This window comes from Triticum aestivum, chromosome 1B (assembly GCF_018294505.1).
Source record: "Triticum aestivum cultivar Chinese Spring chromosome 1B, IWGSC CS RefSeq v2.1, whole genome shotgun sequence".
Lineage (NCBI taxonomy): Eukaryota > Viridiplantae > Streptophyta > Magnoliopsida > Poales > Poaceae > Triticum > Triticum aestivum.
This window is the reverse complement of record NC_057795.1, coordinates 600724966-600797054: the sequence shown is the minus strand read 5'-3', so window position 1 is coordinate 600797054 and position 72089 is coordinate 600724966. Positions and strand designations below refer to the sequence as shown.

The window sequence follows — 72089 nt, the reverse complement described above, 5'->3', positions numbered from 1 at the left end:
CATACAACTTAGCATGGTTTGTATCACAAAAAGTCTGGGAAACATTTGTAGCTTCCACTGGTACATAATACTGATTACATGCACACTAAGATCTTAATTCAACAATGTATCACTTGTCGAAGTTGCTCATAACAACCGCGACCGCACCTGCCTACATCCGGCTTGCGTACGTATAGGAGCATACCAATTCTTCTCACACCTTCTCACACCTTTAGCAACACTTGAAATTGCAACTACACATATCACAACGTACTGAAAGGAAGCAACTATGTGGCTACACAAACCATACATCGTGCATGAACTTTCCATGGGGCGCAAAAGCTGCATCGCTGGGCAAGTCTCCTTTGGCAGTGGTTGGTTGTTTGATGAGGCCACTGCCAAAGGAGACCCGCCTAGTAATGCATGGGCCGGTACCGCAGTTGCTACAAGCTCACCATTGTATGCTTGTTTGAGGTTTCTCCTTATTGATCAAGGAATTTGTAGGTGTAGGGTGCACACGGCCGTGTTTTCCGGACCGGGTGATGGAACCAGGATTATGCACAGCACAAGGTAGCTGGATATATCCGAAGATATGCTAGCTAGTTTTTCTGGTACGTAAAAGAAAGGGAAGATCTCCTACAAAGTATATGTGCTGACCGGCTTGAACAAAACGTCTATCTCTACTATTCGACGGCCCTGTGTGCACAGCTAATCATTAGTACATCATGTTTGGATTGGGTGACCGGCTGAACGACTTGGCTCGCTAGCTCTTGATCCCGGGCTGGCGGGCTGGATGATCTGCGGGCAAGAGTTGTGAACTTGTGATCTACCATAGATCTTGGATATGCTCTACGCCCACTAGCATATGCTGAAGAAAGCAGCTCAAAGTAAGGCTGATGCATGTGACGGGCTGTCTGAATCGCCCATGGGTGTTGTGTTTTGTTAGAAAAGTATTGTACATGTATATATGGTATAGTTGTAAGCCGTATATACTTCTGGTAGGATCTGGTGTTGCGTGAGTTGATTGTAATCAGGTGGTTAGGTAGTTAGGATTTATCCTCATCTTGTATAGCCTTTCTTGAGGATCAATCCAGCTCTACCGAACCGCCAAACCCTGTAACGTATTGATGCCTATATAACACGCAGCGCGTCCCTGCCAGAGGCATACACTTCAACCAATTCTTTCATGTTTTACCCTCGCCGATATTAGCTGTATGGCTGTATGCCAACAACTTTACTTGTGAAAGTAAAAAGTCAATTAATGGCTATTGTACCCCTGATAATGCAACGATTAAAGCCATGCCTACTACTTTCCATCATATATATACACACGTGCGTGCATGTATGTATGTGTGTGTCTTTATATATGGTTATTCTTTCCCTCTTGAGCATTCCCTCTTTACATGATAGAGATGTGAAGGGTGACCTGACCCAAGGAAACAAATAAGCAGACTATCATTTTATCTGCAAGTCCAACTTCCATATCTTTATATAAGAAAAATCTCTGCTCCAAATGCTATTTTGGCCTGACCGTGGTTTAGGGATGAGCGGCATTGGGAAAAATGATTCGACTAACTGAGATTCTCTGGCTGCACAACTCAGTTATATCACCTATGTGCTTAAGTCCATGGTGCTCTCTTGTACGCTTGCACATAGTGGAAAAGGAAGCGAAATAGTGTCAAAGTTGAAGAACGTTGCATGTTAGCAACAGAATTGGAAATCCAGAATTAAATATGTGTTCGGGAATCAAGGGGGTAGTTTAAGTTCAGATGGCGAAGAAGGCCGCAAAGCGAGCTGTTGGTGAAGCAAGGGGTCGGGCATATGAGGACCTCTACCAATGATTAGGCACGAAGGAAGGCGAAAGATATTGGCCAAGTCAAATGCATCAAGGACGGAGCAGGCCAACTCTTGGTGAAGGACGAGGAGATTAAGCATAGATGGCGGGAGTACTTCGACAAGCTGTTCAATGGGGAGAATGAGAGTTCTACCATTGAAATGGATGACTCCTTTACTGAGACCAGCATGCATTTTGTGTGGAGAATCCAGGAGTCTGAGGTTTAGGAGGCTTTAAAAAGGATGAAAGGAGGCAAGGCGATGGGCCCTGATTGTATCCCCATTGAGGTGTGGAAAGGTCACGGGGACATAGCGATAGTGTGGCTAACCAAGCTTTTCAACCTCATTTTTCAGGCAAACAAGATGCCAGAAGAATGGAGACGGAGTATATTAGTACCAATCTTCAAGAACAAGGGGGATGTTCAGAGTTGTACTAATTACCGTGGAATTAAGCTGATGAGCCATACAATGAAGCTATGGGAGAGAGTCATTGAGCACCGCTTAAGAAGAATGACAAGCGTGACCAAAAATCAGTTTGGTTTCATGCATGGGAGGTCGACCATGGAAGCCATTTTCTTGGTACGACAACTTATGGAGAGATATAGGGAACAAAAGAAGGACTTGCATTCACTAGTAGAAAAGGGGGCAATGGTCCAGACCGGGTCAGCCCATTAGTCCCGGTTCAGTCCAGAACCGGGACCAATGGTGGCATTGGACCCGTTTCGTGAGCCCCGGGGGCCGGCCGGGCCACGTGGGCCATTGGTCCCGGTTCGTCTGGACCTTTTGGTCCCGGTTGGTGGGACGAACCGGGATCAATGGGCCTCGCTCCTGGCCCACCACCATTGGTCCCGGTTGGTGGCTTGAACCAGGACCAAAGGCAGAAATTTAGTCCCGGTTCGTGCCACCAACCGGGACTAAAGGGTTGGTCCTCGTTGCGGTCAAAGTTTAGTCCCACCTCGCCAACCGAAGGGCGCTCACACCGGTTTATAAGCCCCTCCCTTTCTGCCTTGTTGAGCTTCTCTCAAAGTGAAAATAGATGCCCTTATACAGGAAATTTGACCTAAATTCATATTGAATTTCTCTGACGTTAGTAGAAATTTATTATGAATTTAGGTTGAATTCTCTCTATAAGCGCATCTATGCTCATTTTTTTAGTAAAGTTAATCACAACTATTTTTTCTTCTATTTATTTCTGAGTAGTTTTTTATATAGTTTTTTTTCTTTTCTGCTATATTTATTTTTTTCTATTTATTTCCGAGTTGTAATAAGTCATTAAAAATAAAAAAGAGGCGCAAATCTCGTTAATTAGCTTCAAGCCTTTCGGAATAGTGTAAACTGCACTGCACATAGCTTCGTGCAGTCTACCCTATTTCTCAAGACTTGAAGCTAAGCAACGTGCAGGTTAGCATTGAGCCTCTTCTGCATCGTCTCTGCACTCAGGCCTTATAAACTGCTGCGAGTGCCTCTCGCTTGGCGAGGTGAGACTAAAAAACAGCTGCAAAAAGAATCAACTAAAAAACTCTTTTACCGGTTCATGGCATGAACCGGTACTAAAAGGTGCTCATGGGGCACCAACCTTAAAACCTGGACCAAATAAAATGCCTTTGTAACAGCCTTAGAACTGGTACTGAAGGAATCAACTAATTTTTTTTATAAACCTCTAGTATTATTAAAACTAAAATTATATAGAATTTTGTTACAAACTTTAATAGCAAAAAGAATTATCATGAAAGAAAATAAATAAGTAATTAGAATTCTGTTCAAAACATTAAAAGCAAAAAGAATTATCATAAAAGAAAATAAATAAGTAATTAGAATTTTGTTACAAACTTTAATAGCAAAAAGAGTTATCATAAAAGAAAATAAATAAGTAATTAGAATTCTGTTCAAAACATAAAAAGAAAAAAGAATTATCATAAAAGAAAATAAATAAGTAATTAGAATTTTGTTACAAACTTTAATAGCAAAAAGAATTATCATAAAAGAAAATAAATAAGTAATTAGAATTTTGTTACAAACTTTAATAGCAAAAAAAATTATCATAAAAGAAAATAAATAAGTAACTAAAAACAAAAAAGAAAGCAAAAAAACTGGGAAAAAATTAAAAAAAAGTGCCACCTACAGGGCCACCACGGCCTGCATACGACTAGAAACCCATTACTAGGGCCAGGATGCAGGCCCGCAATAGGCCCAATAGGCCCACAAGCACAGAGAGTGATTTTAGACCCGTAAGCCTGCAGTAGAGAGGAGCTTGAAGTGGTTGGTTCGGCAGGGCTTATAAACCACTCCGAGCCGCACTCGGCTAGCGAGATGGGACTAAACATAGCACTGCACCGTGCCAGTTCCAGCACACGACCTTTGGTCCCGGTTGGCGCCACCAACCGGAACTAAAGGGGTGCATTGGTACCGGTTGGTGGCACCAACCGAGACCAGTGCCCCTCTTTTGTCCCGGTTTGTGGCACCAACCGGGACCAAACGACTCTGTTTCCCGCCCCTTGGGCTGCTGAAAAGAGGCCTTTGGTCCCGGTTGGTAGCCCCAACCGGGACTAAAGGGGGTATTAGTCCCGGTTTGTGCCACGAACCGGGACCAATGCCTTTCCTATATAAGTAGCACTTAGGAAAATTTCAGAACCGCCCATCCCCACTTCAATCTCTTCTCCTGCTCTCCCCCGACGGCGGCGAATCCATCCACGACGCCGGCAGGCTGCCCGAGCCCGCCCGCGCCCCGCATCACGCCGCCCTGGCCCGCGCCGCCCCGACGCCGTCCCGTGCCGCCCCATCCCACGCCGTCCCGACGCCGTCGCCGCCCCGTCCCACGCCGTCCTGACGCCGTCGCCGCCCCGCCCCGCCCCGCGCCGCACCTTGCCATCGCCGTCGCCGTCGCCGTGAGCAACTAATTTAATCTGAAGTTAGTAGTAGTTAATTTAGATGTGTAGTTAATTTTGTTAGATTTTTTTTAGATTTTTTTATAGTTCATATATTTTTTTGGTAGATGTGTAGTAATTTAGATGTGTAGTTCATATATTTTTCTGTTAGATTTTTTTCATATTGTGTTAGATTTTTTTTCTGTTAATAGTCTTTTTGGTGATATTATTGTTGAATATGCATGTTTGTATGTTCATATATATGCAAAGATCGAATATGTCAAATTTTTATGATTTTTTTCTGTTCATAGAAAGTGTTTAATATAATTAGTTAGAAAAATAATAGAACTATAGTTAAACTAGTTTATTTTTAGTAAGTACTACTTTATTTTATTTATAGTAAGTGCTTCATATATAGTTGAACTAGCTAGTTGATTTAATAAACTACTTTATTTTACTATATATAGAAGTAGTTTGTTTTTAGTAAGTACTACTTTATTTATTTATAGTAAGTGCTTCATATATAGTTGAACTAGCTAGTTGATTTAATAAACTACTTTATTTTACTATATATAGAAGTAGTTTGTTTTTAGTAAGTACTACTTTATTTATTTATAGTAAGTGCTTAGTAGTTGAACTAGTTGATTTAATTAATAAAACTACTTTATTTAACTATATATAGAAGTAGTTCCCGCATCGACGTCGGTGATGCCTATCCCGTATCCTCGTCGTCGTCGACTCGGCGGTGGAGGCCTGCTTGATCAGGGCCATGTTCGGGACTGGGCTCCGCCGGACTGGTATTGGGAGGTGCTACCTTCCGGGGAATGTAGGTTGGTGAGGAGGCACCCGTTGTTACCCGATCCTTGTTTGGTGGCGGTCGCGTGGGCCAGTAACGGTGCCGAGACTTCCGGACACCGCGGAGGTGGTACGTCACCGTGTCAGCGAGGAGGACGAGCACGTCCGTCGCTACATGGTTGCATTGGAGGGCAGGTTCGACAATACCTGGCAGATTCTTCAGGGATCTCACTGGAGCTATGATCCTGTGATGGTTCCTTATCTTTGGGTGTCCACCGCCCGCGACGAAACCCGTCGGGCGCTACGGTTCTAGTTGTATTAGTGATGCTATATTAGTGATAATATTCGACTATGTATGGACACCGAGAGATGATGTACTTTTGCTTATAATTAAATGCATGCTAATTTGAATACTACTTTATTTTATGATTTGGTTTTGCTTATTTTATGATTTGGTTTTGCTTATTGAATCCTCATATTAGAAAAGTTCTCCATTCCCGTGTGCTAGACAAATTGGTGTAATAATGCACTCGGAAATGAAAGAAGGAGCTACGTACCATCACCGATAGTCAACCCGTGATTAATAATAATGATCTAGTTTAATATTTGAATTATGAACATAGGACAGAAATGTCGTACTCGGACGACGAAACGGGAGAGTGCGACTGGTGCCACGACAACCGAGGTATGTGCGACAGGTTCATTGAGCTGGACGAAGATCGGCTCTTCAGCATTAAGCTCGAGGAGACCTTCGATGTTCATACAGTACGCAACGACGACATAAGTTTTTTTTCATAATTAAGCACGACTTCAACTATTTTAACGTGTATTTTTCATCTTTTCCAATTCGACACTCTTATCCCATGCTATGCAAGACGCTATGTCTTGGAGAGGATGGGTTTTAAAGACCATGAAAGTATGGAAACCAAAACAATTCTCCTAAGGACCCATCATGGTGTGGATTTTCAAGTAAAGCTGTACAATGCTGAGAGTGTAACCCATTTTGGTTGCAAAAATTGGGAAGCATTTTGCAAGACGTATGGTTTTGATGAGGGTATGCTTGTCACCATGGATCTTGTTGATCCTACAATCGAGCAAGATAGACCTTCGATTTGGGTCCTTGTGGATACGCCTCCAATTTTTCCCCCATGTGAGCTTAACATAGTTATTAAGTAATTTATATTGTTTATTTCAAAATAGTTGACATCTTATTTCCATTGACAGCTTATTTTCATTCTTCAAAGAATGTGCGGAAGATGGTAGACAAAACCCACTACACCGATGGCTCCGAATTAACTTATAGGGAGAAAAATCATCTGATCGCATTTTGTATTAATCTTGAGAATTACAATGTCTACAATCGAACTCCTCAACATTATGGTCAATACGGCCACTAGTGCACCTGTTGAACTACGGTAACTACCATGGAGATACCCTGGTAAGATTTTTTACTATTACGATATCCGTGCATCTTTTTGCACACTTCAAAAACTAGTACATCATTGCTAACTACGAAGTTATTACTATGTTTTTCAACAGATAATCCCGAATGATTGTGTGCCTCATCTGATGTATACGCACGGTAGCCTTCATGTTTTGAACATACAACCAGGTCTTCCTACGAATCTGAACTGTCCATACCGGGTTTCTAAAAGAAGTGGAGACATGACAATCAAATTATGGAAAAAATGTATGGACAGTCGTAAGGAGCTTCTTGGAAGCAAAAGGCAGCGAAGCGCAAGAATTGGAGACATGATGATCTCCATTCTTCATAATGGAGAGTCAGGGTCTATATTATTTTATGCTATTTTACCTTAAAGGTGTTTAGGTCCTACCTGATACTAATGATCATGTGCTAAGAACAATTATGTAGGGTTGGGTTCTATGACTATGAGGATGATGATCGTATGACTTATTATTAATAACGAGTAGAAGTTGTATGATGATGCAGGATTAGTAGGACTTGTTACTATATATGATGATGTATGATGCAAGCATGCATGAGTTATTATATCAGCGGGTGAAATGAACATAGAAGCAGCGTTGGTAAACCAAGGACGAAGATATAAGAGAGGACACTTCTCTCTATTAGCTAGCTAATAACAACCTAAAAATAACCCCCAAAACCCCTAAAACAGCCACTTTTTCTTAAAAAAAAGAAAAACATCGCCTTTTGGTCCCGGTTGGTGCCACCAACCGGGACCAAAGGCCCCCCTGCCTGGTCTCGGCGCACCGGCCACGTGGAGGACCATCTGTCCCGGTTCGTGTTAGAACCGGGACTAAAGGGGGGAGGCATTAGTAACGACCTTTTAGTCCCGGTTCAAGAACCGGGACTAAAGGCCCTTATGAACCGGGACAAATGCCCTGTTTTCTACTAGTGATTGGTGTTCATTGACTTGGAGAAGGCCTATGATAAGATACCGCGGAATGTCATGTGGTGGGCCTTGGAGAAACACAAAGTCCCAGCAAAGTACATTACCCTCAACAAGGACATGTACGATAATGTTGTGACAAGTGTTCGAACAAGTGATGGTGATGGGGTCAGCTTTGAGCCCTTATCTTTTTTGCATTGGTGATGGATGAGGTCACAAGGGGTATACAAGGAGATATCCCATGGTGTATGCTCTTTGCGGATGATGTGGTGCTAGTTGACGATAGTCGGACAGGGGTAAATAGAAAGTTAGAGTTATGGAGACAAACCTTGGAATCGAAAGGGTTTAGGCTTAGTAGAACTAAAGCCGAGTACATGATGTGCGGTTTCAGTACTACTAGGTGTGAGGAGGAGGTTAGCCTTGATGGCCAGGTGGTACCTCAGAAGGACACCTTTCGGTATTTGGGGTCAATGCTGCAGGAGGATGGGGGTATTGATGAAGATGTGAACCATCGAATGAAAGCCGGATGGATGAAGTGGCGCCAAGCTTCTGGCATTCTCTGTGACAAGAGAGTGCCACAAAAGCTAAAAGGCAAGTTCTACAGGACGGCTGTTCGACCCGCAATGTTATATGGCGCTGAGTGTTGGCTAACTAAAAGACGACATGTTCGACAGTTAGGTGTGGCGGAGATGCGTATGTTGAGATGGATGTGTGGCCACATGAGGAAGGATCGAGTCCGGAATAATGATATATGAGATAGAGTTGGGGTAGCACCAATTGAAGAGAAGCTTGTCCAACATCGTCTGAGATGGTTTGGGCATATTCAGCGCAGGCCTCCAGAAGCTCCAGTGCATAGCGGAAGGCTAAAGCGTGCGGAGGATGTCAAGAGAGGGCGGGGTAGACCGAATTTGACATGGGAGGAGTCCGTTAAGAGAGACCTGAAGGATTGGAGTATCACCAAAGAGCTAGCTATGAACAGGGGTGCATGGAAGCTTGCTATCCATGTGCCCGAGCCATGAGTTGGTTGCGAGATCTTATGGGTTTCACCTCTAGCCTACCCCAACTTGTTTGGGACTAAAGGCTTTGTTATTGTTGTTGTTGTTGTTGTTGTTGTTGTTGTTGTAGAAGAAGGAGAACCTTTGGGGGCCGAAGAGTCAACAAGGTATAGAAGCATGGTAGGAGCTTTGCAATACTTAACCTTAGCAAGACCTGATATTTGTTTTCCCGCAAACAAAGTGTGTCCGTATTTGCATTCTCCTACCTCTCAACACATGACATCAGCTAAAAGGATTTTAAGATATCTTAGAGGTACCATGAGTACAGGCCTAAAATTCACCAAGTCAACTTGCGATTTTGTTAGTGCTTTCTCGGACGCTGACTGGGTAGGATGTCCTGATGACAGAAGATCAACAGGGGGTTTCTGTGTGTTTTTTGGTCCCAACCTAATCTCTTGGAGTGTACGTAAACAGGCTACTGTTTCTAGATCAAGTACTGAGGCTGAGTATAGATCTTTGGCTAATGCTACTGCTGAGATTATTTGGGTCCAAACTCTTCTGCATGAACTTGGAGTTGCTCATTCACCGGTTGCTTGTCTTTGGTGTGACAACATTGGTGCCACATATTTGTCAGGAAATCCAGTATTCCATGCAAGGACTAAACATATAGAAGTTGATTATTATTTTGTTCGAGAAAGAGTAGCTAGCAAGCTACTGGATATTCGTTTTAGGCTGTTTTGGTTGGGCTTTTTGTACCAACTTCTGCTTTGAAGAAGCTAAAAGCTAACCAAAGGGGTAAAATTTCACAGCAGCTTTTGAGAATCTGTAACTTCTTCGTAGTGCAAATTTCACAGCCGGGGGTACCCCAACTTCTCGGATTGTAAACCAACCGCTTTTAGCTGTCCCCTTGAAACCGAGTAGTATTTACCCACCAATGCCACTGGTAAGTTGTACCGCTTCGTTGCCTTTCTCCCCTCGCAGGAAAGAAACGAGCGAGAGGAAAGGAAGTTCGTCGCCGCTCCCACGCACGGCTAGGGTTCGCCGCCGCCGCCGCCCACCATGGCCCGCCGCCTCCCGCCGCAAAACTCCGCCGCCCGCCGCCCGGCGACCCTCCACCCTCCTCCTTTCTTCTTCCCCCCTCCTTCCTTCCTCTTCCTCACCTGGTCACGGCAGCATTGCTCCGGCCGGCCGGCCGGCGGCGCCGGTGGACCGGCCATCCGGCGTCCTCATCCCGTCGTTCTCCCTCACCTCCTCCTTCCATTCCTCCTCCCTCCTCCCTTCCTCCCTCCCTCCTCCCTCATCCATCATCCCCATCTATTCTTCTCTGTTCATGATTTCTTTCTTCTTCTGTTTTTTTATTTAAGGATTAATAGCATAGATTGAATATCGTCAAATGATATAGTGCTATGCTCCTTCAAATTGTATGATATTGTGGTTTAATTGCCTAATGATGCACATATCATTGTTCTATGGTGATAGTATTGTTGTTTGTTTGAGAATGAATACACACGACTCTTGACCTTTTGTCATAGCAAAATTTGTTTTCAAGATTGTCATTTGAGCATGGACTCAGGTCCAGAAGGCTGTTTTGTAATAATGTTATGGGATCACTATCAGAGCTAAGTCTGTAGTTAATTAGCATATAAACATATTCACTCAGGTCCTAGGGGCATTACGGAAAATTTGAGCCAAATCTACAATTTCATAGTCGTTTTAACCAAACAACTTCCAGCTTTTCCACAGCAGCATTTTCACAGCAGCTTTTCCACAACAACTTTTCCGCAGCAGCTTTTTTAGAATCTGCAGCTCAACCAAACACAGCCTTATTCCCACAGGTGATCAAATTGCAGATGGTTTTACCAAGGCCTTATCATGGCGAAAATTGGAAGACTTTAAGAGCAATCTCAACTTGATGAAGTTGTGATTGAGGGGGCATGTTAGAAAGTATTGTACATGTATATACGGTATAGTTATAAGCCGTATATACTTCTGGTAGGATCTGGTGTTGCGTGAGTTGATTGTAATCGGGTGGTTAGGTAGTTAGGATTTATCCTCATCTTGTATAGCCTTTCTTGAGGATCAATCCAGCTCTACCGAACCGCCAAACCCTGTAACCTATCGATGCCTATATAACACGCAGCGCGTCCCTGCCAGAGGCATACACTTCAACCAATTCTTTCATGTTCTACCCTCGCTGATATTAGCTGTATGGCTGTATGCCAACAACTTTACTTGTGAAAGTAAAAAATCAATTAATGGCTATTGTACCCCTGATAATGCAATGAGTAAAGCCACACCTACTACTTTCCATCATATATATACACACGTGCGTGCATGTGTGTGTCTTTATATATGGCTATTCTTTCCCTCTTGAGCATTCCCTCTTTACATGATAGAGATGTGAAGGGTGACCTGACCCAAGGAAACAAATAAGCAGACTATCATAAGTGCAACTTCCATATCTTTATATGAGAAAAATCTCTGCTCCAAACGCTATTTTGGCCTGACCGTGATTTAGGGAAGAGCGGCATTGGGAAAAATGATTCGACTAACTGACATTTTCTGGCTGCACAACTCAGTTCTATCACCTATGTGCTTCAGTCCATGGTGCTCTCTTGTACGCTTGCACATAGTGGAAAAGGAAGCGAAATAGTGTCAAAGTTGAAGAACGTTGCATGTTAGCAACAGAATTGGAAATCCAGAATTAAATGTGTGTTCGGGAATCAAGGGGGTAGTTTAAGTGCAGATGGCTCAGTCAAAACTGTAGTTTCAGATCATATGGATCAGATGGCTCAGTCAAAAAAGGTGTAATTATGAGCGTCTACTGCAAAATATGTAATACACATATTGGAGAATTTCGGTGGAACTGTTTTTTTCAACAGCAACAGATTTTATTCCATTTACAACATTTTACAGAGTAGTGTGAAAGGGCTCACACTTGACATGAAGAGAACATCTCTTGCAGTACAAGGTCCTTCTCCTCTCTTTACAAGAAACGAAGTAAACAACAACACTAAGGCCGTGCTTGGTATGGATGTAATTGAATACGGGTGTAATTTTTTTACAGGTGTAACTTACTGACCAAGAGCTATTTCCGGCCGGAAAGCAAAACGACGGGCGGAGGTCTGTAAGTTTTACAGGGGTATTTGAAATGGAAACAATACACCAAAAAGAGCCTAATGAGAAGAGAGCTGAGCTTACGGGGGCTAGTCTGTGAAACCCACCCACCAGCCGGTGACCCAGAGCTGGACATGTTACTGGTTTGTCGCAAACGCCTCTCCGGACTCGTGATTTAAGAAAGACAGACCCTGCAGATTTGTTATTCCCCTCAGATATCAACACACCGGCATAAAGATGGAACGGAATCACTGAAAGGCGAAAGGCGATGCGATCTGCGAGCGAGAAAGGAAATCATGATTGGATATCCAAGAGCATGTTCCAGTCTCTATCTCGTGCGCGGAGGATCGTCCCTGCTCTTCAGTTCGGTTGCTGCAACTTTTGCTCCGACGTTCAGACGTGTCCGCACACCAGTGTACACGCATGGCACATCGACATGCACATTCTCAGGTTAGTGATCTTACGAAGTGCTAACTAAAAAGAGATCATGTACCATATTATCTCATCTGTCTGACTCAGTAAGGCCGTATTGGCCTTTACTCTGTAATAATGCAAGATGTAGTCTAGATTTGGGCAAAAGTAAACGGAATCTAGCAGCAAACTGATACCTGTGAGCCACAGTAGCTACTTTCTAGGATAGAGATTCTGAAAATTTATTCCTCCCGAACTAATAAAGTCGGAATACAGCACGAGCAAGAAAGGCGGGTGATACGTAGGATATCCAAGATCATGTTCCCCGGTCCTTGTTGGTTCCTAAGTTTCGCGGAGACTCGTCTGCGGTCTTTTCGATCTAGAGTTTGTGATTTGCTCCCCCGCGTCGATGGGTGGCGCGAACTCTTATCAGTTGTCACCGAAGTTGACTAACTTTCAGAGTGTGCAAAATTTTGAACTTGTATACACCCGATATCAGTGGAGGCACTTCGAAGTTGAAAAAAAAATCATGATTTATTTCTATGATTTTGCTTCGTGATGTACACGTGAGTTTTAAAACTTTAAACCAAATTTTAGACCATAGGAAATGAAAACCATTAGAACACTCTAAATTGTGTTATTTATTCAGTTAAAGCTTGTTTTTTCGTGTAGACCACAACAAGTTATATATTTCAAAACAAAAAAAAATTGGCGCAAATGTTTTGAAGCCCTAGCTCTAGTGAGCCATTTTTTTATAAAAAAATGACATTCATATTCATAAGTGCACAGACAGGAAAAACTCCCTCCACAAGTGTATACAGATGTGTTCTACATATATATGTGTAAACTTTTATTACACTAATTTTGGGTGGTTCTGTACTATCATTGTATTTGGTTTGGTTTCTGCAAGAAACACTTGGATCTATTAAAAAGGTTGGTACAAAGCACCAAGACATAATAATAATTACATTATGGTCCTTAGACAACTACCGCCCAGGACGAGCCGTCAAGGTGCCGCCGTCGGCGCTCCCTTACCAGAGCCAGCCTAACATTGTCGATGGCAGTAATGATGTCTTTGTGCACGTGCTCTTAAGAACCAACACTCCGGAGCTGCAGTCGTCGCCATTAAACCATTGAAATGGTCTGAAGCATATGACTCCAAATCTTGCCATCTTATACCACAACGAGAGACCCTAACCTCACCGCCCCAATGAGACATCAGGATCTATGCCAGACCTACGTCGACCTTGTCCCGCCATTGTATTTGTTAATCATACTCTTAGCATGGTTAATTTTGCGGCATAAGAAAAAACATCTTGAAACATTTATAATTTCCACTAGTGCAGAACACTGAGAACATGCACATTGGGACATGAATGCAACAGTGTCTCAATTGTCCAAGCTGCTGATATCATTATATCAATAGCATGTGCGCCGACCGATGGCCGATGTGTGTACGTGTAGGGCATATACAACTTCTTCCCGCACCTTGATCAGGTCCTTGGCTGTTTAGACATACAAATATCCTTTGGCAGTGGCTGTTGTTTGATCAGGCCATTGCCAAATGAGTACATTTGTCGTTAGACTGTGCACTAAGTTCACGCCATCTATTCTACAGGTCAAAGGTTGCTCCTCCTCTAGCGACGAATTGCCACATTCGTCAACACAAGGTAGATAGATGTATCTGAAGATATGTTGATGTTTTTGGTACTTCATTATTCCAGATCGTCTCTAAATGTCTGAAATCCCTCAAACCGGACTAAACATTTTTTTACCCCCTCCCCCTCCCCCGCCGCCCAAAAGTGGTTTCAGAGAGTCCGACAGCCCGCGTGGCCCACTGATTGGACCGCGCCCCGCCACGGTTCAACTGGTACCCTACTTTGTCTTTTTTTTCTCTTGGTCCATTTGACCCACTATTAGCCATGTCACACGGTCCAGATTTGCCTCTGTCCCTATTCTTGTCTGCGGACACATTTGGACATGTCCACAGGCATTTGGTGGTTTCCATTTTGGTGAACCGTGTTGGAGTTTCCCTTAATGCTTCCATCTTGATGAAAAAGCCCCCCCCCCCCCCCCCCCCCTTTTTATTATGAAGCAACGACCATGACAGAACTACATGGTAGCAAGGTTCCGTCCATTGGACCACAACACACACACATCGAAGTATGAAATATGAAATACAATAGTCTTGCTAGGGGATCAGCACAACAGGCCCCCAAAACATAAAAAGACATCTAATCTGGTTCGGCGGAGGTGGTGGAAGATGTGGAGGAAGTGTTGGCGCGAGGCATGACACGAGGGAGCGGGGTGCAGCGATCATCATGTCAACGTAGGTGCGGTCATGTCGCTTGCTAAGCGACCTCCAGACCTGTAGAAAGCCACACAGTTTGTAAATGGCATTAGTCACACGTGGTGGGATATTATGTTCAATCACCAGCTTATTACGGACATTCCATAATGTCCACAATAGTGCCCCTACCACCACCCATAAGGAGGGTCACTCAGAACTAGGAAACGTGAGCACCTCCGCGAACAAATCCGGAAGGTTGTCATGGACCGCCACCCACCATTTCACGGAGGCAACTCCACAAAAATCTTGCTGAGGGGCACACAAAGAAGATATGGTTCGAGTCCTCGGGGATCGAACAGAGAGGGCATAGCCCGTCGGATGGGCCGTTGCGCTTGAGCACCTCTGTGCCGGAGGGTAAGCGGCCCCGTACTAATTGCCACATGAAGATCCTAATCTTCCCCCCTATTTCCACTAGATGTTGCCATCTCACTCAATAAGTTTAATTATGTTTTATTTAGACTATAGGTGTGGGAAACTATTTTGTAGCTATGATATATACTCTCTCTGTTCCTAAATATAAGTCTTTATAGAGATTTCATTATGGACTACATACGGAGCAAAATGAGTGAATCTACATTCTAAAATGAATCTATGTAGATCCGTATGTGGTCCATAGTGAATTCTTTACAAAGACTTATATTTAGAAATGGAAGGAGCAGTAGGAATGGATGGTGGGTGTGTTTTACCCTCGTGGTTATGAGCATGGTGCATGCCAACCAATGTACTTGAAAAGCTAAATACAATTGCTATTTTACCCTTCCAATATTTGGTGCAATGAGTAAGCCCGCACCTACTACTCCTACCATCATATATACCTCGTCCTGTTTATATGCTAGAGATGTGAGTGGTGACATCACCCACATAAACTGATAAACAAATATGTAGAATATCTCTCCAGCTGTTCACCCAAGCTTCATATGTTGAAGTGAGAAAAAACCATATCACAATTGCTATTTTGACAGGACCATGCCTTAGGTATGAGCGGCATTGTGAAAAATGATTCAACGGGCATGTTCATGATGTAGTGCACATGTTCAGGTTGTTGCAGTGAACTTTCTTATATTTCCATTTACAGCCCAGTTGACAGGTTTGATGCGCGGAGGCTTGTATATATGTGCCATTTGAATTGATTCGGTGGCTGTCATTTTTGCTACTAGGATGGTTCATACATGCATGTGAAGCAGCATCGGGCGCCAGCTGCGAAACCATTAGCTGTTACTTTTGCGTTTGCAGTTTACTTCAGTTCGATCGATACAACCTGTAGGCAACACACTAATACACTAGTACTAATGCATACACTGCACAAACTTGACAGAGTAAATGCAAATATCTTCTATATTTATTCCACTGAGACCACCGGCCAGAATAAATGTCAAATCACGAGAAGGCCAACGGCGCTGTGCTCTTTGCGTTGGCTGTAACTTTTGCTAGCTACCACGGTCTATATGTGTCCACGCACCACAGTGTCATTGCAGTCGCGCGCTTTATGTATGTTCATTATTCAAACACTTGGACCATACTAGTATAACGCCCGTGCGTTGCCACGGGCTCTTCAAAATTTATAATCAGTATCTTTCATTTATCATCCCCTCATATTGGGTGATTATGGGGTGCTCTAATTAGAAACACAACAATCAAATATTAGGAAATTTTACTGAACGAACAACAACGAATAATATGATATCTATCAAACGAATAAAATGAGGTCATATTTTTGGTCCGTCATGCACTTCAGTTAAAAAGTGCCTATCCCTTTTAGAATCAACCCACTGTTTGCTCGCACGCAAAAAAAATACATCTCTAAAGTGGGGAACCGATCGGTGCCAAAAAGAACTCAAACTCCTATCCAATCTCGACTTCGTGCTCTTCCACTTCCATTGATAAAGATGGGACGTCAAGGGTTTCATCATGATGATCTCGAGCAGCCGCCGACATCCCTCCCCACATCTACCCCTACCCCCTGCTGCCGCTTGCACTGTCCTTGCTCCTCGAGGGAGCTAGGGACACAATGTTCTCTAGGATGGGCATGACCAGATCCACGAGGAGGCCACATTCTTCCATGGGAACCCAACCAAGCACACCACCCTCCGCAACCATCCAATCCCAGCCTAACAAAGTCAAGACCCGCCATCGATCCACAAATCAGGCTCGCCGCATCCAGGTTCACTGCAAGTCTGCGACGAGTCTGTAGTCGACATCTTGACTTTGGCTATCCCCACGGAAGAATCATCGGATCCTGCTTACTTTTACCATCACTTCGTCTCTTCCCAAGGCAGCGACACCACCCAGCCAATCACCACCACCGCTTGCGGCTTGCCTACATAAAATCATGAGAAATCCCCACGGCGGTGCTGTAAGATCACCTTGGCGACCTCGACAGTGACCGACTGGTCTAAGATCTAAGCTAGCCGCTCTTTGTAGAAACCAATAGAAGTAGGCATGTGACTCAGATTTGTTCTTTGGTGTGCATGCGTTTCTTGCTGCCCACCAGCTCTTGTCTACAACTCGCCTATCTCTGTACCAGCTCTTGGTCTACAACTCGCCTATCTCCATGCTCGAGACGACCAAGCTCGATGCGCAAGCCGCATACGTCTGCTAGAGCTATATCCAGGCCCTATGATTTTTGGATCACTGGCACTATGGGTGCCAGGACCGGAGTCGCCCTCATCCACCAAGTGGATCAAGGAGGCCCACCACCTAGACTCTACATCGCAACATTTTGTGTTTTCCTATAAAAAGTAAAGAACCTTCTCTAATAAACGTAAATATAACCTTTTGGTTTTATAGTCTCAACTTTCCTACACTCCAATACCAGAAGGATTTCTTGGTTTTATTTAATGACCTTCTTGAATGTCATTCACTTAGAAAGGTAGTAATACAATCTGTGATATTAAGGCAAATTATTAGTCATATTAAAGTGCAAAAGGCCCTATAGGAGTCAAAGCATGACTTTTATGGTTATACTGTAATTTGCAAGATCTGAGATTTATGCAAGTGTACAATTAGAGAAGAGCCAATTAAATAGATTTTCACATTCAGAATAGTACGATTAGCAGTAGCACTTCAATTTTTTCATGTTTGATCAGCTTGCTAGGTGGTTATCACTAAGCATGTTGGAACGATGAGCATAACCTAACTTAGTTCAGTACGTGTTGCTGCAAATTAGTTCAGTACGTACGAAGCTGTTGCTAATTTCAATGCCTGGCTGTTGCAAGTTTCTAATGAAAAAGTACTTCAGGTCAAAGGTCAGGGAATATACACTTTTGTTATCATGGTTGTTTCCTTATAGTGAACAACTTTGATCACCACTTCAGCAGCTACTATCTATAAGAAGACATTAGCTAAGTAGATACAGGCAAAGAAAGCATGTAGGCAAAACCAGAATTAAAAACATCCTTCTCAATGGAGCTCGTGCAGTTCGGAAGACCCTAATCATCGATGAGGGACCCCTCCGATGGTAGCATGGCGTGACAATTGCCGTCAATGACGACACCCAAAGTACCTTGCACAATCCATCGATCCAGTTCGGAACAATCAAGCACATACCTTGCAAAGTGATGTGGATCTGAAGCAGAGGTGGGAAGGTAAAGGCTCAGGTGAGGTGGAATGAGACGTTGATATAGACGTGCACGCATGAGAATAAGGCGGTGCCCAGGATGGATCTCCATCGGAGGAGGCCGGATCCGCTGGGGAGGAGGTCGCTGTAGTACCTGCCATCTGTGCGATGGATCACGGGGCTGGCAGGCAGGGGGAGGGGATAGGAGGGAGCGGGTGGGCTAGAGCGCAGATGGCGGGTGCCCCCGACGACGGCTGGGAAGGATGGTGGAGGAGGTGGATGAGGATGGCGGCGGCGGCGTCTGCGGTTGCGCCTCGTCCGCAGCCGTGCTGGTGGTGGTCGATGCGAGAGCCGGATGGCGTCGGCCAGAATCAGGCAGGGGCGACAAAGATTTAGAGGAGAGAGAGAATGGAGGCGATGAGCGATGGGAGGAAGGGCCACCGGCGATTGGGGTGGCCTCAGATCCGCCCTCCGTGGCCGCCTATTTCATGGGACGAACACCCGTGCTCACCGTCGGGCTCGCCTTCGGCCGCTGCCTCGCCGACATTCACGACGTAGAGCCCCTTCCTCCGATCCCATTTGCCAGGGAGGCAGCGCCATCCTTCATCGCAGAGAACGAGTCCACACTGAGATCCCAACCAGATCGTGATTGCGCCTCCCCAAACCGCAGCGGCACATCCCACTCCATCAACGACCAACCTATATGAGGCGGAGGGTCAGTGTAGGACGCGAGCGCCGTCACCATGGACGTGGGGGACGCCGTAGGTGGGAAGGAGGCGGCGACGGCGTCTGTGTCAGGAAGATCGCACGACGGCGGCGGCGTTTACTCGAGGGGATCGAGAGGAGCTGCGTTTGGTGCCGGGTGGGTTCTTTGGTGCGTGCGTGGGGCTGGAGATTGTGATAGGTGATCAGGTGAGGGCGTGCCATACCTGGATCGATAGCCTTACCATACCTGGTGGTAATTTAAATTTATTACCATATTCGATATTTCCCGAGTTATGGCCTTACCATACCTGGATTGATAGCCTTTGGGGTAATTTAAATTTATTACCATATAATTACCATATTCAAAATTTCCTGAGTTATGACCTTACCATACCTGGATTGATTTATTACTATACGTGGATTAATTATGATTTATTACTATATGATTTATTACTATACGTGGATAGCCTTACCATACCTGGTGGTAATTTAAATTTATTACCATATTCGATATTTCCCGAGTTATGGCCTTACCATACCTGGATTGATAGCCTTTGGGGTAATTTAAATTTATTACCATATAATTACCATATTCAAAATTTCCTGAGTTATGACCTTACCATACCTGGATTGATTTATTACTATACGTGGATTAATTATAATTGATTACCATAAATACGTTGGGTATTGCCGGTCAGACGAGAAAAGAGAAAAACCGGTGGGAGGGGCTGGTGGGAGGTGGGACGAAGAAAAACCGGTTGAAAATAAACCGGTTGAAAATAAACCGGTTGAAAGTGGGGGGACTATTCAACCAATTCGTCCATTAGGAGTAGAGATATGCTTGGTGATGTTCTACCGTAGGTGGTGGTCGTCATTTGGCGTCATGGTAACGTTGATGGCGGAGGGCCTGCCAAGGTTGGCACCTCAATCTGCTTGGAGATGGACCAGTGGAACATGGTGGGGACGACACCTGTGAGTGCGTCAGACCGGTTTATGCCCCAGACCCGATATGTGACTAGGCTGGGGATTCCGGCTTTTGATGTTAGGTTTAGGTCAGTAGTCTGGGTAGTGGCCCAGCTAGCACCCCTTCATCATTTGGATAGGAGTAGCGGCATATGTTACCTAGTTGATGAATTCAGGCTTATTGTTGTAACACTTTGTAAGGTCCTCGAGAATAATCAATAAAGTGGCCGTATGCATCTACCAGATGCAGAGGCCGGGGGTCATCCTCCTTTTCTAAAAAAAAAATACACTTGGACTTGGTACGCGTTAGCCCGTTCTCAACTTCTGATATGCACGAGATAGTTGAATTTCCTATACAATATTATGTTCGTGTATATCACGAGGCCACGCCATGGAGCTCCACTTCCGCACCGGCGAGGAGCGCTGTCCGTTGATGGGGGCCGCGGCTACGTCGGCCAACTCCGAGACATCAGATGACCTCTCCTCGCTGATAGCGGCCGACTCTTGGCTCTTGATGCCTCTCTCCCGCTGATCTTATTCCCTTTGGTGAAGCCACACGCGTGCATGACGGTCTCGTCGGCTGCGATGGCACGGGGTACCACGGGGAGAGCTTACCGCTGCCGGCATCGGATCCGGACGGCCTGTGGCGCCGGGCGGCGAAGGAGAGGATAAGGGAGCGGATCCTGCGCGAGGAGGCGGAGGCGCTGGCGCTCGAGTTCGAGGTCTGGCGTGAGCTCATGGAAGAGCGCGCCAGTTTGCTCGCGCGGTTGGCCGGCGGGTCGGAAACTAGGGCAGCGCCGACGGTGCCATCGCTGAAGACGGCGCCGATCGATCACCAGGTCTGCTGCTCTGCTCTGCTGTCCTCTTGAGGATTTCACCACGTGGATCTTTTTCGTCACTTAACTATTGGAATATTGGGTGTTGTTCAGTGTGTGCAGGTTGGATCCAAAGTAGACGTGTCTGCGGCCGTGCCAGCCAACAAGCGGAAAACCCCTCATGTCGCTGCTGCATCCGTTGTTTCGGCGGCCACAGGCAGCAAGAAGCAGAAGCCTGATCTGACATGCACTGTGTGCAACATCACGGCAGCCAGTGAGGTATATATATATATAGGATGGTAAAAGCATCATACTATCTCCAAATCAAACCCACCTGAATTGGGTTTCCATTTTACACTAGCCTTACATTTTCGTAAGTATGTATGAATTCATGTTTGTTTTCCTATGAATGAAAGATACACATGCTTGTGCCTATCCTAGAAAAAAGAATACATGAACACGTATTTGGTCTGGGCTTGAGTCCATAGTCCAGACCACTGCAATTCTTTTTTTGTTGACACCTTGATACCCTACTAGCAATGTTGTTGAATTCACTAGTATTCTTGGACTACCTACATTTTACAGCCCAGCAAGCTAGAGTGGCTTGGTTAGGTGTAACTTGTAACACCAGTAAATCACAAACATAAATAGGTCTCGACTGCTTCTAATTTCATCATGAATACATATAACAATTCTATATCTGCAGAGAGACATAAGATTATTTCTTATATGTGTCAAAGAATTGACCGGTTTTGTGTTTGATGCAGTTCAGCTTGAAGGTAAATGGGTCGCCAGCCTTACCGACCAAGGGGGGTCACCCTGGTGTTGTTGTCGCTTCGATGGCTCTCGCTGAGAAAAGTTGCAACAACTTGGGTTTGAACTGCATGGTCTGTGGCATCACAACAAGCAGTCAGAAGAACATGCAAGATCACCTCAAAGGGAAAATTCATATGAGGAAGACTGCCATGCTCGCGCAGCCATATCCTAAGGAGAATGGGGTAAGGAATATGGTTTGGTCTTTGACAACACTACCCAAATTCTACAAAAACAACATATGTGTTTTACGGTAGCATGGTTAACTATAATATTCAAAATTTCATAGGAGGCTGCTTGAATCGGTTGTCTTTCCAACTCATTTATTGACCGCAATACTGCCTCCTTACAAATATGTAACACCCCCTCAAATTTTGAGCCTAAATTTGATTACAAATTTGACTAATAAAATGTGAGTTGTATGCCACAAAAAATATATCATTGATTTTGTATCTAAAAGAAGTTACAAATTATATAGTTTTTGTGGCATATAGCTGACATTTTATTAGTCAAATTTATTGTTTAAGTTAGGCTCAAAGTTGGGTGTTATATGCTTGAAAGTAGGTATTATTCTCATCCTATTAGTGTATAGTGCTCTTTCTTTTGTATACAAAAGGGCCCAAACTGCAAATCCAGTAATAATACAAGGCCAAAGTGTATCATGATTTTTGGAACATATATAAAGAGGTCTCAAAGACTATTTAAGCATGATTGCGGAGAAACCAATTTTATGTGTTCTTACAAATGTCTTGGTGTTAATTTCTAGTCTAGTAAAGTGTTTGCATTTTTCCATTATCTTTGAACATTAAGAGGCGTGAGAAGCACGGCAGCTTGCAAGAAAGGATTTTCTAAACCTAGGGACATATGAACCCTATAGCCTTATACGGCTAAAAATCATTATTGTAGAAGTTTGATAAAATACCAAATAAATCATGCTCATAGAGGATGGGTACAAGTATATGCATCTAAAGTTTAAAACTTAAATATGACCTGTAACTTAAACCGTTCCTTGTTCATCTAGGTCTCATACAGTCATTTTAGTTTTAAAGTTTGCACGCGCATACTTGTATCCATCCCTAATTGCGTGATTTATGTCATAATTTTCTGAAACTTATGCGCAAATTTTTAGGGTGTATAAGGTTCAGATGTACTCCCTTCATTCCATGATTCTTGTCTTGCTTTAAGTTCAAAAACATAGATTCATCGTCAATGCCACTTCTAAACTTTGGTATTTCAGGAAATTCCACTATCAATGTTGCAGCAAGGGATGTGCCACCAGTGTCTTTCCAAGTTTTGTGCTAGTGCTGCACATGCTCAAAACCAAATGCATCAGCAGCCGTGCTACCGGCCAAGCGGAAGAACTCCAACGTTGTCCCTGCCTCATCAACCCTTTCAGCTGGGCCAAGCAGCAAGAATCAGAAGCAAGACTTGACCTGCACGGCGACCAGTGAGAAGGGCATGCAGGATCACCTCAAAGGGAAGGCTCGCATGAATATGACGGCCTCACTTGCTGTCGGTGCATGTCGCAACGGGTCAGGGTCAGAAACTGTGCCCATGGAGGCCAATGGCGTGCGCCGACTGGACGGCGGCATCCTACTGTGTGAGCTCTGTGACGTGAAGGCGCCGTCGGAGTGCGTCATGCGGACTCACCTGTCCGGCAGGAAGCACACCAACAAACAGAAGGCCGCCGCTGACGCCGGTGCAGGACAGGAGGTGAAGAAGGCCGCCGCCGCCGCCACGATCGGCAGCCCATCCAAGGTAGCCGCCTCCATCGCGGTCAACAGCAGCGATGACTCCATGAAGAAACCAGCAACGGGAGAGATGGAGGTGGTAGTGTCATCAGCAACGCCTCAAGTGGACGTCGCCGCCCCGGTCTGCGCCCGTGTCTCCTCCATGGCGCCCATGGAAGTAGACGAAGGTGCTGCCAAAGCTGAAGAACAAGAGAAAGCTGATGCCCTCGAAGAGGGAGCCGTGGCGATCGACGGAGGCCCCGCCGTGACCGGCGAGGAGTATTACATCAAGGCGGAGGGCAAGCTGTTCGTCACGCTGCGCCAGGCGGACGGCAGCCTCTCGTGTGGTCTGTGCGCCGTGCACGGCTGTGACAAGCGCGGCATGATCAATCACATCTACACCAGGGACCACTGGCGCAGAGCCTGTCTCGCCGAGGAGAAGCGGGCATCGGAGGCACTGCCAGAGGCGGTGAACAAAGAAGGCGACGGCATCTCGGTCACCGACGGAGAGGCTCATGTCGACAACTGATGGCAGCCGTGCGTGACTATATATGCATGGGACGGCGGTGTGTGCTGAACTTTGTAGTAGTGTACTGTATGTGTGTGGGCTATTGAGACTCCATCACAATTGTTGAGCCCTTGTGTGGGTTTGTGAGAGAACTTGAAACTATCTGAGCATTTCCTGCAAGTACAACTTGTTTTAGACTTCAAGTACAATTTCCTTCAATGTATTTCCTGCCAGTATCTTTTGCTAGTATTTAACTTGTCAAATCAGTCATGAAACTCAAGAATCATAGCTTTTGGCTGCTGAAAGATCCCCAGGAGACACAACAACCATGTCCCTACCGGGTATAGGCCGTATACCGGTATACACCTATGCCGACGGCGGCCATCGGCATAGGCCCGTCGGCGTCGACACGGACGTCATAGTCTTGTCATACCGTCGGCATAGATAGGATGTCGGCATAGAGATGTATGCCGACGATATTTGTACGGCCGTCGACATAGAAACACTGCCGACACAGAAAACCACCAAACGGCAACTGACGGCACCATCACCGAGCGTGACTAGAGGAGGCAACGTGGCAAGGATAAGCCGATGGCCCTGGCTGTCGGTTTATCCTTGCCACGTGGGGTCGTAGGCTTATCCTTGTCACGTGGCCTCCTCTGGTTGCTTCTGGCAAAGGGGTATGCCGACGGCCTGGCCGTCGGCATACCCTGGCCACGTGGCGGTCTCTCTTTGTTTCTAACAGCGGGATATGCCGACGGCCAGGCCGTCGGCATACCCCTGCCATGTGGCGGCCTCTGGCTTCTCCAAGGCGTGGCATAGTTCTGTTTTATTTTTTAGTAGGCTTTGTTTTGCATTTTCCATTCAAATTGATAGCATTTGAATTCACATCAAACCATATTTAGACATAAATATGAAAGATCATCAACATCATCATCTAAAGATCATCATCATCATCTGAAGATCATCAACATCATCATCATCTAAAGATCAATATCATCATCATCATCTAAAGATCAACATCATCATTGTCGAAATTTCATGAATATAGGTATGAGACACGGACATAATCATCGTCATCTAAAGAACGCTAAGAAGTACGGACCATGGAAAGTATTGTAAGACATGGATCACATCATCGACCAAGACTAGGATCATTGCCCTGAGCACCGCCAAGACCAGCACCACCTTGCCAGATCGGAGTGTCTGGGCTCTCTGAAGCAGGAGTCGAGCCTCCAACACCAGTTGGAAAAGCCGATGATGCTAACCATGGGGGCCCATATTTGAAAAGAGATTGTAAGGGTAAAATGATAGTATTGAATCAATGAGAACTAGTTGGTGAATAATTAAGCAATGTACTAACCGGACTCCCACCACCTAGTGCCACCCATTCAGCGAACATGGGCACGTATGGGGGTTCTCTAGAAGGTGGTGGGGGGGGGTCCCATTGATGGTGGATCCATGTGGTTTTGCATAGACGAGAACATAGACTGGATATTAATTAACCAAGCAAACACGAAGGTCAGAAGAAATCAAAATGCAAATTTTAGCTTGGTTCTAAGTGGGCTAAACTAACCATCATCATCCGACGGTTGTAATCCTCTTTTTCCTTTACTCGTTGCAAGTACTCCCGCAGCTCGACATGCTTAAGCTCGACAAAGGCCTGATATGCCTTAAAAAATTAGGTTGTTTGTAAGTGGGCAATGCTGAAAATAAAGTGAGAAAGTGAGAAAGAAACAAGATAAGGTAGGAAATACTTACAACATGTTGGCTGGCTAAGCTAGGCTGCGAACGGCCCGTACTGCCGCTCGGGCTCGGGTTGGTAGCTCGAAGCCGTGTGTGGGAGATAGAAGGAGTGATCAAGCCATCGAAGCACAGGTAGCGGCCATGGTACTTCAGCTGGATGGCCACCACTGTCGTCTCATCGAGCTGAGACTGGACGGCGTCAGGAGCATCCGGACCAGGATGCAACCTCTCAAACGACTCCTTGTAAGACTCTAGGTTCTCCTCGGCATTGCTGTAGTACTCGCTCTTGCCTTCCTTGCACTTACTTCGTGCACGGGCCAGCTTCCACGATTCCATGTCTGAGAGCGGCTTCTTCAACTTGTCCTCCTGCAATGTGAAACAGAAGTTAGCCATACATAAGAATATGATGGTAAAAAGAAGAAAAAGAATGCATCATGCATATAGATATACCTTCATGGCCTTGTAGCCCAAGTGGTTCCCGTTTCCTTGGCCGTGTGTTTCGTGTTTTCCATGGTTAGCCCGGTTCTTGCTGCTCTTGGCAAAAAGCTCTGCATCCTGACTGAGCCATCTATCCACCAAACTCGCCCCTCCCTCATCTTTCCGTAGCACCAAGTAGGAATAACGTAAATAATGGAAGCATGACATGTCATCACAAAACAATGAAATTGACTGTTTATACTCAGAATGAAAAGTATGTAATACTTACCTTCATGTACTGCTCCTTGTTCAAGGTAAGTCGTTGCTTTTGTCCTTCTTTCTTGCTCATCTTTTTATGAAGGTAGTTATGGTAATAGTGCGATATGGCAACCCAGCGCACCTCGTACTGCATCTGACGAGCTTTCTTCCTTGCAGCCACCAGCAGGACCATGTCAGCTTTGGCCTTGTGCTCCTCAAGAACCCTACAGAATTGCTACAACCATGCATAACACCAGAATCAAACAAGGCATGAGGTGAGTGATCCGATGATAAAATATGAACAAAACTCAAGAAAAATGATCCTGAAGAGAACTTACCCAAAAATTTGCGATCACGGCCTTAGCGGTCGTCCCGTACTCCGCGAGGCTGGCAGCCTTGTAGTGGTCCCAGGTCGTGGCCAAAACCCGCAGCTCCGATTCCCTGTCTAGCCGCTGGCAGAATAGGCTCGGCCAAAAAACCTTCAACAGGTCAGTGATAATGCTGTTCGGTTTACGACCCTTTCCATGAACGTTCCAATTACTGCAGACGAATCAAAAAATTCTAATATACTGGAAAAAAAACATGCTGCATGTTCATAATCTATGGAAAATTCTACCCAAATCGATATATAATTTGTTTATGTTAAGTTTACATAAGTCAGATTCAAATTAATCAAATTTTAGCTTTACATATATTGAAAAAAAATGTAGAAAACAGATAATATATATGCATACGGCAAGGCCGTCGGCATAAGTGGCACGTGGTGCCCACAGCCGACAGAAAACATGTAATATATATGCATACGGCAAGGCCGTCGGCATAAGTGGCACGTGGTGCTGACAGCCGACAGAAAACATGTAATATCTATGCCGATAGCCTGCCATCGGGGCCGTCGATATAGATTTGACGGCGTCGGCCTGCCGTCTGTATCCTGGTCGGCGGGCCCACATATGTGCCGATGGCCGATATATACCGACGGCCGCCGCCGGCATACAAGGAGGTATTCCGGCGACCTATCTATGCCTATGGCTACCGTCGGCGTAGACAGAGTTAGACCGGCGGCTTATCTGTGCCTACGGCTTCGACCAGGCCGTTGCCATATGTCCGGGTATGCTGACGGCCCCCACAAAAGGCCGTCGGCATCGGCCGTGATTCCGGTAGTGATCAGGAGAAGGGAGAAGTTCAAAGCAGCAGGGTTACAGAGATAGGCAGGTAAAAGGATGTAAATAAATGAACAGAACTGCAGAGCCATGCATGAAATACTGCCAGCAACAGGTAATTCATGTAACCTCTGTTTCAACAGGCTAACAGATAGAATAGCATACTAGTTGATGATATACCCATCACATGAGTTCATTGCAAGGTTTCAAGCTGGGGGAAGAGGGGGGGGGGGGGGGTAACATTTAGCAGTTACCTTGAGATGAAACGGTAGCCAGTGGACTGAACTGTCGATGGGGAAATTTCTTATAGAATACTTGCTAGTCCTTCCTTCTTGGCAGCCGGCCTGTTCCCAGGGAATGCAGTGCGAGATACATCAACGAGAGCCTTGAAGTTGTATGGCTCATGCATCTACAGCTCCGAAAGCACCTTCCTGTTGAGTTGGACATTCTCCTTCATCAGTCCATGCATGATGCTGCCATAGTTCACCTGGGCAGTCAGTTCAGACAATATATCAAACACACGTTCATGTATGTGCGTACAGTAGCAAAACTAGAAACCCGATAACTTATATTTGCCACTTGGTTATCGTATTCTGCTTGTTTATTTCAGAAAAAAAATTAACATGAGAACGCAACAAACTCATTTCCTTGTCAAAACTCGTATGTAAATAGATACTACATACCTCATGGAGTCGTGTACCAGCATTGATGCGCTAGATCCAGAGAGATTGCATGTCCCTTTCTTAATGCGCCGATCCCTATACGAATATTGCAATGCCTTTTCTACACGCTCCCTGGCAATTCTAATGCAGTTTTTAGCCCTTCCTCTGAATCCCTTAGCTAGCTTAAAAATCTTCCCCTTCTTCATCTTTGAGCTCTTGACTCACACAATATTTCATCCCTATATTCACAACATCAAAGTAAGAAAATGGAGCAAATTATGAATTACTGCAGTGAGATAGAAGTTCAGAGTACACGCAAATACTTAAGACATTATTTATTCCCCCAATAGGAGATGCATATGAATAAAACGTACTTAAAGACAGTTATTTTCGGCCTAGACTTCTCTAAAAAAATGCACAAGATCTAGCTAGGTCCGATGAGGGACAGCCCGCGCCCACCCGAGGCGCTCGGCCTGTCGCCGGCGCATCCCGCTTGCTTGCCGCCGCCGCCGCACTCCGCAGATGTGCTGCCGCTGCAGCCGCGGTTCTCCTCGGCGCCGCCGCTTCATGCGCCGCCACTGGAGGCGGATCTCGGCGGATCCTCTCGTCAGGATGAGATCCAGGAGGGGTCGACGACGGAGGGGATGATCCCAGAACGGTGGGCTGTGCATTTCTTTGACATACGACGCCATGGGAGGTGGATCCAAGGACGCATGCATCATAATCAGGCATCTCGCTGGACGTCGATCATGGATATGGACAATGATGTTCACGCCGGCGACTACCTCACGAGAGACGTCCGGATCGCGGTAGGTGTTCGCTTTCGCATTGATGTCTACGAAGTGATTGTGGATCAACGTGTGCAGGTGGATCCCGTTCCAGTGGAAACGATCGAGCTCGTTGACTTGGATTCGACGATTGTCGACGGCAGGCCAGACACACACGTCGGAGGGGCGACTGGGGGGCGATAGGAGGGGGAGCCGCACGCGCCCCGCCTATCCTCTCCGGCGATCGTCGGCATGTTGGAGGACAGTTTTGGGCGCTCGTGGGTGTGGAGGAGGACGACGTGGACGGGGAGGCGGACGATGCTCCGCCATCCCCGCCATCGCCGAGTCCTTCTAATCACGTCAATGATTGGTTCAATGCCGGATACACGGAGGAAGAGGTGGCGTCTTCTATCGGCGATGTTTTACCCATCAATGATCCGGCCAGGATGGGGCTTGACGCGGGCGAGAAGAGGGAGATGGTTCGCCGGATAGTTCACCGGAGAACTTCATCGGCGGCGGTCAAGCCATGGAAAGGTCCTCTACCGAACGTATGTCGTCCAAATCTTACCGTTTTTGATCTAGTTAAGCCGGAATCGTGGATCGTTGTTAAATGGAAGAGGAATGCTCGCCGGACGGTGGCCAGATCGGAGCCGCCGGTGCCTGAGCTGGTAACGCCCAGAAATCCGGGTCTTGAGATTGCTGCGGAAGGGCATCGTCGTTTGAAAATCTTGGTAGGCCGAGAGGGGCTGGACCTAGATGCTGGTAGGCCGGCTCGGGTTGGGCCGGGGTTAGCTGGGTATGAGGCCCAGACTAACCCGAGTCCGACCGGCTTTTTCCTGGAGGAAGGTCGATCGGGGGTGGGCGCGGTCAGTGGGCCGGGAGTGCATGGGTATGAGGCCCAGAACCAACCTGCACCGATCGCTATCGAGGGTGAGGCGGTCTCGTTTCTTCGATCTTCGTCCTGTCTCGAGTCGCCTGTTAGGGTTCGTCGTCGTCGCCAGAGTCAGAACTTGCGATCGGCTGGGACTGGTCGGGCTAGGCGTATTCCGCCGCTACATACGATGGCGGGTCGCGGAGGACCCTTGCCACCGGGGAAGAAGACAGTGGTGCCTTAGGGGGCCGGCCGCCTTGGGACTGTGCCGCTGCAAGGCAGCGGCAGAGGCTGGATTGCTTCCTTCGGCCTCTGGCAGTGGCCGCGGCGCTGCGTTGCCGGCGCCCGGGTCTGGCCGTGGGGGAGTGATCACCCAGCCCGCCGATAGGGGCTTGGCTCCGGTCGGGACTGCTGTGGGCCGGGGCGACGTGTTGCCTGGTCCCAGACCGACGACGCTAGCTCCGGTGGGTCAGCGGCCTCTGGCGCCGGGTGCTTCAGGGACCAGCAATGCGGGCCGGGGAGGCGCTGCACCGCGGCCCCCTGCTCCGGGGATGCAGTCCGGCCAGCCGAGGTGAGCTCTGCCTCCTCACCTCGTCGCCAGGCCTCCGCAAATCAGAGCCGGGATGGTGCAGCAACATGCACTTCCACCGACTCAAGCCACAGCTGCGCCTTTGGGTCTGTGGGATGATGATGGGGTCAATGCGTATGGAGCTGGTAAGCACCGTGGATCCTCGTCGACTGGCGGCGGTCGAGGCTATGCTTGGCAGAGCGATGGCTCGGTGGAGTGCCCGTTCATGGGGCCCCCAGGAGGTTTTGTTGAGGGGGCGTCTGGCCCTGGTCTCCGGCCGTGGGGTGGTTTCCGCGGTCTTCGTGGTGGGCGTGGGGGTCGAGGTGGCCGGTACCGCCCACGACCGCCTACTCCGCCTGTGATTGATCCGATGGTGGTTGATGGGGCTGTTGAGCAGCAGGTTTTGACTGGCCAAGCTTTGGAGGTGGTCTCGGCACTTGCCAATGCTGAGATACCCGGGATTGACTCCGGGTTGACTGTGTCAGTGGAGGATTCTTCTAGGGCTGTGTCTGAAAGAGCATCCAAATATGCGCACAAGAAAGAGAAAATGCTCTGTTATCGATGTGGTGGTAAGGGGCATTTTATTGCTGAGTGTGTGGCTAAGCTGTGTGGCACTTATGGCAAACCGGCACACGATTCGGGGGACTGTCCGTTTCTGAGAGATCGGGCACCATCACTCATGATGTATGGAGTGTACTGTGCTGAACTTACGTTCTTTGAATCTCCAACGGAGATGGAGGTTCCTGACGAGACTTTGAGTTTGACGACTGGGTTAGTTAAGATTGCTAGAGGAGAAGTCTCGGAGGCACAGATTATTCAGAGGCTCAAGAAGTTAGCCCCAGGGGATTTCAGGTGGGAGCTTGCTAGTGTCGAGGACAAACTATTTCGGGTTGAGTTCCCGTCAGTTGAGGACCTTCAGAGACTACTGAGTTTCGGGATGTGCAAGGTGCCAGGTACTGATGGTGTGCTTGAGTTTCACGAGTGGAAGAGGATTGAGCCTACGGGCAAGCCTCTGACTCAGGTTTGGCTGCGATTCTCTGGGGCTCCATCCAAGCCGATGCAGGATGCCCGGGTCGTGGCCAGTTTGGGTATCATGGTGGGCAGACAAGAGCACGTGGATATCGACTTTACCAGAGCCCACGGGATTGCCCGTTTACTGGTCAGTGTGCTGAACATCGAATACGTCCGTGAGGTGGTTAAGTGGGCATATCGAGGCCACATATATAACCTTGTCATTGAGTTCGAGGATGAGAGTCTGTTTGCCGAGGCGGCCAACGGGTCTGATTCTGATATGCACGAGGATGATGATAGTTCGGCACTTAAGGAGGCACCAACAGCTGACAGTGGACGTGAGTTGTCCACTCCGCAGGGTGCTGACTCTCACACGTCTGCGGATGGGATGGCTCCTCCTTTTACGGTGCCTACGACAACTCTCAGATTCGGTTCTTTCGAGCCGGCATCTGCATCCCCGAGACTGTGGAGTGATCGGGTGGAGTCTGATGAGGTGTTCGAGCACTCGCTTCCGGTTCTGCAGCTTGAGGAGCCAGTGATTCCTCTTTTTGGGGAGTCGCCGATCTCGGTCAGGGCTGAGGCGGAGGAGGTTGTTCTTGCGGGACAGGGTCTGAAGATGGTGACTTCGGATTCCTCCCCTTCGGTCGTGATCTCACAGGTGCAGCCGATGGTGCCGGCTGCTGATGGGGGCGTTGGGCAGGTGGCCTCGATGCCCTCATCAGGGTCTGCGGTGGGTGAGCTACCGATGGTGCAGATTGATTCTTCGGGAGGGAGGCCGAGGCTGCTAGATCCGGCACCTTCCTCACCATTTACCGGGCTGGCGACGCTGGCGCCGGAGTCGCTTCTCGGAGAGGACTCGGGGCACGTGGCCTCAGGGTCCTCTTCTCTTGTGGAGCCCAGAGGGGCTTGCTCGCTGACGACGCCGGTGCCGCTAGTTGGCCGTTGGGCCGGGGTGGATGGGGAGCTCGGGCAGGAGGCCCTGGTTCCACCTTCCCCCGGCTTGGTGTTCTCGAGTGCAGCTACTTGGGAGGAGGTGATTGCGTTCGGTGGTATTTCGGATCCGGTCTCTGAGGGGCGACGGTTGAGTAGCCGTCTCCAAGACCATCCGAAAGTGGACGACATTCAGCAGCGGTGCGCTATGAGGGCGGCCAAGCTTCGTGACATGGAGGTCACGACTGGTATGTCGGTCAATACCTCTAACTCTATTTTGCATTTTTCGAATGATGAGATTATCAATAATGCAAATCAGCTAGGAATTTCACTAGGTAGTAATGATAGTGAAATCTCAACCTCGGTTAATGATATGCTGGATCTAGAGGCCGAACGGGCGCTTGCGATGATTCGTAACCTAGCTGCGGTCAAACCCATGAATGATTCTGATATCGACGCTTTAGGGGTCAGGGCACTCGATAATCTTTGTGCGGGTCTGGCTCAACCGTCTCCTGAGCCTGAGGAGGAGGATGAGCGAGTGGACAATGTGGAAATGCGCACCTCTGTGACTAGTTGTGAGGACCAGCTGGAGAGTTTCAATGCTCCTAAACGCAAATGGAAGCGGACGATCTACCCGGTTTCCGCAGTGCGTAGGAGCGCTCGGATACAAACAGCTAAAAAATTCCATGACGAGATATGAAAGGAATCTTTTGGAATAGCAGAGGTCTGAAGGACTTGGTTAGAAGAAGGTTTCTTGCTGAGGTTTCTATTGAGCATAAGTTGGACTTTATCGCTGTGTCAGAAACGGGTTGAGCCAACTTCTCGCCACAATTTCTAAATACTCTTTCGGGGGTATTGATTTCGATTGGCATTGTCTACCTCTGCGAGGAAGATCGGGTGGGATTTTACTCGGAGTTAGATGTGATTCGTTAGAAGTCCGAAGCGTGGTCATGGGAGATTTCGCTGTTAAGTTTAGGGTGCGGTCGAAGACAGATGGGTTTAACTGGGCTTTGGTGGCGGTATATGGTGCCGCACAGCCCGAGCTCAAACCGGATTTCTTGGCTGATCTGGTTAGGATTTGTGGTTCTGAACAACTTCCTATCCTGGTGGGGGTGATTTTAATATCATCAAAAGGAGTGATGAAAAGAATAATGAAAATTTTGACGGCCGATGGTCCTTCATGTTTAACACAATCATTGAAAGCCTAGATCTGCGTGAGATAGAGCTTTCGGGCCGAAAGTTTACCTGGGCCAACGCCTTGCCAAATCCCACGTTTGAAAAGCTGGATCGAGTCCTGGCTAGCGTCGAATGGGAGCAGAAATTCTCATATGTTACAGTCCAGGCGCTTACTCGTGGTATTTCTGATCACACGCCATTATTCCTTGACTCTGGGGAGGCCACCCACTTGGGAAATAAGAATGTTTTTTCTTTCCAGCTTGCTTGGTTTGAGAGAGAAGGTTTCTTGGATCTCGTAGCCAGAGAATGGGCTAAGGATGCAGGAGGTCGGTCTGCGCTCGAGCGCTGGCAGAATAAAATTAGGCACTTGAGAAGTTTCCTACGTGGGTGGGCTAAGCATCTCAGTGGGATTTATAAGGTTGAAAAGGAACAGCTCCTTACGCTTATTCAGTCCCTTGATGTAAAGGCCGAAACCATGATACTGCCAGCCTCGGAGCTTCATGCCAAGCTTGATGCGGAAATGCGGCTGAAAGAGCTCCTTCGCGAGGAAGAACTAAAATGGGCGCTTCGGGCTAAGGTCAGTAGAGTCGTCCAGGGGGGCGCGAACACACAATTTTTTCACCTGATCACCAATGGTGAGCATAGAAAGAAGAGGATCTTTTAGCTTGAACAAGATGAGGGAACGATTCTTGGTCAGGAAAACTTAAAGCTTTATATTACTGATTATTACAAGCAGCTGTCTAGGCCTCCAGAGGACAACTGTGCGTCGCTGGATGAGTCTAGGATTGAGGATGTGCCTCAACTAACGGCTGTTGAGAATGATATTTTAGTCACTCCTTTTTCTTCGAAAGAGGTGTATGACGCCATTTCCCAGATGAAGAATAATAAGGCTCCTGGCCCGGATGGTTTCCCGACAGAGTTCTACAAGAAGTGTTGGCACATTATTAAAGGAGATCTATTGCCGTTGTTCAATGATTTATTCTCTGGCCAGCTTCACCTTTTTCAGCTGAATTTTGGAACGATAACACTTCTTCCCAAGAAGACAGAGGCAGTGCGGATTGAGCAATTCCGGCCTATCTGTCTTCTCAATGTCAGTTTCAAAAAATTTACCAAGGTCGGGACGAATAGGCTCACACAGATTGTGCATACTGTGGTGCAACCTATTCAGCCTGCTTCATGCCGGATTGGAACATCCTTGAAGGGGTGGTGGTCCTGCATGAAACGCTCCATGAGATTCACACGAAAAATTGGATGGAGTGGTTTTTAAGGTGGATTTCGAGAAAGCGTACGATAAAGTCAAATGGCCTTTCCTTCAACAGGCATTACGCATGAAGGGTTTTGATGAAGCTTGGCGACGCCAAGTAGAATCCTTCACGCAAAAAGGGAGTGTTGGAATTAAAGTGAATGACAATATAGGTCATTATTTCCAGACACACAAGGGCCTCAGACAAGGTGATCCAATGTCTCCTATTCTATTCAACATTGTCGTTGATATGTTGGCAATCTTGATAGGTCGGGCAAAGGAGGCCGGGCAAGTAGGTGGTTTGGTGCCTCATCTAGTTGATGATGGTGTGTCCATCCTGCAGTACTGATATGTCTCCAACGTATCTATAATTTTTGATTACTCCATGCTACTTTGTTTACTGTTTTGGACTATATTGGGCTCTATTTTCCACTTTTATATTATTTTTGGGACTAACCTATTAACCGGAGGCCCAGCCCAGAATTGCTATTTTTTTGCCTATTTCAGTATTTCAAAGAAACAGAATATCAAACGGAGTCCAAACGGAATAAAACCTTCGGGAACGTGATTTCCTCACCGAACGTGATCCAGGGGACTTGGACCCTACTCCAAGAAGTGCCAGAGGCGGTCACGAGGGTGGAGGGCACGCCCCCTGCCTCGTGGGCCCCCTGTTGCTCCACCGACGTACTCCTTCCTCCTATATATACCTACGTACCCCCGTCAGATCAGATATGGAGCCAAAAACCTAATTCCACTGCCGCAACCTTCTATATTCGCGAGATCCCATCTTGGGGCCTGTTCCGGAGCTCCGCCGGAGAGGGCGTCTACCACGGAAGGCTTGTACATCAACACCATAGCCTCTCCGATGAAGTGTGAGTAGTTTACTTCAGACCTTCGGGTCCATAGTTATTAGCTAGATGGCTTCTTCTCTCTTTTTGGATCTCAATACAATGTTCTCCCCCTCTCTTGTGGAGATCTATTCGATGTAATCTTCTTTTTGCGGTGTGTTTGTTGAGATCGATGAATTGTGGGTTTATGATCTAGCTTATCTATGAACAATATTTGATTCTTCTCTGAATTCTTTTATGTATGATTGAGTTATCTTTAGAAGTCTCTTCGAATTATCTGTTTAGTTTGGCCAAGTAGATTGGTAGTTCTTGCAATGGGAGAAGTGTTTAGCTTTGTGTTCAATCTTGTGGTGTCCTTACCCAGTGACAGAAAGGGTTGCAAGGCACGTATTGTATTGTTGCCATCGAGGATAACAAGATGGGTTTTTTATCATATTGCATGAATTTATCCCTCTACATCATGTCATCTTGCTTAAGGCATTACTCTGTTTTACTTAATACTCTAGATGCATGTTGGATAGCGGTCGATGAGTGGAGTAATAGTAGTAGATGCAGAATCGTTTCGATCTACTTGTCTTGGACGTGATGCCTATATACATGATCATACCTAGATAATCTCATAATTATTCGTTTTTCTATAAATTGCTCAACAGTAATTTGTTCATCCACCGTAGAATACTTATGCTCTTGAGACAAGCCACTAGTGAAACCTATGGCCCCCGGGTCTATTCTCATCATATCAATCTCCACTACTTTATTTACTTGCCTTGTTTTTACTTTGCATTTTACTTTTTTACTTTGCATCTCTATATAAAAAATACCAAAAATATTATTTATCATCTCTATCAGATCTCACCCTCGTAAGTGACCGTGAAGGGATTGACAACCCCTAATCGCGTTTGTTGCGAGTAACTATCGTTTTGTGTAGGAAGAGGGACTTGTGCGTGATCTCCTACTGGATTGATACCTTGGTTCTCAAAAACTGAGGGAAATACTTACGCTACTTTACTGCATCATCCTCTCCTCTTCGGGGAAATCCAACGCAGTGCTCAAGAGGTAGCAAGTAGGCCGATGATACAATCATCTTTATGGAGCACGACTTGGCTAAGGCGAGAAATATCAAGCTGGTACTGTGCCTTTTCGAGCAATTGACCGGTCTGAAGATTAACTTCCATAAAAGCGAGTTGTTCTGTTTTGGTAGAGCCAAAGAGGAACAAGATGCTTACAAGCAACTGTTTGGTTGCGAATTGGGAGCTCTACCGTTCACTTATCTAGGTATCCCCATTCACCATCGTAAGTTGATTAACAGCGAATGGAAGTGTATCGAGGATCGGTTTGAGAAGAAACTGAGTTGCTGGAAGGGCAAACTCATGTCGTATGGAGGCCGATTGATTCTCATTAATTCGGTGCTCACGAGTATGCCTATGTTTCTTTTATCCTTTTTTGAAGTACCAGTTGGAGTTAGGAAAAGGCTGGACTTCTATCGGTCACGTTTCTTCTGGCAGAGTGATGAGCTTAAGAGAAAGTACCGTTTAGCCAAATGGGATGTCATCTGCCGACTGAAAGACCAAGGGGGTCTTGGGGTTGAGAACCTTGAAGTCAAGAACAGATGCCTTCTTAGTAAGTGTCTATATAAGTTATCTGCCAAGACTGAGGCCACTTGGGCGCAGATTCTTCGTAACAAGTATCTATACTCTAAGACCCTGTCGTAGGTGACAGTTAGACCGACTGATTCGCCTTTCTGGAAGGAGCTAATGAGGGTCAAAGCTACTTTCTTTAATAGAACAAAGTTTATTGTCGGTGATGGCAATAACACTCGATTCTGGGAGGATACTTGGCTAGCTGATACACCGCTGGCGCTTCAGTATCCGTCGCTATATCGTATTGTCCAGCGACATGATGATCTGGTTGCAACGAGTTTGCAATCCGCTCCCCTTAATATTCAATTTAGGAGGGTGCTTGTTGCGGACCAGTGGGAGGCTTGGATTCATCTGGTGAGTAGACTGATAGAGGTTCAGCTTACTCATCAGCCTGATCAGTTGTGTTGGAAGCTTACTAGATCTGGAGAATTCACAGTCAAGTCGATGTACATTGATGTCATCAACTCTAGTGTTATTCCTAGTTCAAAACACGTTTGGAAAGTTAAGGTTCCTCTGAAAATCAAAGTGTTTATGTGGTTTGTACATAAACAAGTCGTTCTAACGAAAGATAATTTGATTAAGCGCAACTGGACAGGTTCTACTAGGTGTAGTTTGTGTGATCGGGATGAAACTATCAAGCATCTTTTCTTTGATTGCTTGTTGGCGAGGGTGTTGTGGCGCTCGGTGCAAATTGCCTTTAACATTACTCCTCCGAATTCGGTCAGGTCGTTATTTGGAATGTGGCTTGTTGGTATAGAGGCCGAAACAGCTAGACAAATTCGAGTAGGAGCATGTTCGTTGTTATGGGCAATTTGAAACTGCAGAAATGATTTGGCTTTTAACAGAACAACAACTATTCATTGTTTACAGGTTTTATTCCGGGCTACTGCGCTAATCCGTATGTGGTCCTTACTCACTCCGACGGAAGCCATGGAGCGTTTGGTTACTGGACCTGTCCGGTGAAAGGTAGTAGCGCGGGATATCTTCAACCGGTTTGGATGGCGGTCATGTAATAGGATAGGCGATTAGTTTACCTATCTATCTATCTTATGCCAGCCGGTTGTGGCTTTTGGGCGTTTTTTGTTTTTCTAGCTCTTTGTGAGCTAGCCTACATTTTTGCAGCAGTTTGCAAGACCTTGTTAAACTACTTTATCTATTTATAAATTTAGTCGTATGTATCGCTCTGATGCAGAGGCCGGGGAGTCCCCCTTCTTGAAAAAAAAGAAACCAGTTTAAGCTTCTATATTTATTCCACTGAGACCATCGGCCGGAATAAAGGTCAAATCATGAGAAGGCCAAACGCGCTGCGATGTTGCGAGCTAGTGAGATAAGGGAAGGATAGGATATCTGAAAGCACGATCTGTGCTTCCATTTCGCGTGCGGAGGCTCGTATACCACGGCGCCTAATTACTAGGACCAAGGTGATTAGTGATTGGACTGAAAAATAGCATCGGTGGTTATACCACGGCGCCTAATTACAGGAGAACTTAATACATATACACATGCATGGAGTGCTACCACCCGCGTGCGCATATGCTTGGAGAGAAAAATGTGGGCTTGATTGCGGTAACACGCCCTAATTAATTGGGCACTAAACAAAACACGCTTAAAATCCCTCCGGTGATGAAAATGCTTGACAACGGAAGCGCGTCATGTAAATTGTGACGGAGGGAGTAGTTGAATTTGCTACACTATTGTGTTATTGACCCTGCACATAATTAGCATTCATGAGAGTTCAAGATTTTTTGCACGTCATTAATTTGGAACCTTGAGATGCTAAATTAAATAAAACCCCAAATAAACTTATCATTTGGTGTGTCTTGCTAATACCGATGGTTTTATATGGTTCATGGCTTAACTTGGATCCAGAACCATATTTCAGGCGTCCTTGATTTAGAAAAAAATTGTAAGAATTCTAAAGAATAGGATTTGTATTCCTTTGGTTGTAGGAATAGAATCATACTCCTGTATAAGATTTCTATTTCAAAGGATAGTAATATAGTTTCGTACCGACGGCGGCGGCGCTACAACGTCATTCCATCCTTGGAGGCTCCGTTGTGTGAGCAAGGTTCCTACTCGCCTGTGATTGGGTGCGGTTGTTGATTATAGCATCTTCTCCTCTTGTTGAGGGTTCCGTGACCGCGACGGTTATGCTCCCATCGTGAGCTAGTTTGACGAGGAGTTATGTTCGAAGGCCTGAACTTGGGATCCCATCATCGGTTCATAGTCAGCTCTAGGGTGAGTGTCTTCATCGTCCAACGACGTGGCACCCTTCGATCCAGGGAGAGAGGGCAGAGTGTTCATTCGGAAATGGAGCTAGTTGGCACAGTGGTGTTTGACTTCCAAGTGTTGGTGATGGCATAGCCTCGTCAGAAGTCTAGTCTCCATCTCAACTTGGCTCCATTCTCGACTCCTGTTACCTGATTGAGAATGAGGGCTCATAGGACTCCAAGCTGTGCTCTAATCTTTCTTTTGTTGTTGGCTTGTCGTTTTGGGGCTTTCTTTCCATCCTTGACACCATTGTACCTTGTCATTTCCTTTGTCGTTTGTGTGATGTAGTGTCGTGTTGTAACTTGTAACAGTAGGTTGTTGCTTTATACATAAAGCAGGGCGAAAGCCATTTTCAGTCAATTTTGTAACACTTTTTCTCTGTGTCTTACACTCACAAATTTTAAGGTCTACATTATCATTGTATGTATTAATCATACAACTTAGCATTGTTTTGTGTCAAAATAAATGTGCCACAAAAAATCTGTGAAATATTTGTAGTTTCTGCTAGGACAGAATACCAATTACATGCACACTGAGACGTGAGTTCGACAATGCGTCAGTTGTCCAAGTTGATGATACCAACCGAGAGCGCACCTGCCGATAGCCGGCTTACTTATGCTGGGCATACCAATTCTTATAATACCTTGACCGGGTCTTTGACTGTTCAAGCATGCAGACAGAAAGCATCACTTGGAATCCTTCATTTTCTACTCCCTCTGCATCAAAATAACATAGGCTCCCTCCCCTCCCTCCTCCGACCCCGCGCCCACGCCGCCTCCCCGGGGGGCGGCCGGGGCGGCTCCCCCCGCTCTCCTCTCCTCCCTCCTCCCCCGTACCCCTCACCCCCGCCGCCGCCGGCGGAGCCCCCGGATATGGCCGGGCGGGCTGCGGCGGGCCCTTCCTTACCCCGCGTGCGCACCTCCTGACCCGGGGACAGGGCTGGCGGCGGGTGCCCTTCGGCTGACGGCGGCCCGGCGGCCTGGAGGCGGCTGGCGGCGGCCCGTCGCGGTGGTGGCGCCGTCCTTTGGCGGCGGGGCGGCCTGGTTGCTCAGGGTGGCCGGCGGCGCGTCCTCGGCCCAGATCTGGGCTCTTAGGGCCCCATCTCGGTCCTAGCGGGCCGGTCCCTGGGCGTGGCCTCGTTGTCTGCGGCGCGGTGAGGAGCAAGAGCGGCTCGGATTTGGGGCGGCGGCACCGCCGGCGTGCCGGCAGCAGCGCGAAGGCGGGAGCTTTGCGGGCCCACGAGGGCTCGGCCGGGCATGTGGGCCCACAGGCCTGGTGTGCTCCCGCTATTGCGTCCGGATGGCTACCGTCGCGGACGGTGGAGGTGGGGCCCTTCTGCTTGCCGATGGTGCTGATGCCCTAGTCCCGGCTCTGATTCTTCGCCGTGCTATCCTCACTTCGCGGTGCCGTGGTGAGGCGGCGTGGGGGCCTCAAGACCGCGTTGGCGCACGATGGTGATTGGTTTGGTGGCAGGCTCCGGGGCGCCCGAGGTGCGGGTTGGGATCGGGGGAAACCCCTGTCGGCATGGCCAACACCGGCGCGGTGGCGCCTGTGGGTGCCACCTGACCTTCCGGGAGGGCGTCGGGGCTACCCTTCCTCTCGCCTCGTCGTGTACCGGGGGAAACCCTTGGCAGCAGCATCATCATCGTCGCGATCCTTGTTGGAGGTGTTGATAGGTGCCGGCGCTTCGGAGTCTTGGAGTCTAGTGGAAGATCCTGGTGGGCGCTGCGATCGCGAGGCTTCTTCGTTTTTGTTGATCCGCCGTTGTCGGCATTTGTTTCTTTTGCTTTTCTCTGTCGTTTCTTTTGGGCGTGACTGTGTTGCTTCCGTCCCAGCACCTATCCATGTATGGTAAGGTTGGTTGCTTTGTATACAAAGCGGGGGGAAACCCTTTTTCGGTAAAGCATCACTTGAAATTCAACTGCACATATGAAAATTAAAAGGAAGTAACTACGTGTCTATGCAAACCATACACGATGCATGACCTTTCCATGGGGGCGCAAAAGCTGCATTGCCGGGCAAGTCTCTTTTGGCAGTGGCTGGTTGTTTGATCAGACTACTGTCAAAGAAGACCCTCCTAGTAATGCATGGCCCCGTAAGTCGGTCGTTGGGCCTTTCTCCGCGACTTGCGCATGTTAGGCTCACGCTATCTACTCTCCAAGATCAAGGTTTATCCTCCTCGGCCGATGAATACATAGGCGCATGGTACGCGGGGCCGTGTTCGCCGGACAGGGAGATCGAACCAGCATTATGCTCGACACAAGCTGGATAGGTGTATCTAAAGATATGTTGGCGTTTCCGGGTACGTGAAGGAAAAAGAAGATCTTCCCATGAAGTTTGTGCGTGCTAGCTAACATCTCTCTCTCTTTACGTTTGAGGATTCCGCGTTGCACAGTCAATTGTTAGTACTCTCTGTTTTTATTTACTCTGCATATTAGATTTGACTAAAGTCAAACTTCATACAGTTTGACCAAGTTTAGAGAAAAAATATAAACATTTACCATAACAAATCTATGTGATGTGAAAGTACATTCGATAATGAATCTAATGATATTAATTTGTTATTGTATATATTAATATTATTGTTTACAAATTTTGTCAAAGTTTACAAAGCTTGACTTTGACCAAAACTAATACGTGGACTAAATAAAAACGGAGGGAGTAATGTATTTTGTTTCGATTGGGCGACCAGTCGACCTGGCTTGCTAGATGTCGATCCTGGGAAAAATCAATCTGCATGCATACGTGTTGGTGAACTTGTGATCGATCACTGATCTTGGATCTGCTCGACGTCCACTAGCATATGCTGAAGAAAGCAGATTAATGCTGCATGTGACGAAGACAGTGGGAATTGCTGTTGGGTGTGTTTTACACTTGCGTGATGAGAGCATGGTACACCGTACCAACCACTGTACTTGTACTTGAAACGTAAAAACCAATGGTCAGTTTGCCCTTGAAGAATTTTGGTACAATGAGTGTAAAGCCGTGGTCATATATATCTCTATCCTCTCTTTATATGTGCTAGAGATGTGAGTGCTGTGGTGATCCATGCATGTAGCTAAGCAAACAAATATGCAGACTATCTCTTCATTAATTTTTCTCTCCAAGCTTCATATCATTAGTTGAGGAAAAAATCCTGCTCCCATCGCTAGTTTGGCATGGCCATGACGTGGAACGAGAGGCATTGGGAAAATGATTTTTTATCACGAATACACAGAGTGTGTATTATTTCATTGATAGGTAGAAAGAAGAAGTTGGGTTATAAGGGCAACAACTAGCAACGTATACTGACATGCAAAGCTAGTGTTTTTAGAGAAGAGGCCAGAGCCCGACTTTATAGATAAACCCACCAGGCAGAGTCATAACAAGCCACACGAACAACCACCGAAACAACCATAGAGTATCAACACCAGGACGAACGAAACGAAGTTTAACGTACATGGCTCTCAGGCCAATACATGGCACGCAGGCCGAAGCCTCAAGAACAATGATAGCTGGGCCAACAACTCCTTATTGCCGGCTTGAGCTCGAAGGAGGGAGGTAGCAGTAACCCGAATCTTGGAAGACATTTCATCAAAAGCATCCCGGTCCTCCTCCTTAGTCAATAATCTCCACTGCTGCAGGAATATGCAAGTTCTAAGTAAGCAATCAGCAGGAATATGCAAAGCTAGTGTTGCATGAGCAGAAGAACTAAATGGTTGCTCAGCCCCGACTAAACATAGGTCAACCGGGTAGAAGAACAACTAAATACTTGGCTACGGCATAGCCTCATGGGACGGCTAGTCTCCCATTAAAATTGGCTCCATTCTCGGCTCCGGTTACCAGATCGTGGATAAGGGCTCCTAGGACTTCAACCGGTGCTTTAATCTTTATTTTGTTGTTTGCTTGTTGTTTTGGGCTTTCTTGCGATCCTCAACACCGTAATATCTTGCGGTTTCCTTTGTCGTTTGTGTGGTGCACTGTCATATCATAATGCTGGTTTTAATGCTTCGTTGTTGCTTCGGCCAAACATTTTTGTAGCACTTCTTCTCTATGTCTTACACTCGCAAATTTAGAGGTCTACATTATCGTTGTATGTGTTAATCATACGCCTTAGCATGGTTTGTGTAATAAAAAATCTGGGAAACATCTGTGGTTTTCACTAGTACAGGATACTGATTACATGCACACGAGTAAATAGCATAAAACTACTACTTTACAGGTTAGGGTTCCAAAAAACTACTGAATTTATTCTTTTCGCTGATAACTACCAATCTTGAGGTCGACTTTTTCAAAAAAAAACCAAATAACCGTGTGCTTTGCAATTGATTGCGATTATGACAGGTTGGACCCACATCTAAACGATCTGTCGGTTTGACCGTTTATTTCACTGCTAACTGACATACGGGTCCACATGTCAGAATCCCATCTCATGTGCTAATTTTTTTTCTCCTCTCTGACTCCCTTCTCCTCCTCTCTCTCCCCACACCGGAGACAGCAACCATGGCGGCCGGCCTCCTGCTGGCCCATGCCGCTACGTACGGCCATCTCTCCTTCCACGCCTGTCGAGCCTTGCTTCCACGCCGAGGCCGACCAAGCCGCCACCACCTCCAGCCGGCGCCTCCTGGACCAAGAACGTCGAGATGCTCGGCTGCTCCACCCACGTCGAGCAGGCGTGGCGAAGAAGGAAGAGAGAGAAGCCGCTCGACAGGCAGCACACCGCGGCTGCAGGTGTGGCTCGCCAGCCGAAGGAGGCGGCGGCCTGCACACCGTGTTGGAAATATGCCCTAGAGGCAATAATAAAATGGTTATTATTGTATTTCTTTGTTCATGATAACTGTCTATTGTTCATGCAAGAATTGTATTAACTGGAAACCATAATACATATGTGAATACATAGACCACAACATGTCCCTAGTGAGCCTCTAGTTGACTAGCTCGTTGATCTATAGATGGTTATGGTTTCCTAACCATGGACATTGGATGTCATTGATAACGGGATCACATCATTAGAAGAATGATGTGATGGATAAGACCCAATCCTAAGCATAGCACAAGATCGTGTAGTTCGTTTGCTAAAAGTTTTTCTAATGTCAAGTATCATTTCCTTAGACCATGAGATTGTGTAACTCCCGGATACCGTAGGAGTGCTTTGGGTGTACCAAACGTCACAACATAACTGAGTGACTATAAAGGTGCACTACAGGTATCTCCGAAAGTGTTTGTTGGGTTGGCATGAATCGAGACTGCGATTTTGTCACTCCGTATGATGGAGAGGTATCTCTGGGCCCACTCGGTAATGCATCATCATAATGAGCTCAATGTGACTAAGTAGTTGGTCACCGGATCATGCATTACGGAACGAGTAAAGTGACTTGCCGGTAATGAGATTGAACGAGGTATTGGGATACCGACGATCGAATCTCGGGCAAGTAACGTACCGATTGACAAAGGGAATTGCATACGGGATTGATTGAATCCCCAACATCGTGGTTCATCCGATGAGATCATCATGGAACATGTGGGAGCCAACATGGGTATCCAGATCCCATTGTTGGTTATTGGCAAGAGAACGTCTCGGTCATGTCTGCATGATTCCCGAACCCGTAGGGTCTAGACACTTAAGGTTCGGTGACGCTAGAGTTGTTATGAGATTTAGTATGTGGTTACCGAATGTTGTTCAGAGTCCTGATGAGATCTCGGACGTCACGAGGAGTTCCGGAATGGTCCTGAGGTGAAGATTTATATATGGGAAGTCCAATTTCAGTCGTCAGAATGGTTTCGGGGGTTATCGGTATTGTACCGGGACCACCGAAAGGTGTCCGGAGGTTCACCAGGTGGGGCCACCTGCCCCGGGGGACTTGATGGGCTAACTATGGGAGGGAACCAGCCCCTAGTGGGCTGGTGCGCCCCTCCCCAAGGGCCCAAGGCGCCAAGGGTTGAAAACCCTAGGGGAGGGGGCGCCTCCACCTTGCTTGGGGGGCAAGCCTCCCCTCCTGGCCGCCGCCCCCCTCTAGATGGGATCTAGAGGGGCCGGCCCCCTCTCTCCTTGACCCTATAAATAGAGGGGTGGTGGGAGGGATGCTCTACCCTTGCTTTTGGCGCAGCCCCTCCCTCCTCCAACTCTTTCTCCTCCTTCGTAGTGCTTGGCGAAGCCCTGCAGAAATACCACGAGCTCCACCACCACCATGTCGTCGTGCTGTCGGAGTTCTCCCTCAACTTCTCCTCTCCCCTTGCTGGATCAAGAAGGACGAGACGGCCCCGGGCTGTACGTGTGTTGAACGCGGAGGCGCCGTCTGTTCGGCGCTAGATCGGATCTTCCCCGATTTGGATCACCGCGAGTACGACTCCATCGATCGCGTTCTTGTAACGCTTCCGCTTAGCGATCTTCAAAGGTATGAAGATGCACTCCCTCTCTCTCTCTCTCTCTCTCTCTCTCTCGTTGCTAGAATCTCCATAGATTGATATTGGTGTTGCATAGAAAATTTTGAATTTGTGCTACGTTCCCTAACAGTGGCATCATGAGCTAGGTCTATTGCGTAGATTCTATGCACGAGTAGAACACAAGTAGTTGTGGGTGTTGGTTTGTTCAATTTTCTTACCGTTACTAGTCCTATCTTGTTTCGGCGGTATTGTGGGATGAAGCGGCCCGGACCGACCTTAAACGTACGCTTACGTGAGACAGGTTCCACCAACTGACATGCAATTGTTGCATAAAGGTGGCTAGCGGGTGCCAGTCTCTCCCACTTTCGTCGGATCGGATTCGATGAAAAGGGTCCTTATGAAGGGTAAATAGCAATTGGCATATCACCATTGTGGCTTTTACGTAGGTAAGAAATGTTCTTTCTTGAAACCCATAGCAGCCATGTAAAACATGCAAACAACAATTAGAGGACACCTAACTTGTTTTTGCAGGGTATGCTATGTGATGTGATATGGCCAAAAGAATGTGATGAATGATATGTAATGTATGAGATTGATCATGTTCTTGTAATAGGAATCACGACTTGCATGTCGATGAGTATAACAACCAGCAGGAGCCATAGGAGTTGTCTTAATTTATTGTATGACCTACGTGTCAATCATAACGCCATGTAATTACTTTACTTTATTGCTAACCATTAGCCATAGTAGTAGAAGTAATAGTTGGCTAGACAACTTCATGAAGACACAATGACGGAGATCATGATGATGGAGATCATGGTGTCATGCCGGTGACGAAGGTGATCATGCCGCGCCTCGAAGATGGAGATCAAAGGCGCAAGATGATATTGGCTATATCATGTCACTCTATGATTTGCATGTGATGTTTGTCATGTTTACATCTTATTTGCTTAGAACGACGGTAGCATAAATAAGATGATCCCTCATAAAATTTCAAGAAAGTGTTCCCCCTAACTGTGCACTGTTGCGAAAGTTCGTTGTTCCGAAGCACCACGTGATGATCGGGTGTGATAGATTCTAACGTTCGCATACAATGGGTGTAAGCCAGATTTACACATGCAAAACACTTAGGTTGACTTGACGAGCCTAGCACGTACAGACATGGCCTCGGAACACAAGAGACCGAAAGGTCGAACATGAGTCATATAGTGGATACGATCAACATGAAGATGTTCACCGATGATGACTAGTCCGTCTCACGTGATGATCGCACACGGCCTAGTTGACTTGGATCATGTATCACTTAGATGACTAGAGGGATGTCTATCTGAGTGGGAGTTCATTAAATAATTTGATTAGATGAACTTAGTTATCCTGAACATAGTAAAAAGGTCTTTGCAAATTATGTCGTAGCTCGCATTTTAGTTCTACTATTTTAGATATGTTCCTAGAGAAAATTTAGTTGAAAGTTAATAGTAGCAATTATGCGGACTGGGTCTGTAAACTGAGGATTGTCCTCATTGCTGCACAGAAGGCTTATGTCCTTAATGCACCGCTCGGTGTGTTGAACCTCGAACATCGTCTGTGGATGTTGCGAACATCTGACATACACATTTTGATGACTACATGATAGTTCAGTAATGTTAAACGGTTTAGAATTGAGGCACCGAAGACGATTTTGAAACTTCGCGGAACATATGAGATGTTCCGAGGGCTGAAGTTGAGATTTCAAGCTCGTGCCCACGTCAAGAGGTATAAGACCTCCGACGAGATCCTTAGCCTACAAACTAAGGGAGAAAAGCTCAATCATTGAGCTTGTACTCAGATTGTCTAGATACAACAATCACTTGAATCGAGTGGGAATTAATCTTACAGATGAGATAGTGATGTTTCTCCAAAGTCATTTCCACCAAGCTGCTAGAGCTTCGTGATCAACTATAACATATCAGGGATAGATATGATGATCCTTGAAATATTCACGATGTTTGACACCGCGAAAGTAGAAATCAAGAAGGAGCATCAATTGTTGATGGTTAGTGAAACCACTAGTTTCAAGAAGGGCAAGGGCAAGAAGGGATACTTCATGAAATGGCAAATCAGTTGCTGCTCTAGTGAAGAAACCCAAGGTTGAACCCAAACCCGAGACTAAGTGCTTCTGTAATGAGGGGAACGGTCACTGAAGCAGAACTACCCTAGATACTTGGTAGATGAGAAGGCTGGCAAGGTCGACAGAAGTATATTGGATATACATTATATTAATGTGTACTTTACTAGTACTCCTAGTAGCACCATGGTAATAGATACCGGTTCAGTTGCTAAGTGTTAGTAACTCGAAATAAAAGGCTACGGAATAAACGGAGACTAGCTAAAGGCGAGGTGGCAATATGTCTTGGAAGTATTTCCAAGGTTGATGTGATCAAACATCGCACGCTCCCTCTACCATCGGGATCGGTGTTAAACCTAAATAGTTGTTATTTGGTGTTTGCGTTGAGCATAGACATGATTGGATTATGTCTATCGCAATACGGTTATTCATTTAAGGAGAATAATGGTTACTCTGTTTATTTGAATAATACCTTCAATGGCCTTGCACCTAATGGAATGGTTTATTGAATCTCGATCGTAGTGATACACATGTTCATGCCAAAAGATATAAGATACTAATGATAGTACCACCTACTTGTGGCACTGCCATTTGAGTCCTATTGGTATAAAACACATGAAGAAGCTCCTTGTTCATGGACCTTTGGACTCACTCGTTTTTTTTGAAAAGTTTGAGACATGCGAACCATGTCTATTGGTATGTACGCATGAAGAAACTCCATTCAGATGGATCGTCTGGACTCACTTGATTTTGAATCATTTGGGACATGCAAATCATACCACATGGGGAAGATGACTGGAAATCCTCGTTTTCAGTAAGATGGAACAAGAAAGCAACTTGTTGGGAGTAATACATTTTGATGTGTGCAGTCCAATGAGTGCTGAGGCACGTAGTGGATATCGTTATGTTCTTACTTCACAGATGATTTGAGTAGATGCTGAGTATATTTACTTGATGAAACACAAGTCTGAATTATTGAAAGGTTCAACTAATTTCAGAGTGAAGTTGAAGATCTTCGTGACAAGAGGATAAAATGTCTATGATATGATCATAGAGATGAATATCTGAGTTGCGAGTTTGGTACACAATTAAGACATTGTGGAAATTGTTTCACAACTAACTCCACCTGGAACACCATAGTCTGATGGTGTGTCCGAACATCATAGATGCACCCTATTGGATATGGGGCCTACCATGATGTCTCTTATCGAATTACTACTATCGTTCATGGGTTAGGCATTAGAGACAACCGCATTCACTTTAAATAGGGCACCACATAATTCCGTTGAGATGACACCGTATGAACTATGGTTTAGAGAAACCTAAGCTGTCGTTTCTTAAAAGTTTGGGGCTGCGACGCTTATGTGAAGAGGTTTCATCCTGATAAGCTCGAACCCAAAGTGGATAAATACATCTTCATAGGACACCCAAAACAGTTGGGTATACCTCCTAATTCAGATCCGGAAGCAAAAGTAATTGTTTCTAGAAATGGATCCTTTCTCAAGGAAAAGTTTCTCTCGAAAGAATTGAGTGGGAGGATGGTGGAGACCTGATGAGGTTATTTAACCGTTACTTCGACTAGTGCATAGCAGGGCACAGGAAGTTGTTCCTGTGGCACCTACACCAATTGAAGTGGAAGCTAATGATAGTGATCATGAAACTTCGGATCAAGTCACTACCAAACCTCGTAGGACGACAAGGACGCATACTGCTTCAGAGTGGTACAGTAATCCTGTCTTGGAGGTCATGTTGCTAGACAACAATGAACCTACGAGCTATGGAGAAGCGATGGTGGGCCCGGATTCTGACGAATGGTTCGAGGCCATAAAATCCGAGAGAGGATCCATGTATGAAAACAAAGTGTAGACTTTGGAAGAACTACTTGATGGTCGTAAGGCTGTTGGGTACAGATGGATTTTAAAAGGAAGACGGACAATGATGGTAATATCACCATTAAGGAAGCTCGACTTGTCGTTAAGATATTTTCTGACAAGTTCAAGGAGTTGACTACGATGAGACTTTCTCACTTGTAGCGATGCTAAGAGTTTGTTGGAATTATATTAGCAATTACTGATGAAGCCATGTACCTAGGGTAGGGTCATGGACCTGACCAAGACACCCTACCCAAGGACATCTCTAGAAGAAATCACCTTTCAGTCGACCTGGAAAGGTTCCACTCGACGGACTCGAAGATACTCGACCACGAAGCCAAGCACTCGACCAACAGGAAACCTAAAGTCACTCTGCACATAACGGTCTGTCATTAAGTAGCCTTTATGGTCTTCATAGCACTTTATGTGGGCGTTACCAGTAACCCCCTGTCTTAATGTACTTTAAACCCTGCATAACTGAGGGCTGGAGGGGTCTGGCGAACTCTATATAAGCCACCCCCCTCCTCAGTGTAAAGGGTTCGCACCCCTGTAACTCATACGCATATAATCCAGTCGACCGCCTCCGGGCTCCGAGACGTAGGGTTGTTACTTCCTTCGAGAAGGGCCTGAACTCGTAAAACTCTTGCGTATACAACTACTCCATAGCTAGGATCTTGCCTCTCCATTAGTATCCCCCTACACTACTGTCAGACTTAGAACCACGACAGTTGGCGCCCACCGTGGGGCAGGTGTCTTAGCGACTTATTGGAGAAGTTGCAATTTTTCCGATCTCCTTCATCATGGTTTCAGGCGGAGTTTTGGTCGAGGGCCGTGAGATCCGTCTCGGCGCACTCACGTTCATCGCCGACGACTCTGCTTGGCTTCAGGAGGCTCCACTCGACATCGACGCGCTCCTAGTCCGCGGAGCGACACACTTTCGCGCGTGCGTCTGCGGCGTCCTCCTGCGGCAACCGTCGACCCAGTATCGGTCGGTCGTTGTGTCATCCTCCCGTCTTGCTTCCCGCCGGCGCAAGCGCTCCGGTCGGTCGAGGCTTCAGCGGTGGGTGAGGCACGTGGTGGCCCGCCAGTCGGCCACCCCCCAAGTCACGACAATCGAGCCCGACGAATCTCTCTACGACCTGTTCGACCTGTTGACTGGCTCCGCAGAGACTGCATCCGAGTGCGACAGCAGTGATCCAGCGGCGGAGGTTCTGATGGTCGATGGACCACGCCGTCCTCCCGGTTTTCCCGGCGACGGCGGAGGCGACCTGTCGCGTGCCCATGAGGAGTATCTCCCCGAACCCCTCACTTCGATGCAAAAGGGAAGAACTTCGCCGCCGGAACATGGATGCATTACACACTCCTATCGTTGGAGAAACCCCTGAGGCTCGTGCCTTAGAGGACGCGCGCTTGGCCAACTTGGCTAAGCGCACTCGACTGGAGAACCTTCAGCGAGCACTCGACGAGCGTGCGCGGCAACGGGTTCCGGACTCCAGTCGACGTCAGCTCTTTCCACCACCGACTCAGGTATATCGAACTCCGATTCAGAATTTAGCAGTTGCGGCCCGAATAGCAGAGTCAATTCAGCCTTTCCAGTCAGAGGCTGGCAGAGGCTTGATGCAGATCAGAGATTTGCTCCGGGCGGCAGGAGATCAAAATTCAGCTGTATCACAGTCGCGGAATAAGATTCACAGCAGATCCGTAGCTACGAATACAGTCCAGTCGGGCCATAGCCCTAGATCGCCCCCGAGGGGTGAGGGGCGTGGAGACCGGCACGATCAGTACAAGAACCGTGAACAGTATGATCACCGATTCGATGGCGATGATTGACGTCGAGTGCCCACCCCTCCCCCAAGGGGTGGATCGTACGCACCTCGACAACAGGATGATAGACGCCAGCACAGTGGTGGGCAAAGGATTCCAGTCGACCCCAGGGAACCAGGCTTTGATGCGAGATGTCTAGTCGACAGGAACAGAGCTCACCGAGAGGGTCACGACAGAGATGTACCCACCAGCAGCCGAGTGCATGTCTCGGGACCAAAGTGTTTCAGCAGAGCCATCAGGGCCGCAGTGATTCCCCCCAACTTCAGGTTGGCGACTGGAGTCAGTAAGTTCAATGGTGAGTCTAAGCCTGATACTTGGCTTGAAGACTACCGAGTGGCTGTCCAGATCGGCGGCGGAAATGAGGAGGTGGCCATGAAACATCTGCCTCTTATGTTGGAGGGATCGGCCAGAGCATGGTCGAATCAGTTGACACCCAGCAACATTTACACGTGGGAAGATCTTTCCCGAGTGTTTGTCAGAACATTTGAAGGAACATGCAAGCGACCAGCAGGACTGATAGAGCTGCAAACTTGTGTGCAGAAGTCGAATGAGACTTTGAGAGATTACATCCAAAGATGGATCACATTACATCACACAGTAGAGAATGTATCTGATCACCAGGCAGTTTTTGCCTTCAAGGAAGGCGTTAAGTACAGAGAGCTAAGCCTGAAATTCGATCGAACCGGAGACATGTCTCTGAGTCGAATGATGGAGATAGCCACCAAATATGCCAATGGTGAAGAAGAGGATCGGCTCCGGAGTGGCAAGCACAAGTCAGTCGCCCAGGAAACCGGAGGAGGGAACTCCAGTCGGAAGCAAAAGCGAAAAGCCGAGCCAGCTACTCCTGGAGAAGCCTTGGCCGTGACTCAAGGAAAGTTTAAAGGGAAGCCCAAAGGACCTTGGAACCCTAAGAAGGTGAAAGACAAGGAGGAAAATGACGTGATGGATTTTCCATGCCACATCCACACAAAGAAAGATGAAGAGGGTAACTTCATTTACCCAAAACATACCACTCGATAGTGTCGACTCTTGATACAGCAATTCCAAGGGAAACAACCCAAAGATAAGGAAAAGGAGTCGGACAAAGTTGAGGAGAAGGGGGATAGTGATGAGGAATATCCCCAGGTCAATTCCACTCTAGTGATTTTTGCTGACGTTGAGAGCAAAAGTCGATTGAAAGTTATCAACCGAGAAGTGAATATGGTCGCTCCGGAGACTCCCAATTATCTGAAATGGTCTCAGACTGCCATCACGTTCAACCAGTCCGATCACCCGACACACATAGCCACCCCTGGGAGGCAAGCTCTGGTGGTCAACCCTGTCGTCGAAGGCACTCGACTGACTAAAGTGTTGATGGATGGTGGCGGTAGCTTGAATATACTGTACGTAGAGACACTGAAAGGGGTGGGCATTCCGATGTCCAGACTCAGTACCAGCAACATGAGTTTCTATGGAGTCATTCCTGGCAAGAAGGCTGCGTCACTCGGCCAGATTGCTCTTGATGTGGTTTTTGGTGATTCCAAAAATTTCCGCAAGGAAAAGTTGACATTTGAGGTTGTGTATTTCCAGAGTGCCTATCACGCTATTTTGGGCAGGCCAGCTTATGCATGTTTTATGGCTCGACCATGTTACGTATACCTCAAATTGAAGATGCCTGGCCCCAAAGTGTGATCACTGTTACTAGCAATCGGAATAAGGCGGAAGAGTGCTTTCAGAAAGGCTCGAAGATCGCCGATGCTCAGATGGTAGTAGAAGAGTGGCAGGAACACCAGATAAATGCAGACCCGAGTGATTTGTTGCGAGCTAAGAAGCCCGCTACGGAATCAGCATTTCAGTCATCCGGTGAGACAAAGCCAGTTCACATCCACCCAACCGACCCCAATGCCGCTCCGACCAATATCTCTACAACACTCGACCCCAAATAGGAAGAAGCGCTCATCCAGTTCCTCCGTGAGAACTGGGACATCTTTGCATGGAAACCTTCTGACATGTCGGGTGTTCCCAGGGGGCTGGCTGAGCACCACCTACGAGTCGACTCGAAAGCGAAACCTGTTAAAGAACATCTTCGATGTTCCGCCGTCGAGAAAAGAAAGGCTATTGGTGAGGAGGTGGCTCGGCTCTTAGCAGCAGAGTTTATCCGAGAAATTTACCACTCCGAGTGGCTCGCCAATGTTGTCATGGTCCCCAAGAAGGACAAGTCACTTCGCATGTGCATTGACTTTAAACATATCAATTGGGCCTGCGCGAAAGATCATTTTCCTCTCCCACGCATCGACCAAATAGTCGACTCGACTGCGGGATGTGAGCGACTGTCTTTCTTAGACACCTATTCCGGGTACTATCAGATCTGTCTGTATGGACCCGATAAGATCAAAACATCTTTCATCACCCTATTCGGGTGCTTCTGTTATGTCACCATGCCATTCGGCCTCAAGAATGTCGGAGCCACGTTCATGAGGATGATTCAGAAGTGTTTGCTTACTCAAATCAGTCAGAATGTGGAAGCGTACATGGATGATATTGTGGTCAAGTCACTAAAAGGTTCCGACCTGCTGACTGACCTTGCTGAAACATTTGCCAACCTCAGGAGGTATAATATCAAGCTTAATCCATCAAAGTGCACATTCGGAGTTCCTGGCGGAAAATTACTCGGTTTTCTCGTTTCCGAACGAGGAATCGATGCAAATCCAGAGAAAGTGGGCACTATACTCCGAATGAAAAGACCTGTGCATGTGCACGATGTTCAGAAGCTTACTGGTTGCTTGGCCGCTTTAAGTCGATTCATCTCTCGTCTCAGTGAAAAGGCATTGCCTCTTTACCGACTGATGAAGAAGCCAGACAAGTTCGAGTGGACTCCTGAAGCTGATGCAGCGTTTGTAGAGCTAAAAGCCCTGCTTTCCACCCAGCCGGTGCTTGCTGCCCCGATCAGCAAAGAGCCTTTGCTGCTTTACATCGCAACCACAGGACAAGTCGTCAGTACAGTACTTATGGCCGAGCGGGAAGAAGAAGGAAAAGCCTTTAAAGTTCAACGCCCAGTATATTACATTTCTGAAGTCCCAACCCCATCAAAGCAAAGATACCCTCATTATAAGAAGCTTGTATACGGGATTTACATGACCACGAAGAAAGTTGCTCATTACTTCTCTGACCATACCATTACAGTCGTCAGCGACGCCCCATTGTCAGAGATTCTGCACAACAGAGATGCAACTGGTCGAGTGGCAAAATGGGCGATTGAAATCCTTCCCCTGGATATCAGATTTGAGGCAAAGAAAGCTACCAAGTCCCAAGCAATAGCAGATTTCATCGCCGAGTGGACCCAACAGCAACTGCCGACTCAAGTTCACTCGGAGCACTGGACCATGTTCTTTGATGGCTCTAAGATGCTGAATGGTTCCGGTGTTGGGGTAGTGTTGGTTTCCCCCCGAGGAGATAAGCTTAGATATGTACTCCAGATTCACTTTGATTCCTCCAACAATGAAGCAGAATAAAAAAGCACTTTTGTATGGGTTGCGTATGGCCATTTCACTCGGCGTCCGTCGCCTCATGGTCTACGGCGACTCAGATTTGGTGGTTAACCAAGTGATGAAGGAGTGGGACGTCAGAAGCCTAGCCATGACTTGTTACTGCAATGCAGTAAGAAAGCTGGAGAAGAAATTCGAGGGGTTAGAGCTTCATCATGTACCCCGACTGAAAAATCAAGCAGTTGATGATTTGGCAAAAATAGGTTCCAAGAGAGAAGCCATTCCCAGTGGTGTGTTTTTGGAACATGTCCATGCCCCGTCAGTTCAAGAGGATACTTTCACCGAAGAAGCCCCACAGCCAAAAAGTGACATGGATCTGACTGAAGTTGAGGTCCCAGCTGTGGTCGACCTGATCATGGAAGTTTTGGTTATTACTCCCGACTGGACAGTGCCTTACATCGCGTATATCCTAAGGAAAGAGCTCCCAGAGAATGAAGAAGAGGCTCGACGGATCGTCCGTCGATCCAAGGCCTTTACTGTGATGAAGGGACAGTTGTACAGAGAAAGTGCGACTGGAGCCATTCAGAAATGCATAACGCCGGAAGAGGGTCGGATAATTCTTAACGACATCCACTTGGGGACCTGTGGCCATCATGCGTCCTCTCGGACTATTGTGGCTAAAGCATACCGAGCGGGTTTTTACTGGCCCAGAGCAAATGAAATGGCGAAAGAGATAGTCGACAAGTGTGAAGGATGTCAGTTCTACTCCAATATGTCACACAAGCCCACCTCGGCCTTGAAGACCATTCCAATCGTCTGGGCCTTCGCTGTTTGGGGATTAGATATGGTTGGGCCACTGAGAACTGGCAGGAGCGGCTTCACCCATGTATTGGTGGCAGTCGACAAGTTCACCAAGTGGATCGAAGCCAAGCCTATGAAGAATCTTGATGCCGGCACTGCTATCAGCTTCATTAGAGAATTGATATTCAGATATGGAGTTCCGCATAGCATCATCACCGATAATGGGTGAAACTTTGATTCCGACCAATTCAAAGCCTTTTGGGCTTCTCAGGGCACACGAGTCGACTACGCTTCAGTCGCCCACCCCCAGTCGAATGGACAAGCAGAAAGAGAAAACGGCCTAATTCTCAAAGGGTTGAAACCCCGGTTGATACGTGATCTCAAACACGCAGCAGGCGCGTGGGTCGACGAACTTCCATCAGTTCTTTGGGGATTAAGGACTATGCCTAATCGGTCGACTGGGAGAACTCCATTCTTTCTGGTCTATGGAGCTGAGGCAGTTCTGCCGAGCGATCTGCTTCACAATGCACCTCGAGTCGAGCTCTATTCTGAAGTTGAAGCAGAGCAAGCCCGACAGGACGCAGTCGACCTTCTAGAAGAAGAAAGAGGGATGGCCTTGATCCATCGACCATCTATCAGCAGGACTTGCGTCGTTTCTATGCCAGAAACGTGAAGAGTCGAGCCTTCCAAGAAGGGGACTTGGTCCTCCGAGTGGATCAACAAACTCGCCCCTACTTGGGACGGCCCCTTCATTGCCACCAAAGTTCTCCACAATGGAGCATACCGTCTTTACAATGTCGGTCGCCAGATTGATGAGCCACGAGCTTGGAATGCGGACTTGCTCCGCCCCTTTTACACTTAAGTACTCACTCGCATGAGTTGTAATAGAAGTACTCCTGTAGTTTGCTTATCAAAGACAAAAGTGTTATAATTTTCTCATTGATTGTTGTTGCTTTTGTTTATAAGAGAAATCCCCCAAGTGGGTGGCTTAGTCGTGAATCCGTTTTGCCTAAGTTTGTAAAAAATTTCCTACCGAGTGACGAGCAGGCCTCTCACTCGGAGGCTTAGCTGCGAATCCGTTTCGCCTAAGTACTTGAAAATCCTACCGAGTGACGAGCAAGTCTCTCACTCGGGGGCTTAGCTGCAGTCCAGTACTCGCCTAAGTATTTGAAAATCCTACCGAGTGACGAGCAAGTCTCTCACTCGGGGGCTTAGCTGCAGTCCAGTACTCGCCTAAGTCTTTGAAAATCCTACCGAGTGGAGAGCAATCCTCCCACTCGGGGGCTTAGCTGCAGTCCAGTACTCGCCTAAGTGTTTGAAAATCCTACCGAGTGGAGAGCAATCCTCTCACTCGGGGGCTTAGCTGCAGTCCAGTACTCGCCTAAGTGTTTGAAAATCCTACCGAGCGGAGAGCAATCCTCCCGCTCGGGGGCTTAGCTGCAGTCCAGTACTCGCCTAAGTGTTTGAAAATTCTGCCGAGTGGAGAGCAATCCTCCCACTCGGGGGCTTAGCTGCAGTCCAGTACTAGCCTAAGTATGAAATTCATTCCGCTCTGCAAGGACGATGAGGTGCAGGTCGACTGCGACCTTCTCCTTCAAAGCTACGGCACAAATACAATGTGCGCTCTGCAAGGACAACGAGGCGCAGGTCGACTGTGACCTTCTCCTTTGGAGCTACGGCAGAAATACAATGTGCGGTCTACAAGGACTACGAGGTGCAGGTTGACTGCTACCTTCTCCTTCGGAGCTATGGCACAAATACAATGTGCGCTCGGCAAGGATGACGAGGTGCAGGTCGACTGCTACCTTCTCCTTCGGAGCTACGGCACAAATACAATGCACGCTCTGCAAACACGACGAGGTGAAGGTCGACTACTACCTTCCCCTTCAGAGCTCCGCCACAAATACAATGTGCGCTCCATCCCGATCCGCAAGGACGCAAGTCGACTGCAATCTGTGCTCCGTCCCGATCCGCAAGGATGCATGCCGACTGCAATCTGTGCTCCATTCCTACCTGCAAGAGTGCATCATAAGCACTAAAATATATTCCGGGTGAAGAATAATGTTCGCTCGAAGACAAATGCAAACATATTCAATGGCAAAGCCATGTTCAGATAGAATCCTACGGATCCAGAAGTGCTCAGGCATCGAGCCTGTTAAAGTTCATCGGTTACAAAAAACACTTGACATTCCGAGGCAAATTTAAGGCATCAAGCATAGAAGTTTTTTACTCCTCAGGTGGAGGACTGGAAGGAGCGACGAACTGGTCTAGGTCGATCCCATCTGCAATCCGAGTGGCAGCAGCAATGAAGGTCTCCATGAAAGATTGGAAGTCATGCTTCTTGGTATTGGCCACTCTGAGCAACGCCAGCTTATCCTCTCGCGCATCCTTGTAGTGAACACGGACCAGAGACAGAGCAACATCAGCACCACACCTGGCAGAGGACTTCTTCCATTCTTGCACTCGACCTGGAACTTCATTCAGTCGAGTCATCAGAGACTCGAGGTCATTTTGAAGCGTCTCCCTCGGCCAGAGTGTTGTGTCGATCCGCGACGCCGCAACTTTCAGTCGAGCAAGATAGTCGACCACACCAGTGACATGAGACACCAGTCGGAGCACGTTCATGGCAGTTTCGTCCTTCACAGGAGAGTTGATGGGATCCAAACCTGTCTTCACTCGACTGGTCTTCTCTTCAAAGTTTTGGCAGAATTCTGTATACACAAGTCAAAGATAAACCAGCAGTTCTACAACGAGTCAACGGTAATAAGTCAGTCGGGTGGGAGAGATTACCTTCAAGCGTGATGAACAACTTCTTGGCGAGCCCTCCCAGATAAGCCTCCAGATCATTCTTCTTCCCCACCAGCTCACTAGCCTTGTCACTCAGAGCAATCTTGTCATTCTTCAGTCGGCTGACTTCCTTGTTAGCCGCGTCGAGAGCAGCTTTCAGGTTGGCATTCTCTTCTTCAAGTTTACCGACTGAAGCCAACTTCTCTTTCGCAAGCTTCATTTTGTCCAGAGCCACCTTCTGCGCCTCGGCAAGTTCCTGGTCCTTCTTCTTCAGAGCCTCCTTCGTTTTATCTGCAAAATAACAATGAGATCAGAATCAAGAATGGGCGGAAAGATAAGAACAGTCGTCAAATTCTCACCAATCATACCTTTTGCTTCGTCCTTCGCCTTCTGGAAGTTCTCCTGAGCAAGCTTCAAGTCAAGGTCGAGCTGGATATGTTTGTTTTCTAATTCAGTATAGCGAGCCACAAGCTCGCAAGATTTCTGCGAAAGAGTCAGTCGACAGATATCAAAGAGAGGTTACTTCCGAGTAACTAATAGAAAAACCATAGCATTTCTAAGACTACAGTCGAATCAAAATATTCAACAGTAGCCTCGGGGACTACACCTAGTGGGTGCACTCGGCGTGCCCCCACTAGTTTTATCGACTTGATCCGATCAGTCGACCGAAAGGAACAAAGAGATCTCATCATGATCCACAAAAAAAAGTAGGATCTTCAGACTACAGTCGACTGCCAGCAGTCCACCGTAGTCTCGGGGACTACACCCAGTGGGTGCACTCAGCGTGCCCCCACCGGTTCCAAGATTCTGTTCGACATGGTCCGTCCAGACCGACTGCCGAAGTTGGAATGAGGAAATTCAAAATACAAAGACTACGATCGACTGCCAGCAGTCGACCATAGTCTCGGGGACTACACCCAGTGGGTGCACTCAGCATGCCCCCACCAGTTCAAAAAGTTCAAAAAATCAATCGACGCACCCAGTGGGTGTACAGATTCAAAGATCTTCAGAAAGGAAATCTTCAGATAGCATATCCTAACAGAACAAGCGGTGACCAACTAACCTGGACATTGCTCTGGAGGGCTGAGCTAGCAACATAAGCCGCTTGGCTGGCTTCCCGAATCGCCTTTACCTGCTCCATCATGATCCCCGCCGGGCGTATAGCCTCCTTAGCAGCACCCGCTTGGTCCTCTGGGACATGGTGCGTGGCGAAAAGGAAGGGCGGATCTGCAGTCGACGATGAAGGCCCGACGCTCGTCAGGGGCACAGCGAAGGACACAGAATGCCGAGTGACTTCATCACCTTCTTGAACCAATGCCTCAGGCATCCGTGCAGTCCGAATGGTCTTGCCAGCCGGCACCTTCTTGTTCTTCCTCCCCCTTAGTGGCACCTCATCATCATCATCAGGGAGATCAATGACGTGAGGAGGAGCTGTAGGATAAATCCAGAGTTAGAAACGAAAATTCAATCGACTAGGAGTGAAACTACAGAGAGCGTACCAGGATTGGAGGTGACAGCGTCTTCCATCTCTTGGTCTTCGTTCTTAGTGGAGGTCTCGGAGGTAGCAGCACTGCAGATTTCAGAAACCAGTCGGTTAACCAATGAGTCGACCAAGAGTCTACCCATGCTAAACGAGGAAACACGAGTTCTGCTGTTACCCAGAAATAATGGGAATGGCCATCTTCATCTTGGGCAGGGCCTTCTACGGCTTCAACGACGCCGCTCGGGGATGCTTCGGAGCTTTTTCAGTCAGAGCAGGGGAGGACGTCCGAGGGCGCTTCGTCAACTGTCCCACAAGCACAGTTGCTTTGCCCCGCTCGACCGAGGGATCGTGGGTGCGCTTGGATCGCCTTTCCGTGCGAGAAGGGTCGACTTCCTGAAAGTGCATTATGTCGACTAGAGGGGGTGAATAGGCGATTTTTATGAATTCTTCACTGAGGAATTTGCCGGTGAGTAAATTCCTTAGCGAAGAACTATTAGCAGTGGAATAAGTACTCAGAAGTAAGCATAACAGAATACAAGCATGGTCATCATGATGAAATGAAGACTAGCAGAGAGTACAGAAAGCGTAATCACAGGATAACACAAGATGAAGACAAACAGACTGAAGAAATTAAACTGAGGAAATTGAGAAAGTCTTCAGTCAAAGTCTTCAAACACAGATATGAAAAAACACTCAACACAGTAATGAGGAAATGGAAGGGTTGAGGAAATAGAACCAGTTAGGTTGGTGAAGACAATGATTTGGTAGACCAGTTCCAACTGCTGTCTCAGTTGTACGTCTGGTTGGAGCGGCTGAGTATTTAAACTCGAGGACACACAGTCCCGGACACCCAGTCGCTGAGCACGTAGCTCAGGACACCCAGTCCTCACCATATTCTCCTTGAACTAAGGTCACGCAGACCTCGTCCAATCACTCGTGGTAAGTCTTCAGGCGACTTCCAAACCTTCACAGACTTGGTCACTCGGCAATCCACAATTCCTCTTGGATGCTCTAGACCTTAACGCCTAACCGTCTGGAAGAAGCACAGTCTTCAAAGGTAACAAGCGTCGGATCCATGCAGGATCAATTTCTTCAGTGATGGTCAATCACTTTGGGTTTGTGGGGGTTTGGTTTGGGGTTTTTCCTCACTCGATGATTTTCGCTCAAAGTCCTCGGAGGATGGGTTGCTCTCAAATGACAAGTGTCAAGTTCTCTCGGAGTAGCCAACCAGCTAGTGGTTGTAGGGGGCGGCTATTTATAGCCTAGGGATCAGCCCGACATGATAAGACATAAATGCCCCTCAATGATATGACCGTTAGGTGGATAAGATATTTTCGGACAGCTGGCGCGCAGCACAGCAACGGTCGGAAATTTGACTCTCAAATTCCTCAGGGCTATCATGTTCCTCACTGTGTAGGTAATTCATATTGACGAATTCCTAACTCCTCAGTCAGAAAAAATTCATCAGTGACCAGAAGAACTTCGTCTCTGTCACTGAAGAAAGTGACTGAACTGTATGAGATTTCCAAAGGCTTCACTCGAAGGGATTGGTAGGTGTAGGATTTTGAGTTGAGCATCACATGGAAATTTTTCCTTAGTATTTCCTCGACCCCCTTTAACAGTACGGTGTTTCCTATGACTCAAGAAATAGAAAATGAAACTATGAAAACAAAAGTCTTCATGCTTCATGTTCCACAAATGAATACCAAGTCTTCAAGGTCACACCAATTTCTTCACTTTCAAAGTCTTCAGAAAGTCTTCAGAATATCAAAGTCTTCAGTTGAAGAACTTCATTTTTAGGGGTCGACTTTCTCTATAAATAGCAAACTCCTCATAGACTTATAGACCTGTGTATACTCACAAACGCATTAGTCCCTTAACCTATAAGTCTTCAATACACCAAAATCACTAAGGGGCACTAGATGCACTTACAATCTCCCCCTTTTTGGTGATTGATGACAACATAGGTTAAGTTTTCAACGGGGATAAACATATGAAGTGTATACATTGATATTGAGGAATTTGATTACAAGATATAGTAGAACTCCCCCTGAAGATGTGCATAGTGAGGAATTTGCTTTTGAGGCAATGCACATTTGAAGAGTTGAATCATGGAGATCTCCCCCTATATCTTGTAATTCATACACGCATTTGATATATAATATGAAGAATTTGAAATGCATGATGAAATATGGTGCCTGATGAGATTCAGCATGCGTGCAATGTCATTAAAGAGGAATAAGCATGCAAAGCATAATGCAACAAAAGTATTAGCACACCATCGGGTTTAAGATTACAACTCGATCCAAATAAAAGTTTCAGAAGAACGAGAGTTGTAACTTAAAAAATGCCCTTAATATAGACCCTCTTGAAGACTAACTCAGATTTCTCCCCCTTTGTCATCAAATGACCAAAAGGATTGAAACTGAGGACTAACGCCCCTGAAGAATTTCAAGTCGATGGAGGAGCGCCAGCGGTGTCGGGGTTGTTTGTTGTAGCAGGGCCTGCCGCAGTGTCGTCCAAATCTTCATACTCATCAGTGTCACGCGATAAAGAATAAGAGCTGGCCACCAGTGGAGGAATTTTGACCTTCTTGAATTTCTTCAGAGGAGGTGCAGACCAGTCAAATTCTTCCTTGAGACCCATAGTCTTCAGTTCTTCAGCGTTGTAGACATGACTGAGGACAGCCCAGGTGCGGTTGAAGGTTTCATGAAGGTAGTATTGGTTCTTCTTCACTGCATTGTGTGTTGAGGTCATATTGTGAAGAAGTGCACCAAACTGACGCTTTACCCATTTGTGATTGCGATCAACCTTCTGATGAAGACTGAGGAGTAACTCACGGTCAGTCATCACCCTGGGTGCTGTGGCTTGAGAATTTTGCTTGGCTGAGGTATTTGCGGCAGAGTCATCTGTGGCAGAATCGTCATTGGTAGAGTAAGATGCAGCCTTGCGAAATTGACCATCCAATGGACGAATGCCTTCATCGATCACAGCAGTGGCCTTGCCTTTATCATCAGCTGATGAAACTGTCCGTTTGAGGACTTCAATGGGAGGCAAGTAGCTACGTGGTTCAGAGTGTCAGCTTTGTAATTCAGTGAAGATCTTGCCCTAATGAATCTCATAATCCAAGGAGCATAGGGCTTCAGCTCGAATGGTGACATAGCAATATTGGCCAGAGTCCTCATGAAGAAATCATGGAAGTTGACGGGAACGCCATGAATGATGTTGAAAAGCATATTCTTCATGATGCCAACGACTTCTTCATCATTTGAGTCGTGGCCTTTGATGGGACTCATTGTCTTCGTCAGAATTCGATAGACAGTCCGAGGCACATAGAGTAATTCCTTGACGAGGAATTTGGTTCGTGGGGCCTGCCTTGGCTTCAAAGGCTTCATCAGCACTTGCATATAGTGATCTGAAAGTTCTGGTTCGTTGTAGATACAACGAGCACCATCAAGTGGAGGACTGAGTGGTAGAGCACGAAGCAATTCAGTTGCTGGTGCCTTGTAGTGAGTATTTTCAGACATCCAGTCTAATACCCATGAGTTCACATCTTCAGCGTCTCCGGTGATGTGCAGAGTTGCATAGAATTGAACAATGAGTTCTTCATTCCAGTCACAGATATCAATGCAGAAATTCAGAAGTCATGCGTCGTGAAGAACACTAAGGACTGGTTCAAAGCTGGGTAGAGACTCCATGTCCACATGAGGAATATGTGCATGATCGAAGACTTTGTCTTTGTCAAAGAGCACTGAGGAATAGAAATTGGCTTGGCTGGCAGTCCAGAAACGCCTCTTCCTTATGCGAGCAGAATCATATGGATTATAATCAGTGAAGAATACGTGCTCGGCAAAGAAATCTTCAGCCTTGAACTTCTGTTTGCTTGAGAACGGATTCTTTGGCTTTGGCAGAGGGGTGTCAGTGAGTTGCATCACCACCTCAGGAATCGCGAGCTCAGGTTCTTCAGGCTGAGGAATTTGTTGTTCCTCAATAGGTGCAGTCTGAGGATCAGCAGCAGCAGGTTCATCAGCACTAGTGGCTGGAATTTCTTCATGGACAGATGGAGTGGGATGAGTTTCTTCAGAGCCCATTTGAACTATTGGTGCAGGGGACTAAGGTATCTGTTGTAGTGGGGTGAAGAGTGGAGAATTAGGATGCTGACTTTCCCAAAAGTCATCGTTCATCACTGGCGTTGTGCTTCCAATATCCACATCTTCTTCAAGTTCCTCAACACCGGCCTCTTCAGCTGTGAACTGAGGCATAGGCGAGGAAATAATTGGGGTTGAAGGGATTGCTTCCACTTCAATTTCTTCATCAATCTGCTCTGACGAAGCAGCAGAATGATTTTCTTCATCAGATCCGCTTGGGATCTCCTAGTATTCTCCAAAAGGAATAAGGTCCTTTGATGTCATGGAGGAAATCAGAACAGCATCAATTGGATTTTCGAGTGAGCTGGTCGTCGGCTTCATTTTCTTCGTAGCCGAAGAGTTTGACGCAGCTGATGCCTTCCTTTTCTTCACTGCAGCTCGCTCTGCAGCCTTGGTATTCTTCACATTGAATGCACATGGAAGAATTGGAGTTGGTGTGGGTGCAGATGGAGCTGAGGAATCTGGTTGATTTTCTTCAGGCGCACCACTAGTGGATGCCCTGGCAATTTCTTCAGCGGCTGGAATTTCTTCACCAGCCCTGGAACGAGCATGTTCTTCAGCAGGCTGAAAGTCATCAGCGGTGCTGGCATGTTCTTCAGCAGGCTGAGCAGAGTCGGCGGCCTGAAGATTTTCTTGTTGCGATGGGGCTGCAACATTTATGAATTACTTCGTCAGATTGACGAATCTTACTTTAGCTCCTTGCCAATCAGCATAGTAGGCATCAAAGTCATTGCTGAGGGCTTGAATTTCAGACTGAGCCTGGGGAAGTTCCTTAGGTGTCATTCTGACAACATTTTTCTTCAGGAGCTTCTCCTTTTTGTATTGAGCTTTCTTGATCTCTTTTGCCTTTTCAAACTTCCATTTCTCTTCAGTGATGAAATGGGTCAACGTGTGACTTTGTCCAGGGGTCAGATGAAAATCAGGCATTGGGGTGTTTGGATCCTTGTGCCAGAGATCAATATAATCGAGGATTTTCCTCGGATCCAATAGCAATGGCACAGATGTGCCTTTGGCTCTAGCGGCCTTCACCTGTCTGTCTCTGATGATTTCTGCAAGTTCATCATCAGAAGCTTCATCATCAGAAGGCACATGGAATGCGACTTGTTTCTTCTTTGGAGTTGGCGGAGGACCTCGTCCAGCTATTGCTTTGGTCTTCAACAGTGTGGGGCCTGATGAGGAAATTGGTGCAGCTGAGGAACTTGCCGAAACACCAGAGGCAATCGAGAAACCAGCAGTCCTTTGACATGAAGCCAGATGCACAGGAGCTGAGGACTTTGAAGGAGCTGTTGAGGACTTTGGTGGAGCTATAGCAGTGTGAGGAATTTGCCGTGAGGGCACTGTTGGTGAAGCACTTGGCTTACGAGCAGGCTTCTTTGGCATGGATTTCCTCGGTTTGACCGAGGCCTCAGTAGCAGTAGCAGTGGCAGAATCCTCATTGAATTTCTTCACTGCCTCCTTGGCTTGTCTTGCCAATTTAGCTTGGCGCTTAGCCCATTCTTCAGGAAAGTCCTGACCACGTTTGATGCTTGTGGGATCAGCTACTTGGCCAGGTGCCAATGGAGCTCTTGGGCATGGAGGATTGAGGGCAAATTTCCTCATGTACTTTGGAGTCACATATCTGTATTCCCTCCATTCCCTTGCCCATCTCCGTTCAATCCTCTGAATGCGCACCTTGCGTTGATTTTTGTTTTATTTGCCAAATTTTACTTCATCAGGTGTGCAATAGTCAGTATAAATTTCCTCAGGGATTTCAAACGCAGTCATAACCTCAGGTTTCTTTCCTCCTTTCTGCGGCTTCTTACCGTCTGCCATATTCTTTAGTTGAGGAATTTGAACAATCGAGTTCTCTGAAGAAGTATGCAGTTTTTCTTCGAGGAACGCTGCAAATGAGTTAAGTTGATGAGAACCTAGTGATTCAGCAGCAGACATGAGTACCTGTGAACAGAGTACAGGTGCAAGGAATTTGGAGAGGTCATATGCGTTCTCAGAAGGTTTTTCGAAAAGAACAAGTTTTGAGGAATTTGACCAGATGAGCCTTGAGGAATTTCACTAAGCGTTTTTTGTCTTAGGTTCCAGAGTTGTACAGATCGAAGATCCACACAATTGAGGAATCTTGAAGGAAAAAGATGCTTAGAGAAACTAATCAAGAGCATATAACGTGTGAGGTGTTCATATGTGTGAAGATTTGAAGAATAAACACCTTTGAAGGTTTTTAGGAAAGCTTGAGAATCAAAGCGAGTAATAAAAGTAACTTTTAATTACCCGAAGTGAAGAACACGACGAACTGAGAAGAACAGATGAGAAGTTCGTCAGGTTAGATCTCCCACGCCTTAACTTGGCAGAGGAAGACAGCTACGGCGGCGGCGGAGTGAAGATTTCCGCGGTCGGCATGAGTACGACGGCGACGAGGTCGAGGCAGCGAAGCTCTTCCTCACCAGCGACGATGGAGTAGCGGCGGCGCTAGGGTTTGAGGAGCTCGAGCGAGAGAGAGAATGGTCAAGCGGAGTAAATGAAGTGAGGAAGGGGAGAGGGGTATTTATAGACACGGTGAAAAACTGTTCGCCCGAAGATTTAGGATGAACGTGCCCCTGCCCTTTCTCCTTCTCACGACATGTGTCACCCACGTACTGTGTAGTGGAGATCGTGTACGATCGTGGGTGAATAGAATAATGCATTGTGAGATGCGGAACTGTTTGAGCGGCAAAAATAGAAAACTAGGATAAGATTTGTTTTAAAGTTTCGTTCGCAATTTCTTCAGCTGACAAGGACTCAGTGAAGATTTTGAACGAGTTTCAAATAGAATGCATATGAAGAATTTGTGAATAGATTGGGTTGAGTATAGCATAGAGGGGGAAGGGTCCGATCACATTCACTTAGCAGAAGAAGCAACTTGAAGAATTAGCTATAAGTGAATGATGTAGAGGACATAAACTCTTATATATATATATATATATATATATATATATATATATATATATATATATATATATATATATATATATATATATATATATAGCCAATGAAGGAAAACGAAGGAAACAGTGAAGATTTTGAAAAGTTGAAGAATTTGAAAAACTGAAGAATTTCAAAACTGAGGAAAAACTCAAATTGAAGATTTTCAACTTTTTGTGGTGGCATGACCCACAGTATAGGAATGATGATTTCAGACACCGCGTACAATTGTCGTAGGGTTCTGAGAATCAAATTCTTCATTAATTTCTTCACACTTAGAGTGTTATTCTTCATTGATTGAAGAAAAACGTTTCTTCATGTGTTGCACATCTAAGTCATCAATTTTGCATAAGTGTTAGGATGTGTGTCCTTTTCAAAGAACATTCGAAGATTCTAAGATATTTAGCTCACACCGCAACTTGCTAAATCTCTTCTCATCCAAGGGCTTAGTGAAGATATCAGCTAGCTGTTCTTCAGTCTTCACGTGCTCGATGGAGATGTCGCCCTTCAACACATGATCGCGAAGAAAATGATGACGAATCTGAATGTGCTTTGTCTTCGAGTGCTGAACTGGGTTGTGAGCAATCTTGATGGCACTCTCATTGTCGCAGAGGAGAGACACATTCTTCACGTTGACGCCATAGTCCTTGAGTGTTTGCTTCATCCAAAGCAGTTGAGCACAGCAAGAGCCAGCAGCAATGTATTCAGCTTCCGCAGTGGATAGTGATACGCAGTTCTGTTTCTTCGAGGACCAACAGACCAAAGATCGTCCGAGGAAATGACAAGTGCCAGAAGTTGACTTGCGGTCCACACGATCACCAGCATAGTCAGAGTCAGAATATCCAATGAGATCAAAAGCAGAGCGCTTGGGGTACCATAATCCTAGTGTTGGTGTGTGAGCTAGATATCGAAGAATATGCTTCATAGCCTTATGGTGTGATTCCTTCGGTGCAGCTTGAAATCGGGCACACATGCAAACACTAAGCATTATATCTAGCCTAGATGCACATAAGTACAATAAAGAACCAATCATGGAGCGGTATACCTTGTGATCGAAGTCAATACCATTTTCATCAGTGCATAGATGGCCATTTGTGAGCATAGGAATTTTGACGCCTTTGCAATCTTGCATGCCGAATTTCCTCAGTACATCTTTGAGGTATTTCTCCTGAGATATGAATATGCCATTGCGCTGTTGACGAATTTGAAGACCTAAGAAGAATTTCAACTCTCCCATCATAGACATTTGATATTCTTCACTCATAATATAGGCAAATTCATCACTATAACGTTGGTCAGTACAGCCAAAGATAATATCATCAACATATATTTGGCACACAAACAGTTCACCATCATAAGATTTAGTAAAGAGAGTAGGATCGAGTGAACCGGGTGTGAAGCCATTCTTCACGAAGAATTCCTTCAATGTATCATACCACGCCCGAGGGGCTTTCTTGAGGCCATAGAGGGCCTTATTGAGTCTGAAGACTTTGTCAGGATTCTTTGGATCTTCAAAACCTGGGGGTTGAGCAACATATACTTCTTCCTCAAGCTTACCATTGAGGAATGCACTTTTCACATCCATTTGATATAAGGTGATATCATGATGGTTAGCATAAGCAAGTAATATGCGAATAGCCTCAAGTCTAGCAACAGGTGCAAAAGTTTCATCGAAATCAATTCCTTCAACCTGTGTGTAGCCTTGAGCTACCAGTCGTGCCTTATTCCTCACCACAAGGCCATTTTCATCTTGCTTGTTGCGGTAGATCCACTTTGTGCCAATGATATTATGCTTGCAAGGATCTGGACGTTTGACTAGTTCCCAGACATTGTTGAGCTCGAACTGATGTAATTCTTCTTGCATAGCCTGATTCCACTTCGGCTCCAGAGATGCTTCATCTACCTTAGTGGGCTCTGTGATAGAGACAAAAGCATAGTGCCCACAGAAGTTAGATAAATGTGAAGCTTTTGAGCGTGTGAGAGGACCTGGTGCTCTAATGTCATCGATGATCTTCTCCACTTGCACTTCTTTTGCAACTCGAGGATGAGCTGGTTGTAGCTGAGGAGTTTGGTCAGCATTTTCTTCAGCACCATTTTCCTCAGCATTTTCTTCAGGTGCATCAGCTCGACATTCTTCGCGTACTGGAATGAATTCTTCAGCAAATTCTTCAGTAGGAATGACATCCTCAGTTGCCTTGAACTAGATAGAATCCTCAGGTGCTGGTTCATCTAACACAGAAGGTAGGTGCTCTCTTTGCGAGCCATTAGTTTCATCGAACCACACATCTACAGTTTCAACAACCTTGTGAAGAGCATTGTTGAAGACTCTGTAGGTGTGCGAGTCCTTTCCTTAACCAAGCATAAAACCTTCATGTGCTTTCGGTGCAAATTTAGAATTGTGGTGAGGATCTCTAATCCAACATTTAGCACCGAAGACTTTGAAATAACTCACATTGGGTTTCTTGTCAGTGAGGAGTTCATAGGCCGTCTTCTTGAAGAATTTGTGAAGATATACTTTGTTGATGATGTGGCACGCAGTATCAATTGCATCAATCCAGAAATGATGAGGCGTTTTGTATTCATCAAGCATAGTGCGAGCCATCTCAACAAGAGTTCTGTTCTTGCGCTCCATGACGCCATTTTGCTGAGGAGTATAGGGAGCAGATAACTCATGAGTAATACCAAGTTCATCAAGATAGTCATCAAGATCAGAATTCTTGAACTCGGTTCCATTGTCACTTCTGATGTGCTTGATCTTCACACCAAATTTGGTTGAAGCCCTCGAGGAAAAACGTTTGAAGACTTCCTGCACTTCATGTTTGTAAGTGACAATGTGTACCCATGTATATCGAGAGTAATCATCAACAATGACAAAACCATATAGAGATGCAGCATTAGTGACTGTTGAGTAATGATTAGGTCCGAAGAGGTCCATGTGAAGCAATTCAAATGGACGAGTAGTGATCATGATAGTCTTCGCTGGATGCTTGGCCTTGGTCATTTTTCCAGCTTCACAGGCTCCGCATAAGTGATCCTTGAGGAATTTGACATTCTCAATGCCAATGACATGCTTCTTCTTTGCAAGCGTGTGCAAATTCCTCATGCCTGCGTGACCAAGTCGTCGATGCCATAGCCAGCCTTCTGAAGCTTTTGCAAGTAGACACACGGCTGGTTGTGGTCCTGTAGAGAAATCAACAATATACAAGTCTCCTCTCCTAAAGCCTTCGAAGACTTTGGAATTGTCAGCTTCCATAATCACAACACAGTGATACTTGCCAAAGACAACAACCATATCAAGATCACAAAGCATTGAGACTGACATGATGTTGTATCCTAAGGACTCAACAAGCATGACTTTGTCCATGTGTTTATCCTTAGAGATCGCAACCTTACCAAGACCCAATACCTGACTTTTGCCTTTGTCAGCAAAGATGATGTGCTTCAGATGTGAAGGTGATAAGGGAGCATCCATCAATAGATTCTTGTCACCAGTCATGTGATTTGTACATCCACTATAGAGGACCCATTCAGTGGTTTTGGGTTGATCATCCTGCAGATGAATTAGTGTAACTTACAATCTCATATGCTTCATCAATGAAGAATATGATATCAAGTTCATAAGATGAATTTCATCAAGAAGTAAACAGATATAACAGTATGAGGACGTGTGAAATGGAAGTTCATTTCATCATGATTAGCCTGCGTCCTTTCAGGCAATTTTGTCAGTTCCCCAGCAAATTCTTCAGACGTTAAAGCACGTCTGGAGACCTGACACTGCAGAAGAGATTAGTTCTTTTTCTTCACCACCCACATCTGAAGGGGTGGCAAAGAGTCCATCATTCTGCGAGCACCATAAGAGAATGGTGGCATAGAGGCCAAACCATTTCGTTTCACATGAGAGGGGTTAGGGTAAGCATATGAATAAGCAGAGAAATTCTTCGAGGACTTATGAACATAATGATTTGAAGAATAATGTGCATATTCATAGCCCTTAGCTCTACCCTGCGAAACAGAGTTGTTAGCACGATGATAATCATATGAGGACTTTGATCCATTTGAGGAATTTGATCCATGTGAAGAATTAGGTCCATATGAAGAATTGGATCTGGGGTTCCTGTTCTTCCCAGGTGGTGTCATGAGGACATTCACCTGAAGACTTTCAACATAACTTTTGGGAACCCAGATTTTCTTCATAGGGGAACCGTTCCTGCAGTTAGTCCCAACATATCTAGCAAATACTTCACCATTCTGATTTTTGAACAGTTTATAGTTGGAGTCAAATGACTCATCAGAAGAATGAGAAGATTCACATGTAAAGCCAGATAAGTTAGATGGATCAACTAGAGGTCCCTTTGCAGCAACCCATGAGGTTTTGGTGTACTGCTCAGGCTTCCAATATGTTCCATCAGCATTAAGTTTCCTCTCAAAGGAAATACCCTCTTTCCTAGGGTTTCTGTTGAGGATCTGCTTTTTGAGTACATCACAAAGAATCTGATGCCCTTTGAGGCTTTTGTACATGCCTGTTGTGTACAATTCCTTCAGCCCTGCATCGTCAGTGATATTAGCAATGTCCTCAGATGAGGAATTAGTGATAGCAGAGGCAGGTGAAGAATTCGTAACAGTTGAAGCATTTGAACATTCAGGTGAAGAATTAGCAGATTCACGTTCAATGCACTTTAAGCATGGAGGAACAAATTCTTCCTAAGAAGCGCTGATTTGTTGAGCTAGTAATGAATCGCGCTCCTTCTGAAGATCTTCATAACTCACTCTTAGGTTCTCAAGATCTTGCTTTCTTTGAAGAAATTCATAAGAAAGTTTCCCATGATCAGATAAGAGAGTGTTATGATGACTTTGAAGGTTATCAAACCTAGACTGAAGTCTCTGAAGATTTTCAGTCAGGGCTTTAGTGCAATCCATT

The 72089-nt window shown here is 46.5% G+C and overlaps 1 protein-coding gene and 1 pseudogene across 1 annotated transcript; one reads left to right on the top strand and one right to left on the bottom strand.

Moving 5' to 3' along the window:
• Nucleotides 1–20331: 20331 nt before the first annotated feature.
• LOC123080338 (uncharacterized) lies at nt 20332–23827 on the top strand. Its single transcript, XM_044503250.1, has 5 exons — nt 20332–20411; nt 20491–20779; nt 20870–21034; nt 21462–21534; nt 22902–23827. The coding sequence occupies exons 1-5, from the start codon at nt 20332–20334 to the stop codon at nt 23825–23827; spliced, it is 1533 nt and encodes a 510-aa protein (XP_044359185.1).
• A 3864-nt stretch (nt 23828–27691) lies between these two features.
• LOC123096720 (50S ribosomal protein L20-like) lies at nt 27692–28255 on the bottom strand (annotated as a pseudogene).
• Between the last annotated feature and the right edge of the window lie 43834 nt (nt 28256–72089).

Bases quoted from the DNA above. Each gene is read 5' to 3' on its own strand.
- LOC123080338 (XM_044503250.1), top strand. From the start codon at position 20,332: ATGGAGCTCCACTTCCGCACCGGCGAGGAGCGCTGTCCGTTGATGGGG. The intron at 20,412-20,490 runs AGATGACCTCTC...TCCCTTTGGTGA, and splicing joins TCGGCCAACTCCGAGACATC to AGCCACACGCGTGCATGACG. The intron at 21,535-22,901 runs GTAAATGGGTCG...CAAATGCATCAG, and splicing joins TGATGCAGTTCAGCTTGAAG to CAGCCGTGCTACCGGCCAAG.